The 72,089-nt window shown below is 47.9% G+C and overlaps 1 long non-coding RNA gene across 1 annotated transcript; it reads left to right on the forward strand.

Moving 5' to 3' along the window:
• The first annotated feature begins 1,330 nt into the window (after positions 1-1,330).
• On the forward strand, positions 1,331-37,978 carry LOC144824707 (uncharacterized). The gene is made up of 3 exons (XR_013609070.1): positions 1,331-1,371; positions 36,631-36,786; positions 37,553-37,978. It is a non-coding gene; the product is annotated as an uncharacterized LOC144824707 (long non-coding RNA).
• Positions 37,979-72,089: the final 34,111 nt, after the last annotated feature.

Genomic DNA, 72,089 nt, shown 5'->3' on the forward strand with positions numbered 1-72,089 from the left:
TAGGCTGGCTGGTGAAGTGCACTTCCCATAGTGTGCAGTCACTTCAATTTGCCTTTTGGTGACTACCTGGCTTGATGGTGGTTTTCTATTTGATTTCATGTAACTCCTTGTCTTGATGAGTGCATTGGTTTTAGTTTGAGGTAAGTACTTCACATGCTGGTTTCATCACACAGCTGACACCCACCTCTGAGAAAGCCAGAGCTGCCCTGTTATTGGTATCAACACCAGTGCGCTTAGGTTCCTTACAGCTCCTTCACTTGAAGTGGGTTACCACCTACTCGTTTACTTTTTGTATCCTGCTCGTACCAAGTCAGATCCAGACCCAGACCAGTCATTTTTCTTTCATTAAACTGTTTGATTTGCTTGGTGCTTTTATGTTGGTGCCTGCATGCTGAGGTGTACTCTTCTTCAGTTTAAATGTATGTGACTGGCCTGTTGACTAGCACCCTGCTTTCAAAGAGAAGGTTCACAGGTTCACACTTGCTTTAGTTTACTTTTGTATGGTTGACTGCATGCACTGTTTTGCTGGATGCATTGCTTTAAGTTACTACTTGATGCATTGCTTTCAGTTTGCTTTCAAGTAATTGCCTCTCATTTTCCTAATGCTTTGTGAAGGCTGTTTCCCAACTGCTGTGCAACTTCTTCTACTCTTAGAGCTGAGATTTTCATGAAAGTCTTATAGTCTGAATTCAGCACCTGAGCGTAAGAGCGTAATAGGACGGAATGAATGAAGCTCTGTGGTTATACTGAATAAGCAGCTACCTATGTTATGCCATCTATTAATGTAATAACTGCACTTTCACAATTGCTTTATTGACCTTCCTGCTTTCTCAAATTTGCTTGAAAATGCACGATTTTTCTTCTTTTTTTTCAAAATTTTCTTGGGGGGGGGGTAATCCCCCCCCAAACCCCCCTTTTGGGGTTCAGGCTCGCTCGCTCGCTACGGTGCTGGAGGCAAATCACTGAACGCCCCACCACTTTGAAATGTCACCCACCGCCCCTGGTGAAATCCTTTATCGACAAATAAAGGTGCGCACCTTTTAGTCAGCCTGAGCTGGAGCGAGGGGTCTGCGGGTGCCATGTTTGTGTCGATGCAGGGGGGGTACAGGCAGGTGAATCTTTGGGGTGCCTGGTTGGCGCGGCGGCAGGAGAGCCAGGCAAGCGAGGGTGCACGTCAGGGTGGGCTCTGCCGCTGTCCTGCGCCGGAGCTCCCGGGCCCGCAGACAGTCAGCCTTTGTTCGCTGTCTCCGCCTCCCTCCCTCTTTCTCTCTCTCTCTCCGCCTCCCTCCCTCTTTCTCTCTCTCCGCCTCCCTCCCTCTCTCCTCAGACACCAGCACCTGTGAGGGGCCGAGGCTGGAGGGGGCCAAACCGGTATGGTGGGATTCTGCACGGAGCTCGGCGGCGCCGTGCATGGCGGGAGGGAGGAGGGGTGTGGGTGGAGAAACCAGGTCGGGGCTGCATTCACTGCAGACGGGAAAGAGAAACCAAAACTTCCCAAAGGACACTTCTGAAGCTCGCACTTTTTGAGAGCAGCTTGGTCTTTTCACAGCGCTTGGGAGGTTTCAAGGCATTTTTCTGTTTACCGGAGGTACCTTTTGATGATTGGTGGGTGGAAGAGACATCCCCCCCCCCCACCTCTCCCTACCACAGGGGTGTATTTAGCTTAGATTAGAAAGGTGATTTCCGTCTCATCTTTAAAATAAAGGGTCTCTGCTGACGACGGTGAGGCGACTTGTCAGTGTGGGCAAGTTTATTTCACCCCGTTATGAGGACAGGTGACGGTGTCATCTTCTCTTCTAAAGGGCAGGTGAAGGTGTTCAAAGCCACTCATTCTGCTGTGCTGATTGACGGGTGAAGGCCACATAAAGCCACGTCTCCTGCTGCTCTGGTGGGCAGGTGAAGGTACTATAAAGTATATGTTGGTTTGACAGAAGTTGTTTTAAGGTCGCAGGATGTTCTAATCTACTGAGGGAGGTGCTATGAAGACTATGTTGGACAGGAGGTGTTTTAAGTTTGTAGACTCTTCTAATGTACAGATGGAGGTTTTATAAAAGTATACACAGGACCACTAAAGGACTTCAGGACAGAGACAGCAAGTAAACCAGACACACATTGTTCAGATGAACAAACATGCTCGCGCAGACACACACTTCACCCCACAGCCACGCACTGTGCAGCGCCCCATCACGCCCACATCCGCACCGGCTCGCAGCGTAGGTACGGCTCTGTGGGGGTGGGTCCCGCGCACAGAGACCGCGAAGCCCATCTCCAAAGGCTCTCCAAATTACATCAGACCGAAAAGGGGCCGGGCCAGGCAATGCGGCTTAGCAGCGGTTCCATCGGAGAGCAGCCAATCTGCGGGAGGCTGGCTTCAGAGGAGCAGGGCCCGGCACAGCAGCCTCTAGGTGTGCCAGCCTCCTCTTAGAACCTCTTAAGGAGCGCCCCAGAGAGTGCAGGCAACGTGGCAGGAAGGGCTTCAGCATGCTGTAGGCCAGGGAAGGGCTACCCTGAGCTGCCAGGCAATGGAGGTGCAGCCCTGCTTTACAGGCCCGGGAGGTGCATCCCTGTGCTGCCAAGTCAGATGGGTGCATCCCTGCGCTGTGAGGCCATGGGGGTGCAGCCCTGCGCTATCGGGCCAGGGAGGTGCAGCCCCGCGCTGTCATTCCGGGGCCAGGGGGGGGGGGTGCGCAGCCCACCATGCTCTCATGCCAAGGGGCGTGCAGCCCTGCGCTGTCAGGTCAGGGAGATGCAGCCCCGTGCTATCAGGTAGGGAGGTACAGCCCTTCATTGTCAGGCCAAGGGCAACCCTACAATCAGGGCACGAGTCGGGGTACCACGCGGGTGGACGGCATCCCCCCACTTATTTCCGAGGGTTTTTCAGGGTGGACGCCGTCCACCCTGCTAAATCAAAACCGCGTCCACCATTAAAAAAACGGGAGCGCGGCGCGCACAAAGTAAATAAAGCATTTCCGTAATTTGAACCGGGCACAGCTTGCCCCCACCTCCCTTCTTGACTCCGAGGCTGTATGAAAGCTCCGACCCCCAGCAGCAGCAGCACTGTAGAGGCACAGCGGGATGGCAGCCCTCACACCTCCAGCCCTTGATGAGCTGTTAAGAGGTGCGTGAAGGTGACAGAGGGAGGTGCTGCAGGTTCAGGAGCAGGGCATCCATTCGCATGCAAACAGCCCTGAATGCGTCTTGTATCTGCTATTTAGAGGGGGGCTCACACATCCATTTCTACCCAGGGCCCCAAACATCCTAGACTCGGCCAGATTACACCCCTGATTACACCGAGGCAGCACCTGCTTCTCTTCACCGAGCTTAATTACTGTCCCTAATTTGTAAGCAAACCTCGGTTCTTCAAACATGCATAATGTAATACAATAAAGAAATGGCACAATCGCACCCACACTGATGAACAAAGTATGGAGGACAATCAGTTCAATCAGTTCTCTTAGAGTATCTTCTGTAAGTACTGTATATCACAGTGGGGAGTGGCATTTTGGACATAGAGCCTGTCTTCTCGTTGTCTTGTGCAGGAGGGAGCGAGAAGCCCAAGATGATACTAGAATACTGCATGCCCACCCTGGTGGATCACCTTCCCTCTCCTGTGATGACTCCTGCTCCTGTCCCCCCATGTTGTGGCTCCAGTCCACCCCCGCCTGTGATGGCTCCTGTCCCCCATGTGGTGGCTCCAGTCCACCCCCGCCTGTGATGGCTCCTGTCCCGCATGTTGTGGCTCCAGTCCACCCCCGCCTGTGATGGCTCTTGTCCCCCCCTGTGGTGGATCCTGTCTCCGCCCTGGGTGGCTTCTGTCCCAGTCCTGGAACGGCCCCTGCAGCGAGGGTGAAGTTCTTGATGGGCCTCTTCTCAAAAGGGCTCAGCTCAAAATTAATATGGAAAGGTGGGCGAGTGAGTAAGTGAAGGGATGTGTGAATGGCTGGATGAATTAGTGAAAGGGTGAATGGATGAATGAAAGATTGAATAAATGGATAATGAGAGAGGATAGATGGATTGATGAGTGAGGGGAAGGATGGAGAGAAAATGTAAATAGCTGGATGTATGGGTGGAAGGGTAGCTGGATGATTGATGAGGGGAAGATGGATGAGGGGAAGGATGAGGGATGGAGGGGAAGGATGGATGAGAGGAAGGATAAATGGATGAGGGGAAGGATAAATGGATGAGGGGAAGGATGGATGGATGGAGGGGAAGGATGGATGGATGAAGGGCAGGATAGATGGATGGGATGGGTGGATGGGTGAGGGGAAGGATGGATGAAAGGAAGGATGGATGAAGGGAAGGATGAAGGATGGATGGATGAGGGGCAGGATAAATGGATGGGATGGATGGATGGGTGAGGGGAAGGATGATGGATGAGGAGATGGATGGATGGATGGAGGGGAAGGATGGATGGATGAGGGGCAGGATAAATGGATGGGATGGATGGATGGGTAAGGGGAAGGATGGATGGATGAAGGGCAGGATAAATGGATGGGATGGAAGGATGGGTGAGGGGAAAGGATGGATGGATGACAGGAAGGATGGATGAGGGGATGGATGGATGGATGACGGGAAAGGATGGATGATGAGGGGAAGGATGGATGGATGGGTGAGGGGAAGGATGGATGAAAGGAAGGATGGATGAGGGGAAGGATGGATGGATGACGGGAAAGGATGGATGATGAGGGGAAGGGTGGATGGATGGATGGATGGATGATGAGGGGAAGGATGGATATATGGATGGATGATGAGGGGAAGGATGGATGGATGGATGATGGGGTGGGTGAAAGGATGGATGATGAGGGGAAGGGTGGATGGATGGATGATGAGGGGATGGATGGATTGATGATGAGGGAATGGATGGATGATGAGGGGGTGGGTGAAAGGATGGATGATGAGGGGAAGGATGGATGGATGATGAGGGGAAGGATGGATGGATGATGAGGGGAAGGATGGATGGATGGATGGATGATGAGGGGAAAGGATGGATGGATGGATGATGAGGGGGAAGGACGGATGGATGGATAGATGATGAGGGAAAAGGATGGATGGATGATGAGGGGAAGGATGGATGATGAGGGAAAAGGATGGATGGATGATGAGGGAAAAGGATGGACGGATGATGAGGGGAAGGATGATGAGGGGATGGATGGATGGATGATGAGGGGAAGGACGGATGGATGGATGGATGGATGATGGGTGTGTGAAAGGATGGATGGATGGAGAGTGGGTGAAGGGATGGATGGATGGGTGGGTGAAAGGATGGATGGATGGAGAGTGGGTGAAGGGATGGATGGATGGATATGTGGGTGGGTGAAAGGATGGATGGATGGATGATGAGTGGGTGGGTGAAAGGATGGATGGATGGATGATGAGTGGGTGGGTGAAAGGATGGATGGATGAGTGGGTGGGTGGATGGTGGATGGGTGAAAGGATGGATCAGTGGATTGGATGGTGGGTGGGTGAAAGGATGGATGAGTGGGTGTGTGGATGGTGGGTGGATGATGGGGGGTAGGTGGATGTGTGAAATGATGGATGGATGGATTGATAAGTGCAAGGGTGAATGAATGGACATATGAGTGAAAGGGTGGGTGTAAGTATGGATGAGTGAGTGAAAGGGAGAGTAGATGGACAAAAGGATGAATAGATGTGTGAAGGAGTGAAATGATAGATGGATGAGTGATAGGGGCAATGGATGGATTCATGAGTGGATGAGTAGATGGATGGATGGGTGGGTGGATGGATGGATGGAAGGAAGGAAGGCTAAGTGAAAGGGTCGATGGAGAGAGAAAGGGAGGATGGATGGATGACTAAAAGAGTGGATGGGTGGAAGGATTAGTAAGTGAAAGGATGGCTGGATTGGTGAAAGGGTAAATGGCTGAATGGATGAGTGAATGGATGGATGGGATGAAGAGTGGATGGATAAGTGTACAGATGGATAGGGTGAAAGGGTGGATGGATAATGGAGGATGAGTGAAAGGATGGATGAGGGGATGGATGAAGGGAGGGATGAGTGAAATGATAGATGGAAGGATACATGATGGATAGGTTTGCAAATGGTTGAATACTTTTGGAAATGGCTGGGCTTACTTATATACTATTGCACAACCTCTGATGTGTCTGTAAAACGTACCTATTGTCCTAAAGTTTTGTCCTGAATTTTGACCTCCTGTCCTGAATTTGTGTCCTGAATTTTGACCCTTTGTCCTGAATTTTTACACTCACCGTCCTGAATTTGCACCAATGCCAGTTGGTCACCCTAATTCTTTGTGCGGTAGAACCAAGGCTCTTTAACACAGCAGCATGAGAGTGACGAGAGAGAAACCTGGCAGAGTGCTGCCAAAGAGCTCTCCCACTCAGAATATTTCATTATTCAAGTGATCGTGAACAATTAAGGGTAAACTGAGATGTGAAAAACTAAACACAATGCGATGCGGCTGCACGAGACTTGAGGAGTTAATTAAGTATTAGTACTAGCAAGTGTGCTGTAAGTTAAATGAAAACATTTTACATGCACTGTGCGCCTCGTGCGTGTAGAATCAGAGTCCCACTAGACCCGGCCCTGCCAATTAAGTGCCGGCGCTAAGCACTGGCACAAATTACGCCCTGCATTGAACAATTGACACCAGGCTACAAAATGTAAGTAGTATGATGGTGTACCCTTGTGTGTTCTTCCGTGTGTCGCTGTTTCCACATGGAATGTTTAATGATGACAGCAACGCCCCCTTCTAGTTTGTGTTGTTGGTCTGAATTGTATAATTTTGTGGAATGGGGAGGTGTAGGATGGTGCTGGATTGTTCATTTAAACATGACTCCATGATGACGTCTGACTTGGCATTACGTATGTCAGTATATTTTTAATTTAGGCTCAATCCTGTCAGTGTTTGGATAATTGCACTACTGGATAGGGGGGCACAAAGTTTTGCAAAGGTTCTGCCCGCTTTCTTCAAGGGGTCCCCACAAAATGACATCATGAGCTAGGCCCACCCCGATTTTATAGTAAGTAGTCTCTGTAAAGGGGGAAACAACCATTACAATGCATGAGTCATAATCGGCCCTTTTTTTAGGAACTATCACAAAAATAAACAGTATTAATACAAAGTAAAGCAATGTTTATATTTTGTTGCACTGAAGTAAATTAAGGCAAATAAGTCAAACTAAAATATACCAAAACTAAATACATTTCCTAAAATAAATAGAAATAAATAAATCTGCTAAAATAAATACAATGGCCAGTTAATATATCTAAAATTTAGGCATTGACCCAAGCTAATGCCCCGGCAGCTCCATTGTCTTCAGCCAAGATTCCCAATGTTAGACTAATGTTCTGATTTGTTACCTTTGCTGCAAATTGTAAAGCGTTCTGATATCCTTCGGGATCAAGTTCGCGCTATATAAAACTTTATAAATAAAATAAATAAATCTAGCCACAGCTAGAGAGAGGCAGCTGGGACAAAACTATTTAATACAGAGTCGCTAGTTTACAATAGGTGGGGAGATAACATATAACACTCATCAATAGAATAACGTGAATATGGAGCCCTACTGTGTGTAATAGTCATTATCGAGTGTGGGAAGCAGCCTCTCTGGGAACCTGTAATGTATACTAAATCTTGCAGTCAAACTTTCCTGTAGCGTTTTGAAAATGTGTTCATGTCACCTTCGCCAAACTTCATCCACATTTGGGCTGCTAATTCCTCCATGCAGGGACCTTAAGTCACAGGCTTAAGTACCAAGCAGCTTCAATTGTTAAATCTTGCATTATATGCAAATGATAGATCTGCCTTACATGTGATGTCACTTCCTGCTGTGATGCCACTTCCTGTTGTGATGTCACTTCCTGTCGTGATGTCACTTCCTGTGACCACGCCTACCTTGGAGAGTCCCCCCACTTCTTTTTTTAGGACTTGTGCCCTGCCTACAATATCAGGCCAGGAGGGTGCAGCCCTGCGCTGTCAGGCTCGGGAGGGTGAAGCCCTGTGCTGTCGGGCTAGTGAGATGCAGCCCCGTGACCAGAGCACATGGTAAGCCCTGCTTTTGAGTTACTTGTACAGAGCGAAGTCTGGGGCTCTTCGCAGGCAGCGGGGTGTGTTTGTATGTGTAGAACCCTTCGCCTGACTGTGCTGGGGCAGCCTTCTATCCCGAGGTCAGACAACCGCGGGTCCGGAGACATCTGTCACCTCCTCCCACTGACCCCGGACTCTGCTCCGAGGGCCTAGAGACCTCAGGATATTTATTTATTAATATTATTGAAGACTCCAACAGTTTTAGAGAACCTCCCACTCTTTTTTGTGCCCAGATGCACCCACAGTGACCCAGTTTATTGCTCCGCTACTCATTTACAATAAAACTCTACAGTGTAAATATCAGCATTTTAGTGCCCCCTGGCTGTGCTTGGTCCCCTGCCCCCTGGCTGTGCTTGGTCCCCTGCCCCCTGGCTGTGCTTGGTCCCCTGCCCCCGCTTGGTCCCCTGCCCCCGCTTGGTCCCCTGCCCCCTGGCTGTGCTTGGTCCCCTGCCCCCTGGCTGTGCTTGGTCCCCTGCCCCCTGCCTGTGCTTGGTCCCCTGCCTGTGCTTGGTCCCCTGGCTGTGCTTGGTCCCCTGCCCCCTGGCTGTGCTTGGTCCCCTGCCCCCTGGCTGTGCTTGGTCCCCTGGCTGTGCTTGGTCCCCTGGCTGTGCTTGGTCCCCTGGCTGTGCTTGGTCCCCTGGCTGTGCTTGGTCCCCTGCCCCCTGGCTGTGCTTGGTCCCCTGCCCCCTGGCTGTGCTTGGTCCCCTGCCCCCGCTTGGTCCCCTGCCCCCTGCCCGTGCTTGGTCCCCTGCCCCCTGGCTGTGCTTGGTCCCCTGCCCCCTGCCTGTGCTTGGTCCCCTGCCCCCTGGCTGTGCTTGGTCCCCTGCCCCCGCTTGGTCCCCTGCCCCCGCTTGGTCCCCTGCCCCCGCTTGGTCCCCTGCCCCCTGGCTGTGCTTGGTCCCCTGCCCCCTGGCTGTGCTTGGTCCCCTGCCCCCTGGCTGTGCTTGGTCCCCTGCCCCCTGGCTGTGCTTGGTCCCCTGCCCCCTGCCCCCGCTTGGTCCCCTGCCCCCGCTTGGTCCCCTGCCCCCGCTTGGTCCCCTGGCTGTGCTTGGTCCCCTGGCTGTGCTTGGTCCCCTGCCCCCTGGCTGTGCTTGGTCCCCTGGCTGTGCTTGGTCCCCTGGCTGTGCTTGGTCCCCTGCCCCCTGGCTGTGCTTGGTCCCCTGCCCCCTGGCTGTGCTGGGTCCCCTGGCTGTGCTGGGTCCCCTGCCCCCTGGCTGTGCTGGGTCCCCTGCCCCCTGGCTGTGCTGGGTCCCCTGCCCCCTGGCTGTGCTGGGTCCCCTGGCTGTGCTGGGTCCCCTGCCCCCTGGCTGTGCTGGGTCCCCTGCCCCCTGGCTGTGCTGGGTCCCCTGCCCCCTGGCTGTGCGTGTGTGTGTGTGGCGGCTCTGTGTGTGTGTGTGTGGGGGGGGGGCTCTGTGTGTGTGTGTGGGGGGGGGCTCTGTGTGTGTGTGTGGGGGGGGGGCTCTGTGTATGGGGCTGTGTGGCTCTGTGTGTGTGTGGGGGGGGGCTCTGTGTGTGTGTGGGGGGGGGGGCTCTGTGTGTGGGGCTCTGTTACGCCCAGTTTTATACTGGAGGCGGATCTGGACCACGCCAGAACTGGCCACCTATACTCTGGGATTGCTGGATATAATTACCAGTGGCAATTCCCATAAATTCAAGTGGCTGGTGCATATTTGGGGTGTTCTGTGTGAACTTGGCCTCAGAGAACTGTGGGAGGATCCACCGAACGCAAGGTTTCCCTCCAAGAAGGTACTCAAGGACCTTTATTGGAAGTCTGTGGCCCACAAACTCTTTAGGAAAACGGATCCCTGTTCCTTGACCGGTATGTTTTTGGACATTAAAGAGGGCCCAAATTTAGAAGCTTTCTGGGACACTATTCTGAAACCCTTGGACCGTAAACTTTACTTCCAATTGAGAGTTGGGAGTTTGCCTGTAAGGGCTCTTACCAGCAGATGGTCTTCAGGGGGTAAGCCTTCTTGTCCAGGATGCCCGGCGTTCTCTGAATCTATTGGACATTTATTGTTTGAATGTCCAGCATACGTGGCCTCCCGCCGGTTTTGGCTGCGCCCAATGTGCAGGTTGTTGGGCACCAACAGTGGACTGGCTGCACTTAAAATAATTCGTACCTGCACTAATATGACTGTATGTAGCCACGGCAAAATTTCTGGGGTGGGCATGGTCCATTAGATTTAAACTGTTAACAAATTAATTTTATATTATGGATGCAAACATTTTCTTACTCATCTTTTGTGCAATATGTACCTTTTTAAGAGTATTTATGTTTTTACTAGTTCTATTTTACCTAAATTCTAAGTATTTATTATTTTAAACACACCTATATGTACTGTATGCTTTTATGACAATCGTCGAATAAAGCTTGCTTGACTGCCATTTATTTATGATTTTTAAAAAAAGTCATGAGCAATGCCAATAGCTCTACCTTTAATAATGCCTAGACCATTGCATTGTAAATGCTTGTTGGCTTTAGGGACTGGGATTGGTTCTGTTCCCAGGTCATCTGGCCACCAAATCTGAGACCAGGTGGGGGAATAGTTACTGAACAGTATCACCTCTGTTTTCTCAGAATTTAGCTTAAGGTAGTGCAAACTCATCCATGAGCTGACTACTGTCATGCAGTCCCTAAATCTTTTTACTGGTGGTTGAGTATTTATACTGATGGATACCACAATCTGGGTGTCATCCAAGTAGGATGTTAGTGCTATCCCAAAAGATCTTATTAATGCCAGTTCGGAAACCTGTATATTAAAGAGCATAGAGCTTAAAGAGCAACCCTGTGGAACTCCACATGGGCGTGTGAAGGACTAGGAAGTGAAATTACCCAGGGCAACTGATTGTATCCTATCGGCTAGAAAGGAGGAGACCAATGCAATGCCTTTCCAGAAATGCCAAGAGAATTCAAATGTTTAAGTAGCGTCTTATGGTCTACCATGTCGAAGGCCGCCGACCGGTCTAGCAGGACAAGAGCCGCAGCGCCCCCCGGGTCCATTACTGCTCTTATATCCTCGGTGGCCTTTATTAGGGCTGGTTCAGTGCTATGTTCTGACCTAAAACCAAATCTAGACTCATCCAGCAAGTTATGATCATATAGATATGATGTAAGCTTGTTCATAACTTTTTCCTCCCAATTTAGCTGGAACTGGAAGACTCAAGATAGGACAATAGTTGCCTGGGTCAAGTGCATCCAGGTTGTTTTTTTTTTTTTTCAGAAGGGGTAGAATCGAGGTCGTCTTCCAAATAGAGGAAAAGACACCTGTGAACATTGAGTTAAAAATGGAGGTTGGACTTAGTTCAAGGATCTCAGGGGCTTGTTTAAATATAGGAGGAAGAGGATAATGGGGACAGCCCGATTTTTATTTCAAAATGAGTAATTAGATTATTGGTTAGTGCTCTGAATTCTGCGAAGATTTATTTATTAAGTTTTATATAGTGCTAGCTTGACCTGTGGGTAAGAAAGAAATTGCATAGCAGGACATAGGATGCAATTTTTTTTTTAAAAAGTCATTAGGCATACATTGCAGGGGAGGGAGAAGGATGCAGGTGGTTTAAACCGTTGGATAAACGTTGGATAACCAGCCTATCCTTGATGGGCATGTGAGGAGTTGTTGGACTTGGCCCTTCCTGCAGGGTCATACTGGAACTTTTTGCCTTCCTCCTGTATTGTTTCTGACCTGTTTTTGTTGGTTTTAGGACTATGGGCACTTTATTAATGCTGATCAGTGCTAAAGTGCATAAGCTCTGTGTAAAGTCTAATGGTAATTGGTCGTCCATGATAGGTATGTTTGCCTTACTAGTAAAGCGCACTGTGTGTGCCAGGGCTGGTAATGCAAAAGCTACTAGTGGGCCTGCAGCACTAGTTGTGCCACCCACACAAGTAGCCTTAAAGAGAACTCCAGGCCTGCCACTGCAGTGCCTGCCCGCAGTTTGTTAAACTGCCATGTTCTGACAAGTGCACCCACTTGCCAGGCCTTACCCTTGCCTTTTTATGCACATTAGACACCCCTATGGCAGGGACCGGGGACCTCCCTGGGCAGGGTGCAGTTTATGTGAAAAGTAGGACATGTACTGAGGTGTGTACCATGTCCTGACAGTTAAATACACTCCATTTTGCTTTTCACTTTTGAAAGGCCATCTTGCCCATAGGACAGAATGGGGAGACTTTGTAATGTTTCCAGCCTTTCTTCCCATAGGCTTAAGATGGAGAGGTGAAGTTTAGTGTGCCTGAACCCACAATTCAATAACACATTTTTTTGTGAAAGTGACTTTTACATTGTTTAGAAACCACTCTTTTAGAAGTGGCTGGGTTTTTGTGTTTGACATTTTTAAAGTCTCTGCCTAGTTGTGGATTGACTGTCTGAATTTGAAAGTGATATGATCTGGGGAATGTCTTGACCCAGGGGAGGAGGTGAGACCGCAACAGGCTGATCTGCATCTGGAGTGCAGGGGGAAGGAGTAGCCCCTAGCGGTGAAGAGGCCTGGGTTGCTGCCATAAAACAAGGGTCCCATCTCCTGCTGAGTGATTTAGAATCCAGACCCCCACTAATCAAAGGAAGGTGTCACTGGCAGGGAGGCACCCAGAACTGGTTTGAATAGGGGTCAGTGCCCCCGAACACAAAGACTTCAGACATTTAGGGGTATAACTGAGAGCTGAAGCCCCTGAACTTTGGAGAAATGGATTGATCAAGACTGAAAAGGATTGAACCTATTTCGTGGTCAAGAGGAACCTATGCCCAGGAAGAAACTGCTGAAGAGACTGAAGGAAAGTACTGACCCTTGCTGTGTGTTTTGGGGCTAGCCTGCAGTTTGCTGCTTTAACCAAGGAGAGGCTAAAGTAACTTTGCTGTGTGTAGTTTCCCCTGCTTGAAAGGACTTTGCAGTGTCTGAAAGTAACTTATCTCCAAGGGTCCGAGATGAGCTGGCTCCCTGTTGCGGAAACTCAGGAACACAAGTTTCCAGGAGAGTCTCAGCGACGCTGTGCGCGTGTGCCTTTGCAGCATGAGCTTTTCGTGAGGATTATCCTTTGATCGTGTGCACCGGCGTCCAAGTGAGTCTCAGCGACGCTGTGTGTGTGTGCTTTTTGCAGCCTGAGCCCTTTGTGATGATTTTCCTATGATCGTGTGCTCCGGAGTTCAAGTAAGTCTCTGCGATGCTGTGTGCTTTGTGCAGCCTGAGACCTTCTTGAGGGTTGCCCTGTTATCTTGCACCCGGAGTTCAAGTGAGTCTCAGCGACACTGGGTGCTTCGTGCAGCCCGAGACCTTGCTGAGGTGTGTCCTGTGATTGTGCACAACCGAAGCTCGTGTGAGTCTCAGCGACGCTGTGTGCCTGTGCCCTGTAGCAGCCTGAGATCTTCATAGCACCAGCGGACCTGCAGCCCCAGAGGAGCTGAGCCCCTGGCCCCAGCCTGCTGTTGCCAGAGCGGGACCTCGAACCAACCCCGTTGAGGGAGGGCCTGAGTTCCATTGCCCGGAATCCACAAAGTTGCATCGGAGGCCCAAGTCGCAGGAAGAGGATAGCGCGGATTCCCCACTGTCTTGCCAATCCCAGGAGAGTGGTGTGGGGTACGTGTGTGAGGCACTTTAGGATGAGGCACAGGATCGCTTGGTTAACTGTGGGGGTGGAGGGTGTGAGTTCATTTGTTGGAGAGCATGTTTTAAGTCACTGTTTTCCAGAGCTATGCCTACACCTGGTAGGGCGCAAGTTCTTTGATTCCAGGGAGGTTGTGCAGGAGGCAAACCTTTGGGTGGATTCCCGAGAGTCTGAGGAAGCTTTTGGGAGTGACCCAGAAGGTAGTGGTTTAGGTTTTCCCCAACCAAGTGAGGATGGGGAGGTTGTTGGTAGCCCAGATAGGTCCCAATGTAGTGGGAGGGGTATAGGGTCCCACGTCCTGTCCTGAAGGAGTGGGAGGGGGCTGTGTCCCAAGTTACCTGATACCGAGACCCAGGACCTGGTTGGGGGGGGGAGGGGGAATCCCAAAGTGTCAGGTGAACTGAGGGTGACTGCTGTAAGCAGCATCCCACCAGTTGACGCACCCCAGTCTCTTGTCCAGCTGGAGGGTACAGACCCTGGCCTGGCGGACCAGTGTCAGAATGCCATACCTGACTTGGCAGAAGGGAGAGTGAAGGAAAGGTGCCAGGCACCTGGAGCTACTGACCCCGCTTTGACACCACAGAGGTTAGAGAGGCCTGAAAGGCATGGGGCCTGGCTCTGATCACTGACCGCTGTCAGTGGCCACTGTGGCTGGTTGTCCTGGTGGACAGAGTTGCCCCTGGGAAGGGTGCTGGAGCCACACCTCGAGGGTGGACTGGGCCACACCACTGTTGGCCATGTGGGTACGGTCTACCAGTGTGGATACATCTGTGAGCAAAGTAAGTTTAGGCACTGCACAGATGGGGTCCCCAGCTGAGGAGATGGGTCCCCCTGGGTTAGCTTGGGGGGCCCTGAGAGTATGGACAGAGGGATCCAAATGGGTTCAGATTGCCGTAGAACTGGAATATGCCCCTGCTGTTGGGAGCCATGGTCCATGTTCTGTCGCCCAAAGCAGGGAAGCTCATCAAGGTAGTGATTGGTCTACCCGGTGTTTTGGATGGAAGGGGGTTGTGTTGGACTTGGCCCTTTCTGCAGGGTCATTCTGGAACTTTTTGCCTTCCTCCTGTATTGTTTCTGACCTGGTTATTTGGGGGTTTTAAGACTCTGCACTTTAGCACTGATCAGCAATATTAAAGTGCCCAAAGTGTAATGGTAATTGGTTGTCCATGATTGGTATGTTTTTCTTCCTAGTAAAGTCTCTAGTAAAGTGCACTGTGTGCGCCATGGCTGGTAACGCAAAAGCTACTAGTGGGCCTGCAGCACTAGTTGTGCCACCCACACAAGTAGCCTTAAAGGGAGAACTCGGGCCTGCCACTGCAGTGCCTGCGCGCAGTTTGTTAAACTGCCATGTTGTCCTGACAAGTGCACCTTCTTGCCAGGCCTTACCCTTCCCTTTTTATGCACATCAGACACCCCTATGGTAGTTCCAGGGTACCCCACTGGGTAGGGTGCAGTGTATGTGAAAGGCAGGACATGTACTGAGGTTTGTACCATGTCCTGACCGTGAAATACTCTACATTTTGTTTTTCACTGTTGACAGGCCATCTTGCCCATAGGACAGAATGGGGAGGCTGTGTAATATGTTTCCAGCCTATATTCCCATAGGCTTAAGATAGAGAGGTGAGGTTTAGTGTGCCTTAACTCACAAGTCAATAACACATCTTTTTGTGAAGGTGGTTTTTGCATTGTGTTTAGAAACCACTCTTTTAGAAGTGGCTGGGTTTTTGTGCTCTAACATTTGCGTGTCTCTGCCCGGTTGAGGATTGACTGTCTGGATTTGGCAGTGATAGGATCTGGGGAATGTCTTGACCCAGGGTAGGAGGTGAGACAGCAACAGGCTGACCTGCATCTGGAGTGTGGGGGGTCCAAGCGAGCCTCAGCAACGCTGAGTGTGTGTGCTTTTTGCAGCCTGAGCCCTTCGTGATGATTTTCCTATGATTGTATGCTCCGGAGTTCAAGTGAGTCTCTGCGACGCTGTGTGCTTTGTGCAGCCTGAGACCTTCTTGAGGGTTGCCCTGTTATCTTGCACCCGGAGTTCAAGTGAGTGTCAGTGACGCTGGGTGCTTTGTGCAGCCTGAGACCTTGCTTAGGAGTGTCCTGTGATTGTGCACAACCGAAGCTTGTGTGAGTCTCGGCAACGCTGCATGCGTGTACCCTGTAGCAGCCTGAGATCTTCTTAGCACCAGCGGACCGGCAGCCCCAGAGGAGCTGAGCCCCTGGCCCGAGCCTGCTGTTGCCAGAGCGGGACCTCGAACCAACCCCGTTGAGGGAGGGCCTGAGTTCCATTGCCCAGAATCCACAAAGTTGCATCGGAGGCCCAAGTCGCAGGAAGAGGATAGCGCGGATTCCCCACTGTCTTGCCAATCCCAGGAGAGTGGTGTGGGGTACGTGTGTGAGGCACTTTAGGATGAGGCACAGGATCGCTTGGTTAACTGTGGGGGTGTGGGAGGGTGTGATTCATTTGTTGGAGAGCATATTTTAAGTCACTGTTTTCCAGAGCTATTCCTAAACCTGGTAGGGTGCAAGTTCTTTGATTCCAGGGAGGTTGTGCAGGAGGCGAACCTTTGGGTGGATTCCCGGGAGTCTGAGGAAGCTTTTGGGAGTGACCCAGAAGGGAGTGGTTCAGGTTTTCCCCAACCAAGTGAGGTAGGGGAGGTTTGTGGTAGCCCAGATAGGTCCCAATGTAGTGGGAGGGGTATAGGGTCCCACGTCCTGTCCTGAAGGAGTGGGAGGGGGCTGTGTCCCAAGTTACCTGATACCTTGACCCAGGACCTGGTTGGGGGGGAGGGGGGAATCCCAAAGTGTCAGGTGAACTGAGGGTGACTGCTGTAACCAGCATCCCACCAGTTTACGCACCCCAGTCTCTTTTCCAGCCGGAGGGTACAGACCCTGGGCTGGCGGGCCAGTGTCAGAATGCCATACCTGACTTGGCAGAAGGGAGAGTGAAGGAAAGGTGCCAGGCACCTGGGGCTACTGACCCCGCTTTGACACTACAGAGGTTAGAGAGGCCTGAAAGGCATGGGGCCTGGCTCTGATCACTGACAGCTGTCAGTGGCCACTGTGGCTGGTTGTCCTGGTGGACAGAGTTGCCCCTGGGAAGGGTGCTGGAGCCACACCTCGAGGGTGGACTGGGCCACACCACTGTTGGCCATGTGTGTACGGTCTACCAGTGTGGACACATCTGTGAGCAAAGTAAGTTTAGGCACTGCACAGATGGGGTCCCCAGCTGAGGAGATGGGTCCCCCTGGGTTAGCTTGGGGGGCCCTGAGAGTATGGACAGAGGGATCCAAATGGGTTCAGATTGCCGTAGAACTGGAATATGCCCCTGCTGTTGCGAGCCATGGTCCATGTTCTGTCGCCCAAAGCAGGGAAGCCCATCAAGGTAGTGATTGGTCTACCCGGTGTTTTGGCTGGATGGGGGTTGCGTTGGACTTGGCCCTTTCTGCAGAGTCATTCCGGAACTTTTTGCCTTCCTCCTGTATTGTTTCTGACCTAGTTATTTGGGGGTTTTAAGACTCTGCACTTTAGCACTGATCAGCAATATTAAAGTGCCCAAAGTGTAATGGTAATTGGTTGTCCATGATTGGTATGTTTTTCTTACTAGTAGTCTCTAGTCAAGTGTTTAGTCGTCAATGGAGCGCACACCGCTAGCCCCTCCTCCGGATCGCCCCTCGGGACTCTGGTACTTGTAGTTTTTTAGTGGATCACCCAGGTGGGTGCAAGTCGGTACTTGTTGGACTGATGAATCTCTAGACCCGATACATGTCCCGGGTTTTAGGATATCGCCCGAGACATGTCTCTGGTTTCGGGATAACTTCACTCATCAGTAGAGAAAGATCGTTAGGGGTGGAAGAGAAGGCCGCCACACAACAGTCAAAGGCCTCGATGCCAGAACCGGCACGCAGGTGCGTCGTCCAAGAGCCCGTCGGCCCAAAGCTCAAGGGAGCCATATTGTGTTTAGTCGTCAATGGAGCGCACACCGCTAGCCCCTCCTCCGGATCGCCCCTTGGGACTCTGGTACTTGTAGTTTTTTAGTGGATCACCCAGGTGGGTGCAAGTCGGTACTTGTTGGACTGATGAATCTCTAGACCCGATACATGTCCCGGGTTTTAGGATATCGCCCGAGACATGTCTCGGGTTTCGGGATAACTTCCCTCATCAGTAGAGAAAGATCGTTAGGGGTGGAAGAGAAGGCCGCCACACAACAGTCAAAGGCCTCGATGCCAGAACCGGCACGCAGGTGCGTCGTCCAAGAGCCCGTCGGCCCAAAGCTCAAGGGAGCCATATTGTGTTTAGTCGTCAATGGAGCGCACACCGCTAGCCCCTCCTCCGGATCGCCCCTCGGGACTCTGGTACTTGTAGTTTTTTGTCTCTAGTAAAGTGCACTGTGTGCGCCATGGCTGGTAATGTAAAAGCTACTAGTGGGCCTGCAGCACTAGTTGTGCCACCCACACAAGTAGCCTTAAAGAGAGAATTCGGGCCTGCCACTGCAGTGCCTGCGCGCAGTTTGTTAAACTGCCATGTTGTCCTGACACGTGCACCTTCTTGCCAGGCCTTACCCATCCCTTTTTATGCACATCAGACACCCCTATGGTAGTTCCAGGGTACCCCACTGGGCAGGGTGCAGTGTATGTGAAAGGCAGGACATGTACTGAGGTTTGTACCATGTCCTGACCGTGAAATACTCTCCATTTCGTTTTTCACTGTTGACAGGCCATCTTGCCCATAGGACAGAATGGGGAGGCTGTGTAATATGTTTCCAGCCTATATTCCCATAGGCTTAAGATAGAGAGGTGAGGTTTAGTGTGCCTTAACTCACAATTCCAGAACACATCTTTTTGTGAAGGTGGTTTTTGCATTGTGTTTAGAAACCACTCTTTTAGGAGTGGCTGGGTTTTTGTGCTCTAACAGTTGCGTGTCTCTGCCGGTTTGTGGATTGACTGTCTAGATTTGACAGTGATAGGATCTGGGGAATGTATTGACCAAGGGGAGGAGGTGAGACCGCAACAGGCTGACCTGCATCTGGAGTGTGGGGGTGGGGTGGGGGGGGGGGGTAGCTCCTAGAGGTGAAGAGGCCTGGGTTGCTGCCATAAAACAATGGGCCTATCTCCTGCTGAGCGATTGAGAATCCAGACCCCCATTTATCAAAGGAAGGTGTAGTCACTGGCAGGGAGGCACCCAGAACTGGTTTGAACAGGGGTCAGTGTCCCTGAACACGAAGACATGTAGGGGTATGAGAGCTGAAGCCCCTAAACATTGGAGAAATGGATTGATTAAGACTGAAAAAGATTGAACCTACTTCGTGGTCAAGAGAAACCTCTGCCAAGGAAGAAACAGTTGAAGAGACTGAAGGAAAGGACTGACCCTTGCTGTGTGTTTTGGGGCTTGCCTGCAGTTTGAGGCTTTAACCAAGGAGAGGCTAAAGGGACTTTGCTGTGCCCCCCTGCTTGAAAGGACTTTGCTGTGTCAGGAGGTAACTTATCCCCAAGGGCCCGAGGTGAGCTGGCTCCCTGTTGCGGAAACTCAGGAACACAAGTTTCCAGGAGAGTCTCAGCCATGCTGTGTGCGTGTGCTTTTTGCAGACTGAGACCCTCGTAAGAATTGCCCTGTGATCGTGGGCACCTGGAGTCCAAGCGAGTCTCAGCGATGCTGTGTGCGTGTGCTTTTTGCAGCCTAAGCCCTTTGTGAGGATTGTCCTGTGATCATGTGCACCGGAGTCCAAGTGAGTCTCAGCGACGCTGTGTGCATGTTCTTTGTGCAGCCTGAGACCTTAGTGAGGATTATTTTTTTGGTTGTCATTTATAGAGCGCATGAATCACCCCAACCGGGGTATCTCCGTGCTATGATGGCCCTAGACAACAATACCGGGTAATCAGACGTTTTTTACTGCTTTCTGAAGGATGTATAGTTGGTGGAGAGACGGAGGTGGATGGGCAACTGGTTCCAAAGAAATGAGGCTACATAAGAGAAGGATGTTCCCCACCAACCAAGTTTGTTTTATGCGAGGCATAAGAAGGAGCTCTTTGGACACAGAGCGGAGGGTCCTGAAAGGTTTCTATCAGATCAGTTTATCTGTAATGTACCTAGGTCCCAAGTTGTTAAGGGCTTTATAGACCATACAGGAGATCTTGAATTTAAACTTTTTTTGAATGGGGAGCCAGTGCAATTTACAGAGTTGAGGAAGTGAAGCTGTTCTAGGAGGGGCATTGGTCACCAATTGAGCTGCTGTGTTCTGGACTACTTGCAGTGTGTTTAGGGAAGATTCCTTGGCGGAAATCGACAGTGCATTGCAGTAGTTCAGACGACTTGTGACCAATGCTTGTATCAAAGCTTTCCGTGTGGAGTGGATTTCAGAAGTAAGGGGAAGACTCTGCGAAGTAGACTTGGTATATGGAAACAGGCCATAGCGGTTGAGGTGGCATGCTCCTCCAAGTTTAGCTTCTGATCAATTTGGACCCCTAGGTTCTTTACCACTAGTTTGGGGGACGAAGCTGGACCAATTTCTCTTGGCCACCAATTGGGAGACCACCTTGTTACTGCTTTTCTGAATAACATTTCTGTTCTCAGCATTCAACTGAAGGAAGTTGTTGCTCATCCAGTCAGTGATGGTTTTCATGCCCTCCGAAAAGGTGGCCTTAATGCTGGTGTTATTCTTGTCAAAAGAGAGAAGCAGTTGTGTCGTCGGCACAGGAGATTGTATGAACCCTGAGTTTATTAGGTTCGCAAGTGGTGTAACATAAATGTTGAATAGGGTAGGGCTCAAACATGAGCCCTGGGGTACCCCCTTAGTAACCTTGGTGGTCTGTGATCTAAAAGGGCTATGGTTGATGGTTTGCGTTCTCTCTGCTAGAAAGTTCGTCATCCATTTTAGTGCAATCCCCTCGATACCTATATCTCTGAGCCTTCCCAGCAAGATCTGGTGGAAGATGGTATCTAATGCTGCAGACAGCTCAAGCAGTATGAGAAGTACAGCCTGACCCCTGTCTGCTTGCATTCAGATGTTATCTGTAACTGTCACTAGTGCCGTTTCCGTGCTGGGGCTAGGTCGGAATCCTGATTGTGAGGGATCAAGGCTATCGGGGGATTCTATGAAGCTGCTCAGATGTTCATTTATATGTTTCTCTAGTAGTTTACTTTGTAACAGGAGTAATGAAATGGGACGGTAGTTATAGTTAGTGACATCATCTGGGGGGAGTTTGACATTTTTCCTGATGTGCAAGATCTGAGCTGCTTTCCATTCCCCAGGGAGCCTGTCTTCCTTTAAGGAACTATTTAAGATGGATCAAATAGGGGCAGCGAGCTGATTGGCATGCAAGACGGAGATCTTGGCTGAGATCGGGTCTAAAGGAGAGCCAGATTTAGTCGTTTTTAATAGGGCTTCGCATTCCTCAAGGGAGAGCGAAGGAAATTCGTCTAATTTGTGCATGTTAGGCATGGTAGAGGGGAATTGGCGCTTAATCGGACGCTGTTAGCTGCCTCGATCTTATTATGGATATTGTCTGTTTTAGAGGTGAGGTATCCTGCATATTATCACATAGTGTCTGAGATGGCTCCTCGTCCGTATTACATGCTTTAGGGTTGATGAATGTGTTGAGGACCTGGAATCGTGCTTTGGAGGAATTATCTGCCTGATCAAGTAGGTTTGCAATATGAATTTTTCTAGCTGATTTTAGGTTGCTATGGTATTTGGTTAGGGCAGATTTAAACCTTTCTATATTGTGATGATCATGTGTGCGTCACCAGTGTCGTTCTAGTTTCTTTCACTGGCTTTTTTTCTGTCCGGAGATTAGTGGTGTACCAAGGTGTCTGTGGGCGTTTAGAGACAGCACAGTGTGTTTTCAAGTGTTTCAACGTGCCTATTGTGGACTCCATGTTTGCCTGAAAGGCTGTCAGACGTTTCTACATTGTCCGAGTCTGTATTCTGTGGTGGAACAAAAGTGTCTTGAAAGAGAGTGGGGGTCAGTTTATGCCACTGTCTGTTCCTCCTGAAGGTGTATCTTTTAGGGACGTTATGCTCTTTAGGTCCCTAAATGCAGAATTCTATTTTAGAGTGGTCTGACCATATGAGAGGGTAGGTTGTTCCGCAAAGGAGATTGGGCGAGTTTGGATTAAATATAGCGTGTGCCCTGCTACAAGAGTAGGTTCTTTATTGATTTTGGTCATCTCAGGTGTGGTTAGCTCAGTCAGGAAGGAGGAAGCGTCAAGATCGCTAGGGTTTTTGCTGTGTATATTCAGATCACTGAGAAGCAAACATTTTTTTTTAGATGAGATGACATAAGGGGAGATCAGGTCCATGAGCTGAGTGATGGAATAGAGGAGTGTTCCCGGATGGCGATATACTAGGGCACCTTTCAAGCTAAGTTGCACATGTAGATCAATTCTGAACACAAGATTGCCCTGTTATCGTGCACACTCGGAGTCCAAGTGAGTCTCAACGACGTTGAGTGCATGTGCTTTTTGCAGCCTGAGACCCTCGTAAGAATTGCCCTGTGATCTTGGGGACCTGAAGTCCAAGTGAGTCTCAGCGACGCTGTGTGCGTGTGCTTTGTGCAGCCTGAGACCTTCGTGAGGATTGCCTGTTAACTTGCACCTAGAGTCCAAGTGAGTCTCTGCGACGCTGTGTGCTTTGGCAGCCTGAGACCTTCATGAGGATTGCCCTGTTATCTTGCACCCGAAGTCCAAATGAGTCTCAGCGACGCTGTGTGCTTCGTGCAGCCTGAGACCTTCGTGAGGAGTGCCCAGTGATCGTGCACAACCGAAGCTCAAGTGAGTGTCAGCGATGCTGTGTGCGTGTGCCCTGTTGCAGTCTGAGATCTTCGTAGCACAAGCCGCCTGGACCGGCAGTCCCAGAGGAGCTGAGCCGCCGGCCCGAGCCTGCCGTTGCCAGAGCGGGCCCTCAAACCAACCCCGTCGAGGGAGGGCCTGAGTTACCTTGCCCGGAATCCACAAAGTTGCACCGGAGGCCCAACTCGCGGGGAGAGCAGAGCAACGTTGCACCCCCCCAGGTAACGTGTGCCTGGTGGGGAGGGGAGTGGGAGGGGGGTGGTGCGGGCTCGGAGAGAGACGCTCTGGGCCTCTCCCATTCCTGCAGCGCAAGCCTCTACTTGGGCTCGTATCGCGGCCCGTACTTGCCAAGGAGTGGCAGTTCCGGGGCCGGAGTGCGGAGCTGAACTTTTGGTTTACATCATATCCATGTGGGGGCATCTGTTAACGGTAGCTGACCGGCAGTCAGTATGAGTGGCAGAGACCGCCTAAGACACCCTGACCGGTGCTGGAGTGTATTACGTTCTGCATTATTTTTGCATTACGAACTACCTGAAGTGTATTATGCAGTGCATTATTTCTGCATTACGAACTACCTGGTTAGTGTATTACACATTGCATTATTTCTGCGTTACGAACTACCTGATTGTTGCATTACGCATTGCATTATTTCTGCATTATGAACTGCCTGATTGTTGCATTACGCATTGCACTATTTTTGCATAACGAACTACCTGATTGTTGCATTACACATTGCATTAGTTGGCATTATGAACTAACTCATTGTTGCGTTACGGATTGCATTATTTGGGCATTACGAACTGCTTGGTTGTTGCATAACGAACGGCATTATTTTTACATTGCAAAGTGCCTGATTCTTGCATTACGAACTGTGTAGCATTGTATTAGGACTGCAGTGGATCATTTAGAATTGCTCATTAATATCGCCAGAACTTATAATGGCTGGCTGGCCTAACAACCGGCTAGGAGTAAAATTACAAATACGCATATGTTGGATATGTATCGTGTGGTCTCATCCTATATCTTTTTATATAAATGTATACTTGTTTTTATGAAACTCGAGTGGAGTCCATTTGTGGTGTCCTCACTGGATTCCTGAGAGCGTGGTTGCAAATAATTTACACACTTGCCTTGAAGATTAGCCTGGCTGGTCGTGCCAAGCTACTGAAGGGGTGAGCGGGGGCTATCTGAGTAGGTGTCCTTCTTTCCCTGACGTGGAAGCAAGGGTCCCCATTGGGCCTAAGGTACCTACCTCAGCCAACTAGCAACCCCCAGGTCTAACAGGAGTCATCTAGGTTATTGAAGTCTATGGTAGTTGACTTGGTCGGTAAAGTATTTGTTGATTAGAAGGAGCTTCAGGTCCCTTTTGAAGCCGGAGAAGGAAGGGTTGCAACTGAGGTCTCTAGGGAGTGTGTTCCACATCCTGGGTCCATTACCAGAAAAGGATCGGCACTGGGTTGTCTTCTTTTTCAATTTAGGAGGGATGAGGAGAAGTGAGTTGGAGCTTCTCAGAGTTCTGGATGTTCCTACTTGGGGCACTCTGGTGTTGTGACCTTATGGTATTATGAGATTTATGCCAATCCAGACAAAGAGGAACTTTGGCCTATTCCAGATTCTCTGCTACCTCATAAAATAAAAACGGACAAACAGGGTCTTCTCTTGCTTGATAGTATCAGAAGCATGGACGTGGTCATTTTAAATGGTAGGGTTCCGCTTGATAAAATAGCAGATTTTACTTGCAACTCCCATCATACACAAAGCCTATTAGACTACGTGGTTGTCTCCTACCAAATTTTTGGGGCCTGTGAAAATTTAGTGGTATGTCCGTCTATATGAAGTGAGCACAGTGTATTGGGTTTGACAGTAGCCCTCAATTTACCCGCATTGAACCAAGGGAACCTGGACCAGGGCTCGGTGGTTTTTAATAAAGCTAATGGTCGCTCCTTTTGGACCCCAAAAGATACCACTGAGGTAGGTGTGATGGTAAAGAAAGGTTACGTAGAATGGCAGGGTTCTGATTCCTTAAACATTTTACAGTTTTTCGAGGCACAAATGGAGATAAAAAATTTACCTAGTCACTCAACTGACCCCGTGCGGCAAACCAGGGTTTACCACTGCTGAAAGTATTAAATCAAGAAATTAACAGTCTTCCATTGGTAAACAACAAGAAATCAACCGCCTCAAACTATAATCTGCAAGGGACGATTGCCTACTCTACGCCTGACTGACTTCCTGATAATTTTTACACAGGTATGTGTAGTTGGGCTGTCCCAAGGGATCTGGCACATGGTACTCCCATTATGCTTTCGGAAGTAATAGGTAGGAGTATAAGTATGATATATCTTCATATAATCACTGTAATGTCCTCATGGTTGAACGGTTTGTCTTTATCTGATAGAGACATCTAGCTGCAGATTCCTTACTTTAGATCAGGGTACTCTAAAGTCTGTCCTGGTGGGCTGGATCCATGCCAGATTCTTAAGAAAACGACATATATCTAAATGGAGATTGCAAAAAATCTGGCATGGATCCAGCCCTCCAGGGCCGACTTTGGAGAACCCTGCTTTAGAGTCCCCCCCAGGCCCCCCCCTCCGTACCCCAGACACGAGACTGGATCTAGAAATGTTTCCACAGCACAACTGCATGGCTGAAGAGGAAGCCAAGTGACTCTATTGACGGAATCATGTGATGCGACGTAGACTGGGTCCATATAGCCCCTTTGTCAATGCACTGACGGTTCCTTTTCTGTGGTTGCAATGCGGATCCTGAGCTGTTAGGGGCTGTTTTTTGGCCCAGCTTGACAGTTTGTCAAGGAAACAGTGTTTTTTTCTTGCAATGTGTTCAGGGTCTTAGCCCTGTAGATTTTGTGGCAGAGAAATGTTGGTCACAGATCCTCACACCATCTGTATGTGATGCCTTGGAGAACATCACGACTCAGAAGTGTGGTTACTGTCGTCTTCGGCCAAAGGCGTTGAGGGAGTGTCGTCTGAAAATCTTGGCAGCCGGGCTAGCGGAGGGCCAACATCATCGGTCCCCCTTGAAGTTCAGAGATTGCTCGAGGAGTCGTTCGTGTGAGTGTGAAGGGGAAAGTCTTGACCCCTTCGGTCAGTGGTCACCACTTTTGGGTGTGACTAAAATTCGCACATCACCACCACAGCACTTCACTGAGTAAGAGAAGGAATACACATGTAAGCTACCAAACGTTCAAGATGGAGTTGCACTTTATTTTTCAATTAACACGCAGAGAGCTAAATGCATATCAATTCAAGCGACAATGTACTTTTCTAAATATGATCCAGACTTCACTCTGTCTGGTAACAATGCAGGATGACTAATGCTCAAAATATCTCAGAGTAATACTGGAATGGAATACATTACTAGGAACACTAACACAGATGATCAACGATTCTACCCTAATGAGTACACGAGTATGGAACCCAACTGTCTATTGGCCAACCATGTAGAACAGGTCCACTGCTATAGATTGCACATTTCTATCAGAGCCCTGGATTATGAGGACAGGGCCAAGAAGGCGTAAGTAGAATTAACTAAAATAGAACATTCTGCTAGTAATTCAGTGCCTGGTAATAGCTGAGAGTGAGACCAGTCACCTATTTTAAAGGAGCCTACCATACAGGAATACATTCATGAAGAGAGATAGGTTGAAGGGTTAGAGATCTAAAGAGTGAGAGATGGGCTATCTGCCCTGGGAGATCCACAACCTGAGTGAGGCGCCGACGTCCCAAGTCAGATAGTCTTCGGCTAGCCGAGAGAACCTTCCACGCTCATGCAGCTGGGCATCCGCAGGAAAGCTCTGATCTCAGATTTGACAGTTGGGCTTGATATACCCAAAATTGAGGAACTAGGGTTCTATGATGACGCTGGCCCCTGGCCTTTCGGTGCAGGTGGCTTAACCACAAGTGTTTTGGACACCGGAAGGAAATGCTTTCAGTACATTATGTTCTGTACATTTTTAGGACAGAACGTCTTGTACCTTTGAGAAGAGAACACTTCCGGAACATCTTGTACTTTTGAGAAGAGAACACTTCCGGAACATCTTGTACTTTTGAGAAGAGAACACGTCCGGAACATCTTGTACTTTTCTAAGCTCAATGGTTACATGTTGTACATTACTAAAAAAGGACATTTTTCTGTCACGCACATTTCTACATATCTGAAGGTGTGAATCCTCATGATAGATGCTGTTTATTGCTAGAAATTGCTGCTTATACTTGTGCAAGCTATGTTTCAAAATATAACGTTAGCAGGGGTTTCAGGAAGCTGTACCACGTGTACCAGGGCAAGTGTGTGTGTGTGTGTGTGTGTTGGTCTGGGAGCTGACAGTGAAGCTAAACACTCTTTTGAAGGCCTATTTTCACCTTGTTTACTTTGGTGCTCAGAAACATGTATTTGTAAGCCTGCATGCATAGTGGGCCCTGGGGCCTCTGTTTACTACTGGAGACGGCTGGTTATTTTAGCATGTTTTCAGACTTTTTATCACGCAGGGCCTACATCAGACCTTCATGTTACCAAGGATGTCAGAACTCTCCTTTCTGGTGATGTTAGATGGTAGAACGGGACCCTCCATCATCTGCCCCCTCTTGTTCATTTATGAACACACTCTTAAGTGAGTATTTTGTTAAATTTTCTGCCAGGGGTGGAATCCATGGCATGTCATTGACATAGCACTGAAAACTGGTTGGTCGTGCAACGTCTTCGTCTGACCTTAGTAGCTGGTTATATTGCTGACCTGATTTGTTGAGCAGGCATTCATACCGGGCAGCTGCAGTGTTGTTACTTACTGTATATCTACCTGGAGGGAGAAGTGGGGCTGGTAGTACTCCAAAGTGTGTGGCAGGTGGTGCTGGATGTGTGCTATTTTGTACTAGCTTGATCATTTGTACCTGTTCTCCATTCCCATCCCCAGGAGCCCGATCCATGTCCTCATATCTTGGTATCTCGTAAATCCCTGTCCTAGCGTAATTCATCCCTACAGCTTTTGCACTTAATTTCTTGACACAGTGACTTCCTAACTGAAAGGCGCAACACAGAAAGACCATAATTCCGACTATCGGTATCATTAGTTTTAGAATAGCAGTTAGCCAGGAGGGCATCCAGTCAAAGTCGAACCAGTTCGTTGGAATAATGTCTGCAGGGGCACCTCCTTCCTCAATCATGTCTTTTCCCAAGTTAGTCAATTCCTCAATGGCCCTTGATATTGATCCGTTGTCCTCGTCGTTCCCAGGTATGAAAGTGCAGCAGGATTTCCCAATTTGATGACACAGACCACCATCTTTGGCCGTTAGCATGTCGAGGAAGTAGCGATGTTCCAGAACCATAAGTCGTAGTGGGCGCAGTTCTTCCCTAATTGCATTTAGGCCATCCCTGGTGCTGTTGATTGCTTTCATGACTTCATAGCGAGTTACTTCCAGCCAGCGGGCATTAGCCTGAGTTTGAAAAATGGGGAATGCCCCTCCGAAGAACAGCTGGGCCTCATTGAAGAGCCGGAATTCTTCTGGGACCTTGCCACGGGCTTCAGTTGCGAAATACTCTGCTGCTCGCCGGTGTCGATGGAGGAATGTCAGGTCACCTGTCATTGGATGTGACAGGATGTGGGAAGCATTTGATGCTGGTACGACCAGGTGAATTTCATGCAAAGTCACCAAAGTGCACAGTCCGAGCCATTGAGGAGGTAGTTGGATATAGAGGTGCTCTCCGCACGCCCAGTAATAATCCATTAAAGTAGTGGTGCCGAACTGCATGTCGAAGCTGAAAATCGTGGAATTACAGTCTGTGTTGCGCCCAACAGCCACCGAGCCGTTTCCTATGAAACAAAGAGAAGGGTTTTTTAGTTTGAATCCTTTTTTATGTTCTGGCATTCCTTCCCCACTCCATGTGTACCTCCCGCTCTCCTCAGCCCATATTTGATCACACTTATCCCCTTCATTCCAGTCCGCCCACGGGGGTCCCAAGGCTGCCGCCTTACAAAAAAAATCCTCCGGGGCTTTGCCATTTGTAGTTAAGGTAGACCTGTGCTAGGAGGCGTAGCATTGTTCTATTATTACATGGGCAGTTGTGTGGGCCTGGGGGGGTGTTTGAATGCTACCTCACACCCTGCCCGGGGTTTGAGGTTCGTTATGTACCCTCGTGACTTAATACGACTTTCATGCCACTCTATGTCCTGTACCCCTAACCTTCGCATTTCCTTGAACTCCTCCCTAAGTTCCGCTGCGTCGGTGACAACCTGGTGTACCGTATAGACGTAGTCCCATTTGGTGACGTTTACCATCAGCACTACCTTTTGGGCTGAAAGGACCCTAATCTGTCCTAGTATTCGGCAGAGGTACAAGTGCAGAAGGCACATGGCTATGTGCGGTGGAACTTCCTTGGGAAAAATCAGTCTGTCAGCACCTACTGCATGGGGAATGTAGGAGCATACGTAGCAAGACTCATTTGTTACTCTTTTCCCTACTGCTGTCATGTCCCTGTACCAGGAGTTGTCCACTAGAGAGGAGTGGACTGAATGGTCCCTTACTATTTGGGGCAGGCTGAGCATGGGCCTTAGACCTTCCTGTATTTGCACAAGATGTTGGAATGTTTTATGCCCTACCTTCTGGTTATTAGCATTCTTGCGGGGGACAAGAGGTTTTGTTCTGTATGGGGCGATAGCAAATCGGCGTGTTCTATGGTGACGGGGAAGGCGTTGGCGGGGCGCTAGTTCTGTGGCGATGGTAGCTATCTTCCAGGGGCTAGTCCTTTCCTCTGGGGTACTGGGTGAGAGTTCAAAGTGTACACTAACGGACATATTGTTAGTAGTGCTATTTTCTGGGAGTTCAGGACCTAGTGTGTGTTGTGTTGTTGTCTGCTGTTTGAGTGTGACCGCTGGTACTGTTGCTGAAACAGTGGATGGTAAGGTATTTCTATTGCCTATCTCATTAAAGCTCTTTACAGCAAAAAAATAGACGCACCAATTAAAAGTTATTAGTGCCACTCCAACAATGATACAAAGCATAAATGTGACAAGAGTACATAACTTCGCATTGTAGCTGCTGTATTCCTGGGTCAGCACGGGCGTGTCTTCTTCTTCTTCCTCTTCTTCTTCTTCTTCGGCAGTGGACGGGAAACCGCTGTCCTCATTCAGGGGGACCATGGGCATGTCTCTTTCCTCTCTTAGTTCATTGTTTATTGTTGCGGAGGCACAGGAGCGAGCCGAACGTCTCGCCGATGTATCCATGCTCTTCGTTCAGCTATCCGGACAGCAGTTGGAGATGAATCAGTCACTGAAAAGGGGCCGTCAAATTTGGGGTCTTTTCACTTCCGGACGTGTCTCCGGATAAAGATCAGACTTCCAGGACGGATAGGTGGGAGCTCAGGATCGATGGGGCCCTTCTCCTTCCTTCTGGATACCTGGACAGAGAGGAACTGCGCAGCGCGTGTTAGTGTGCACAAGAAGTCGTAAAGCTCAGCTTTAACAATCTCAGAGGATGACTCGCTATCAGTTTTGGGCCTGCTGGGAGGGACTGCTACATTTATGGATCGTCCGGTGACAAGTTGGTGGGGTGTGAGGTGGTGATCCGAGCTTGGGGAATTTCTTAATGAGAAGAGGGCCAGTGGGAGACAGTAGAGCCATTTTTTGCCGATGGTGGCGCTAATTTTGCTTATTTTGTTTTTGAGCAGGCCATTGAGGCGCTCACAGATGCCATTACTTTGGGGATGGTAAGCGGATGTCAGCTTGTGTCTTATGCCTAGCATTGTGGTGAGAGAGGAGAAGATGGCGTTTGAAAAATGGCTCCCGTTGTCAGTCCTGATGGCGGAAGGAATTCCAAAGCGGGAAATGACGTCACGGAGCAGGAATGTGGCTGCTGCTTTGGCATCGCAGTGGACGCATGGTCCAGCTTCGATCCACCGTGAGAAGGGGCATACTACCACAATGAGATATCGGTAATTTTGGCACCGATCAATCATGTCGACATAGTCAAGGTGGAGTTCTTTGAATGGGCCAGAAGGTTTAGGAATAGTGGAGGCAACAGTTTTGAGAGTTGGGTTTGGGGAATACTGTTGGCAAATGATGCATTTATTAACAAAGAGCTGTATCAGTTCATGAGCATTGGGAATGAACCAATCTGCTTGTAATGTGGTGGACATGTTATCTCGGGAGACATGTGCGGGAAGGTGAAGTTGATCTAATGCTATCTGCAGTAAGGCTTGTGGCATGACAGGTTTTCCGGACATGGTCTGCCTGTAAATAAAATCAGCAGGGTCCTGCTGTACTCCCCTCTTTTTCCATAACTCTTTCTCTTGTGGTGGTGCACTTTCTTGTATCTCTCTGAGATGTAGTTGGGCAATGAAATCGTATTGTTGTGTGTCATCGAGTGGGCAGGAATCATTTGGATCAATAGGGGTGGTGTTTGTGTCTTTGTTGTTCTCTGTGTGTGGTGTTAAGGGTACACTGTCTTCATTTGTCTTTGTCAGTTCTGTTGGTGTTGTAGCTTGGGCAAGTAAAATTGGGGTGTTGTGCGGGTCATGCTCAGTGAAAGGTAGGGGGGGTCTGGCTGCAGCTTTGGCTGCCCAGTCTGCCAGAGCGTTGCCTCTGGACACAAAGTCTTGTCCATTCGTGTGGGCAGCACATTTGACAACGGCTACCTCTGTTGGACGTGTCAGGGCTTCTATTAGTTCTTCCAACAATAGTTTGTGACATACCGGTGTTCCATCTGATTTGAGGAATCCGCGCCTTTTCCAGCGCAAGATGCTCGAGTGTGTTGTTGTTGTGACATATGCAGAGTCTGAGTATACAGTGATGCGGTCACCAGCCCCGTTGTTTAAAGCGGCAATTAGTGCCACTAGTTCAGCGGCTTGGGCGGAGTAGTGCGATGGTAATGTAATTTGTTGTACAATGTCTAGGGAGTCAGAGGACTCATGCTGCTGAGCCCTAACCACTGCGGCTCCTGTGTATCTGATCCCTGTTTCTTGGTCTATTGTGGAGGACCCATCTACAAAATATACAGTGCTGTCAGGCAGGGGGTCCTCTTTTGCTGCTCCTGATTCATCGGGACAATATGTGGCACAGTCATGGGTGTCATCATCGGATGCAGTAATGGGATGGGCAAAGAATGTGGCAGGGTTGACTGTGTGACATTTGACAACCTTCAGGGTGGGCAATGACAGTATGACTTCATAACCTGACACTCTTTGTGTTGTCAATGTTGTTTTAGCTTTCTGAATTATGGCAAAGACAGCGTGCTCAGTATACAGTGTCAAAGGGGACCCCATGACAATGGGTGTGCTTTTATCCACTGCAAAGGCTGCCGCAGCAAGAGCTTGCTCGCAGGGGTAATGACCTTTCATGACTGAGTCTAGCATTCCGCTGAAGTAAGCAAGGGGCTTGTGGCCCATTGGGTATTTCTGAGTGAGGACGGCAGTCATGACCTGGCCATTGCAGTGGGTGAATAGGTAGAATTCTTTTGTGTAGTCAGGTGTGCCTAACACTGGTGCGTTTGTTATTTCATCTTTGAGTTGTTTAAAGGAAGCTGCCATGTCAAGTGTCCAGTCTATTTTGTTGCGTGTGTCTTTGGCTGCTTTAACTGCTTTCAACAGAGGGGCAGTTATTGTGGAAAAATCAAAGACCCACTGGCGGACATAGTTCACTAATCCTAGGAACTTTTGCATGTCCTTGACAGTTTGGGGCTCTGATGTCCCTTTGATGGCTTCAACTCTGTCAGGCGTGACCCGTCTCCCTGATGCTGATATTAACTGACCGAGGTATTGTACTTCTGTTTGGCAGTACTGAAGTTTGTTTTTGTCCACCTTGTAGCCTCTGTGAGCTAGTGTGGTGAGCAGAGAGACTGTATCAGTTCTGCACTGGGATTCTGTAGTGCTGCAGAGCAAAATATCATCGACATACTGCAGTAAGGTACTGTGACATTGGAAGTTCGATAAGTCCTCTTTGACCACGCGGTTGAACACGCTCGGGGACTCACAGTATCCCTGAGGCAAACGCCGGTACGTCATTTGCACCCCGCCGAAGACGAAGGCCAATAGGTACTGACTGTCTGGGTGGAGGGGGACGCTGAAAAATGCGTTTTTCAGGTCGATCACCGAAAAGTATTGTGCATTCGGGGGAACATTGGTGAGGATGACGGAAGGGTCTGGGACAATGGGAAACTCTGGTACCACTATGTTGTTAATTGGGCGTAAATCATGAATTAAACGCCACTGATTAGTTTTGCCTTTGCGCACAGGAAACAGGCAGGTGTTAACTGGAGATACGCATGGGTATATGACTCCTTGATCTAGCAGGGCTTGTATTGTTGGGGCAATGCCTTCCTCTGCTTCCTTGGAAAGTGGGTACTGTTTTATTCTGGGTAGGATCGCGCCTTGTTTCAGAGTTATCTTAAATGGAGTGGCAGAACGGATGAGGCCCACGTCATTAGGACCGGTGGTCCACAGGTGTGGCGGGACTTGGGCTAAGTCAGCTTCACGCACTGAGTCATATTTCTGCGGGGCAGTGGGTGTTCTTTTTTCCACTGTCGCTGACAGGGGTACCTCATATTTGTAGACAATCTCTGTTATTGGATAGTTATCAGGATCACCAAAGAGCTGTTCATCTGAAATGTCCCTCACTTGGTGTCCGGGCTCAATGAAAATCACACAGGCCCATGAGCGCATATTATCGTCTCTTGCTATGAATGCCCCATATGTAGGTGTAATGTGAAGAGCACGTATGCCTAGGATCATGCTGTTGTCACATATCTGAAAGTGCTGGGACTCCGGACGAAAGAGAAATTCCTTGGGGAGCTGGACAGTGCGCTGGTGTAGTTCGGGTGTGTTGGCTACAATGATGTGTACCGCAGTGGAGAATGCTTGTTCATCCACAGGGCGAGCCCTCATTTGATCTGTCAGGGAAGATTGAGCAGTGAGTGCCATCATTCTTGCTAAGGGTGTGCCAGGTATAGAGCAAACCATTGTTCCGTTCTCATGGAAGTGAATAGTCATGTTCAGTTTAGCGATTCTTAACGGAAGAACCAAAGGTGACAATCCACCACAGTACACCCATCTAGGAACCTTGTTGGCATCAAGGCTCGATTACACAGCAGTCTCTCTTCCACTATTGCCATTCGTCCAGCAATTTTCAATAGAACACACCTCAAAAAGTGATCATTCATATCAACATATTTATTTCAACTTAAAACTGACCCAATATCACAGTTGTAACACAGTGGGAGATAACCTCACGACCACTAACTTAAAACGACTTAACTGGACAACGGCCAACATCGATGAGCTGCAGGCAAATGTGCAGAGACTAAAAATTGAGGGTGAGGGAACAACAGGTACCCAAATACAAAAATGGGAGAGTTTTATAGAAAATTTACCATCAAGTACGTCCGCTCCAAATAAAGCACAACCTCGGAATAAGAAAATTCCTTTGCCAAAGAACCTGGCAAAACTCAAAATAGAGATAAAGAGAAATGCCAGAGCTTTAAAAAAGACAACTACGTCATCCAAAGACAAAACCTCAAGAAAGAATATAAAAAGAAAATGTGGGAACACAAAAGATCTCTGAAAGATGACTTCTGGGCAAAACTACTCTGCACCACCAAGAACACCAACTCAAACGCATTTTGGAGGATTATCAACAGCTTAAATCACCCTTCAAATCCAACATCATCCAATGTCCAAGAAGCAGACTGGGCCGCGTTTTTAACAGAGAGGTTCGCAGAGATAACACCAGATCAGTCTAACTCGGGGGCAATCCAACAAACTACCAACAAAGAGGCCCAAAAAAGAAAAGGGAGTATCACTCCCAGAGGTGGAATTAGAACCGCTTGTATGCAAACATCAAACAATAAGGATGAACGCAGAGAAAATCCATCACCAGACGGGGATCTCTTGGCAACCAGGCTTTACTGTGACGTGGCTAGCCCACAGGAGAAGAAGGATGCATCAAACAAGGTCAAACAAGCAAGGTACAGCGAAGAGGACATAAGTAGAATCATAAGGAAGTCACGTGGCAACGGTGCTCCAGGGCCGAATGGGATCCCTCCAATAGTCTACAAAACTGATCAGGACTTTTGGAGTAGGAAATTAAAAAAATTATTTGAAGAGATAGCAACTTGTAAATGAAATACCGTCAAGCTGGCAGGGCTCCATAATATCACCAATTTTTAAAGGAGGAGACAGAACATCCCCAGCTAACTATAGACTGATCGCACTCCTAGACGTGGAGGCGAAGTACTTTGCATCCCTTATCTTGGAAGATCTAATAAATTGGTCCGACGACACAAAGAGAATTCCGTTGAACCAAACAGGCTTCAGGAAAGGAACCGGGACACTGACAAATATTATGTCTCTCTCAGTGCTAGCCGATAAATATCTTCGAAGAAAACAGCCCCTTCACCTGTGTTTTATTGACCTAAAGGCAGCATTCGACAGTGTAGATCGGAATATCTTATGGAGGAAATTGCGCAGTTGGAACATCCCGGATAAAATCCTGAGAGGGATCCTACTCCTTTATTCCAACACTTGGATGGTAGTTAAATTGGGGAACGGAACACGGCTCTCAAGGAAAATTAACACCAGTAAAGGTCTAAAGCAGGGCTGTGTCCTAGCCCCCCACCTCTTTAATCTTTTTATGGGAGACCTAACATCAAGTCTGAATAAGATCCCATCCCATCCACCTAAACTTGGCTCCTTTCCGCTAACTCATCTATCTTATGCGGACGATGTGGTACTGTTGAACCTAACGAAGATTGGCATCCAAAGGTTATTAGCAGGGCAGGCAGAATTCATAAAAAACAACAACCTGGAGATAAACACAACAAAAACAATGCTGATCACCAGGCGGCGGACAGCCAGCGCACACATCTACCTGGATGGGACAAAGCTAGAGGCCGTGTCCAACTTCAAGTACTTGGGCTTCCACTTTGATAACCGACAAAGCCACCAGCAGCAAATGTCGTACATCTCCCAGAGATCAAACTCACTCTCATTTGCTTTTAGATCTTTGGCTAAAAAGCTCTCGGGGCCATCATATAAACCTTTACTGGCAACAATAAAAGCAAAAGTCCTTCCAACCCTGTCATATGGCAGTGTAGGATTGCATGGGAAAGACGCAGATCTGCTCAACAAAATGCAGACAGCCATCTTCAAATCCATCTTCCACATACATCAGGGAGCCTCACCAGCTCAGATGAGGTTAGAATTCGGAATAATAAACGAGACACTGGGAAGAAAGTACGCAAGCATTAAGTACTGGTATACATTGATACACAATACGTCAGCCTCGGAATTGCACCAAGCATTATGGGAAGAAATAAGATCTGATGTTAACTCCCCATACAATCAGTATCTCGAAAAGGCTATAACTGAGACCGGAACAAGAAAACTTTGGGAACTCAACCTGCCCTACCCGGCGTTCAAACAAGCTATAAACAAGTCGACAAAACTTCACTCCCTCTTACTCGATAAAGCCACGTTTAGCACCAGAAAACACGCATGGATGGTTATATCAAACTACAAAACACTCGTGGCAGCCCCATATCTAACAATCACATTCCCAGCTCACAGAAAACAGAAATTGATGGGACTCCGCTTGGGGAAATTTCCATCGACTATGGACCAACCAATCTGGGTGCACGACGGACCCAAAATCTGTAGATTATGTGGGAGGAGAAATGAGGACTTCATCCATCTTGTCTGTATCTGCCCGAATCTTGCTCAAGCTCGAATATCTCTTTTAAAAAAGTCTATGAACGAGCGGGGCATAAGAACGTGCAGATCTGCAATTATGGCAACTTTGAACCCAGTAGACACGCGATTGAACTGCCTACTACTAAAGTTCCTTGCAGCCCACACCCAGCGCTAAAGCACTCCCTGGCACCCAGTCAATAAAAGGATAACATAACTGTGGTAGCTCGGGGAGAGAGCTCTCTGGAACATTAAAAGTGATAAAAAACCAAGACCTTCTGCACTAAATTAGACAGACTGTATTTTAATTAAGTTTTATTCTATTTAAATAACAAATTTGGTATTAGACTGAGAATGCTCTAGAACATACCAACAGAGATCGCACTTATATATCAAGAAATGTTAAACACATTAGTCGACTCTTTTTAAATGTATTGTTGTGGTTTTAATTAACTGAAACAATAAAAGTTTTTCTTTCTTTCTTCATTTCAGAGGACTGCTCGAGCAGACACGGTATATGAAAAAGAAGACATGGCAATAAAGGTCCAATTTAGCCTCAATATTTTCCGTCACACACCTACAGAGATGTGTTTTAAGAATGTTGAATTTGAAAACAGTGTTCTTATGTCCATTACCCCAGCCAGACGGGTGAGTTGCAGGCTCCGAGTTCCTGTACACGTCTTCCCTGACAAGTTGGGTTTTGCTAATCAGTGCTACTTTCTTAAAGTGGCGACGCTTTCCACCTGAGCACCTCTGTCAAGAAGTCACAGAAATACAGAAAATTGATGATGCCAATAAGACCTTTGACAGTGAAATTCTTTTGGGCTTGCAGAGCATTTGGCCCATCCTTAGAACACATTTGTGCTCTCATGGATTGCTTACCACAAAAGAATCCAGCATTTGCAATGCAATAGGTCTTGCATTTGTTTGATTTAGAGTTTTTGACATTGTAAATGGCAATGCTTTTATTTATATGTTATGGAGTGTATGTATGAGGTGTAGTGGAATTATGTGGGTTGGATTAGTTATTTGTGTGCCGTAGGATTGAGTGTTGTGGATTTGTGAAGAATTACGTGGCATGCTGTTATGTGGCATGATCTTTTCCACACGTGGACTGTGGGAAGAGCATTTTGTCTGCAGCAAGATGAAAAACCAAAGTACGTAAATGTAATCCAGACTGGGCTGAATTCATGAGTACATCTATATCCTGAAAATATTTTGTTTCATTGATCACACAAAATGATGCTTATGCTACATACACTGTTCTAAACACGTAAGGCTTATTTTAGAACTTAACTGGAATGCGTTGAGTGATACAGCCACAACTTTAATAGACGTGTCTGCCCTCGAAATATGTTTGTTTACAGCAGATTATGGCACTGCATAGGTTTTATACGATCTTTTTTTCTTCTAGGGTAAAAGGACAAGATCGAAAGGCGTTTCTCTGGTTCTGCACAAAAGAAAGACAATAATTGGGGAAGACTAGTCTATCCAGTAGGACAACGCTGAATATGGTAGTTTTGTTTATTAGGAAATCAATATATGAAGTGTGGGGGCACTTTTTTTTAATGTCCTTAACGGTATCAAAGTAGCGATAAAAGGACGCCACGGGAAGTGTTGCATAATGAACTATTAACAGCACTTCCTGGTTGCTAGAACCGCAGTGGCGAAGTCTTGTCTCAAAGACCTGCAATATCATGAGTTACAGTAACCCTTCTCAGTGACACCGACTGTATGGACGAATGAAAGACTGAGTCTACTTCTCAACAATGCCGAGATTTTCTTTAGGACTCAGCCTAGTGAATGCTGCGCTTGCGCAGTCTCGCTGGCGAGACTTCATATTTTCTAGAGCGGGGGCTTGAACCTGCCCCTATTCTCTATTGGCTGGCTTCTTAAACTGAGGCCAGCCATTGGAGGAGAGGGGCATCACTCCGTTTAAGCCCCGTCTTTTTGGGATTCGGGGGTGCGTTTTTTCGTTTCTTTCTCTTTCCCTCCTCTTCCCATTGGCTGGAATTTTACATTTCAGCCAATGGGAAGAGGAGAGAAAGAAAAACATGCCCCCGAATCCCAAAATGACTGTGCCTTTCTCTGAGGCATTTCCGCATGACCGTGGAGAAAGATGGTGGTCCTTTCCCCCGTGCGCTGTTTTTGTTAATTTATTTTACTGTGATTGGCTGCTGAAAATTTGTAGTAAAGAAACGAGAATCATAACCCTCGCTACCATTTCCTTAATTGAACTGAAAATTATTAACGCATAAGCTAGAACATTTTTCATTCTATTCTCGCCAGTTGAGCTTGACTGGCGCGAGGAAGATCGCAGTTTATTATGGCTTCTCAAATAAATTATTGAACCCGTTCAAAAGACTCCGCGTCTTCCTCACTACAATGTCATGTCTTTTCGTTTTGTAAAAAAACAAAACTGAGAATAGGACTAACCACCGGCTTCAGGAAGTGGCCTTCAGAGAAGACGCTAATGTGCGCGTTCAAACAGTGTTTACATCATCTGTTCCTGCGCCGGAAGTGGTCCGTCAAAAAGGTCCTCCAAGATGGAAGTAGACACGCATGCCATGCTCTTTGGGCCGGAAACGGTAGTAGATGCTTTCCGCTCTGAGCCGGAAGTGCACAGGCGTGCGCGATGTGGGCATGCGCTGTGCTCCCGTCTCAAGATGGAGGGTAGCCGTTGGTATTACAGCCGGGAGCAGCTACAACAGAGCCCGTCCCGCCGAGCAGGGCTCGACGCTGATAAAGAGCTGGGTTACCGGCAGCAGGCTGCCAATTTACTGCAGGACATGGGCCAGCGGCTCAACGTGTATCCTTCTGGGGACCTACTGGGCCCGCACCAGGGCCATATTCACCCACGAGTCTTCTCACTACATGGATGACCCTGTTACGACTTGTTCGTACCTGCTATCACATACCCCGCGTTTACGCCACTGTTCTTAGTACTATTCCCCCAGCCTAACCTTGTTTCTTGTCATCTCGCACACCCGCCAGCAGGTGGGCCCTTTCCTCAGCTGCTGCCACCAACAGCCCCATCCAATAGTACTTTGTTAAAAATTGAGGGTGAGGGAACAACAGGTACCCAAATACAAAAATGGGAGAGTTTTATAGAAAATTTACCATCAAGTACGTCCGCTGTGTGTGTGTGTGGGTCTGTGTGTGTGTGTGGGGGGGGGCTCTGTGTGGCATTTGCGAGAGATTAAGCTATTGGCATTGTAAATGACAATGCCATTTATTTATCTGTTTTCAAAACCAACACATAAATAAAAATGTTGTCATTTACAATGCCAATAGCCCTCACTTTTGCAAAGGCGAGACAGTTGCATTGTAAATGCTTGTTAACAAAGCAGCCCTCTTTTGCTTCATAAACCTTGTAATGATGTCATAATGCTTCAGATGTTTGATGAGGCCATATCGATGTTTGTGTGTTTTACATTAATTTATTAGAGCAGGCTGTACTTCTTGTATCTGACATGATACAGGTTAAAAGCATTGAGAGAACCTAGGATGACAGGGATGCCCTAGAGCTCAGAAGTACATGCAGTGTCTAGGACAACAGTCCTAGGTTCTTTGACATTTATTTAGCATCGGGCTCGGGCGGAGCCCTTTCCATGGCGTGCACACAAAGTTTGTGTAAAAGAAATTGTGACAGTCTCTTGCGATAGTGTTAAGTATTATTGTTTCGAACTTAGACATAGAGTGCATTATAATCATATCCTAAGCATAGGTTAAAACCTGACCACGTGCAATAAAATATTCAAGTCCACCTTACAATGTGTTCTACAATGTTTTATTGCACGTGACTGGGCTCACACTAGAGTGTTTAAATCTACTTTCACCACAAATAGGCATTATGTACAAACATAACACACAATGTACATGTGTAGTTGAGGTGGGGAAATTCTTATTCAACGTGAGATGCCTAAGATGTAATTAGCCCTACTGGCCACTATGTTGGAGTGATTATTCACTAAGTGCTGCTGGAATCCGTACAGTACTAGTGAATGAGAGAAAAAGAAAGTGCAGTGCTTACATCCATTCTTCCGTCCAGCTTTCTCATTAAAAAAACAACCAGTGTTTGTGCTCAATGGAGTCATGAAAGGCACGTGTGCTGGGAAATGGATCGGGAGGTGAAGGATATGGCATACTGGCCAGATATGCCTACTATAAACTCTGGAACTAGCCTAGAGTCTCGGCTTCAGTCATTCTACGCTAATCGCGTAATCTCCCTTTGCCTACAAAAATGAATGTGTCCTTGTGTAACGTAACTGGTGCAAATGTGCTGCAGTACCTTCGGGTCAAGTTTGCGCTATATAAAAACTGCAACAAAAAGAAGGCAGTAAAATGCAACAAAAAGAAAGCAGTATTTGATTAAAGAAAATTCCAGCTTAGTCACGTCGTAAGGGGGGGCGTGGGGAGGAAGAGGAGGAGGAGGAGGAGGAGGAGGAGGAGGAGGAGGAGGAGGAGGAGGAGGTGGAGGAGGTGGCGGCGGCAGCTGCAGCTGCAGCCCTTGAGAGGGAGCGAAGAGCAGCTGTTCAGAATACAAACAAGCTGCAAGGGGGGAGTAGTTTTTCTGGGAACAGCAGGGAGATTAAGTGAACTGGGAGCAGAAGCGAGGACTGGGCGAAAGACAAAGTAGAGCACTGATGGAAAACATGGCCCATAGTGAAAGGATTCATGTCGCAAGGGCAGTCTTCAGGGTGGAACAAAAGGAGGGACTAGTAGGTTTATTCACCAATGATAAGCCAGCATTTCTAAAGGACAGTAAGAAGAAACAATGAAAAAGATAGGCCTTTTTTTAAAGCACATATCCTACATACCACGTCTCTTCGAGACAACAGCGCATGCGCTGCCTAGGCGAGACCTAAAAAGAAGTGGTTGAAAAGCAAGCAGTGGAAGCAGAGATGCCAGCCAATTAAAAAGAATGGTAAACCCGAAATGTTCCATGGGAGGGACAAACATAAGACAGACAAGCTGGTACACTAGCAAGAAGCAGACAATTGAGTGCCATGAAAAATAGAAAGTGCATTTGTGGTCTATTATGCTCAACTTAAAAGAAACAAATGCATGATAGCTTTTAATTCATTTTTTTAAATTTTATTTAATGAAGTGAGTGGGGGAAAGCAATACGGGGAGTGTGGGTTAAAGGCAGAAGCAAAAAGGGATACTGGTGGGGGAAGGGCCATGGGAGGTGGAGGTGGGGAGTGCAAACATGCGAAAGAGCAGCATGGAGCTTGCAGGGAAAAGCACACAGGCGAGAAAGTGATGCAGGGGAGTGGGGAGAAGCACAAGTTGAAAGGTACATAGATTGTGGTGAAAGGGAAAAGTACACCGGGAGACAACTGAAAAACATGGAATCTTATGGAGTGCTGAAACAAAAAAAAGTTGTGCTTGAAAAGCAAGCAGTCAAAGGATACTTTGACTAATATGTCCAGTAATGTGGCCATGCTCCAGGGCTCCACAAAACCTATGAAGAGGAAGGAAAGTACACATACTCTAATGAATACGAAGCAAGCAAATTAGTGCTAATAAAGCCAACCAATGGTAAGAAATGGGCACAATAAGCCCAATTTAAGCTAACAATATGTCTCAACAGTGCATGAGAGACATGAAAATGGACACAGTAGCTGCAGACCACTAATAAATGATTCAAGAATACATTGTAATTCTTACATTGTTGGTCATAAAACTTGACATTGCAGACTACAGAATACTCTTGCTCACCTCAACTCTTGAAACTAGCTGCACATGATAGGTGAGGCAGATAGCCATAACAGATCCTTTGTGCAGCCCAGGTTTCGCTTGCTACACTGAAACCCACCCGTACCACATATCCTGTGTTGTGGTACTCAACCAAGAAACCAAGAGCCTTCTAGAATGCAAAATCGCCCCCCACCTGAGCCAGTCTAAACTGTTATAAGTGTGGCCCACGGGTCCTTTGAACAACAGCAGGAAGATGCTGCCCCAGGATTTGAGGAACATTTTAACTTTAAAATGCATACTTTTTTGATCGCTGGAGACCTTCTGCTTTAGCCACCAAGGGAGTGAGTATCAGGCCTGGCTCCTAAGCCAGTATTTAATTCAGCATTTCAACTTGCACTAGCAATGGGAGAGTAGACCAGCATTGGCAAAGCAGTAGGCCTCGCCTATGCAAGAGCTATTGGCTTTGCCAATATGTTTTAGCCTTGTTGTACATCAGTGTGGCTTCTGTTCAGCATGGCTAAAAGTTAGTATCGTGGAGTGTCATAAAGTAGTGAGGTGACACAGGACAGAGTAGAGTGCAGTGCTATAGAGTAGCGTAGAGTTCAGTGGCGGAGAGTGCAGTCTTGCAGAATAGGGTGTCTTAGAGTACAGTGCTGGGGAGAGCATTGGTGTGCAGTTTAGTAGTGCAGAGTAGAATAGAGTGGAGTAGAATACGATGGTGTAGAGCACGATGGTGTAGAGCACGGGTACTTATAGTACGTCCGCGGGCCGCCAGTGGCCTGGCAAGCTTTCCTTGGCTGCCATCGGACCTTGCAGACATCGTACCTGTGTTGTTAAAAAACAAGAATGTCCGCAATTACCGCCGATTGCAGCAGCGCAGATTCCGAGAGACTCTGACTATCGCTGGAATCGCCCGGCCCCATAGAGCAGAGTAGAGTTGCAGGTGCGCTAAGAAGAGGTGAAATTCAACAAAGCCTCATTAACAAGTAAATGGTCTTTCAAAGACCTGTGAAGTACTATGGTGCGGCTGTGTGTGTACCTGGGAAGCTGTCTCAGCCGGGCTGACCCACACACGGGGTGAGGTGACAGAGGACAGCAGGGTGTGAGATAGATGAGGTGACGGAGAGCAGCAGGGAGTTAGAGCCGGGTGTGGTGACAGAGGACAGCAGGGAGTGAGAGCCGTGTGAGATGACGGAGGGCAGCAGGGAGTGAGAGCCGGGTGAGGTGATGGTGGGCAGCAGGGAGTGAGAGCCGGGTGAGGTGACGGAGGGCAGCAGGGAGTGAGAGCCGGGTGAGGTGTGCGTTAAGAGCCTGTGATGTTTCCCGCCAGCCTGAGTCAGGGTTGAGCCAAGGCCAGGGAGCTCAGGCCTGGTCTCCGCTCTTGCAACACAGCGCACAAATGCTCGCTGCCAGGTTGGCGCTATATATAATTGATTCATGCATACCTACATGGATGGATGACTGGCGCCAAGGTGGGGCTTTCATCTGACAGCTCGGGGTGAGAGTCAGAATTAAAGCCAGCGACAGATGTGACCCCAAGCTCAGTGGTGGGACACAAAACCCGCGAAGCAGCAAATTCAGAGAGAAAACGAGCTGGCTTTTACATTACACAGGGAGAGGGAGAGGAGGGTGTGAGGGGGGCTGTCTCTGGGCTGGTGACGGGGACTTGTAGACACAGTACGTGTGCACTGCCCGAGGCACACAGACAGATGGAAACATAAACAGACAGAGACAGAGACAGATAGAGATAGACAGAGACAGACAGAAACAGGGACAGACTGACAGGCAGAGACAGATAGAGGCAGAGACAGATAAAGGCAGGAGCAGACAGAGCTAGATAGAGGCAGAGACAGGGACAGACTGACAGAGGCAGCGACAGATAGAGGCAGAGACAGACAGAGGTCTGGTGGCTTAGTGGACGAAGGCGTCCGCTGCAGGGGCCTGTGTTCAACCTCATGGTCACCGTTTTTTTTTTTGCTCTAGCCCGACCCTTTCCCCCACTGACCCTGCCCCCACCGGTGCGGCCCTCTGCCAAAAACCACACTGTAAATTTGGCCCCAGTGAGAAAGTTTGTGAGTTGCCATGGCGTAGAGTGTTGTAGATTAGAGTACAGTTGCATAGAGTGCAATGATACAGAGTACATTTGGTTTTGAGTAAAGTGGTGTGGAGTGCATTTGCCTTAAGTGAAGTGGTTTAGAGTAGAGTGGTGTATAGCACAGTGGCGTAGAGTGCAGTGGCGTAAAACATTGTTTCAAAGTAGAGTGGAGTGACAGAGTAGTATCGCATAGTCAAACCCTCCAGGATTTCGCAGTTTGCTGCGAAATGGGCACTTTTGTAAAAATGCCGCGATTTTTACAAAAGTGCACACGAAATGGGCACTTTTGTAAAAATGCCATGATTTTTACAAAAGTGCCAGTGAAATAGAAGAAATGCAGGGAAATGGTAGTTACATTACTATGGTAATTCTTCACTTGTCAATATCCTGTCTTCTGTAGTGGGTGTTGAAGTTTGTTTTTGAGTGTTTCTACTACAAAAGCAGTCTTTGTGGTTTGTAGTGAGCTCCATATTAGAAAATGCACTGTCAGAAATAGATTGGTTGCCTGTGCCTGTGAGCTTCCTTCACCTTTAGTATGGCAAGCCACAGATCACAACTCGTTATTCTAGAGCCACATTCTAGAATGCCATTTCCTATGGGATGCTACCAGGCCATCTTTGATGGGCTTCTCAGAACCTATATTAAAGCAAATGGAGGATTGCATTTCCAAGGGATAACAGGCTTCACCTGTGGGCTGCTTCCTCTATTCCATAACCCAGGTTGCCTATGTCAAAGTGGAATACTCTGCTAAAACAGTTTCCATTGATTTAAGGCTGAAAATTAATGATGATGAGTAAAATAAAGTGCCGCAAAAATGCAGCTAAATTTCCGTATTGGAGCCGCTAAATTTGCTAATCCATGGCGCAATATCCTGGGGGTCTGTATAGTGGAGTGGCATAGACTGGAGTGGCATAGAGTGCGGTGGTGAAGAGTGCAGTGGTGCATAGTAAAGTAGAGTGCATTGGCATAAATTACAGTGTTGCAGAGTAGAGAGTTGTAGAGTGAAGTGGCATAGAGTGTAGTTGTACACAGTACATTAGAGTGGCCTAGAGTGCATTCCCATAGAGTGGTGTAGAATAGAGAAGTGCAAAGTAGAGCGCAGTGGTTCACTTTAGAGTAAAGTGGCGTAGAGTTCAGTTGTGGAAAGTCCAGTGTTTGCAGAGTAAAGTGTTGTTAAGTGAAGTGGCATAGAGTGGTACAGAGTAGAATAGAGTGGCTTAGAGTTCAGTGACGTAGAGTGCAGTGGCTTAAAGTGTTATAGAGTGCAGTGTTATAGAGTGCAGTGGCGTAGAGTGTAATGGTTTTGAGTAAAGTGGTATGGAGTGCATTGGCATAGAGTGGAGTGGTAAAGAGTGGAGTGGCGCAGGGTATATTGCAGTAGCATAGAGTGAAATGGCGTAGAGTGCGGTGGCATTGAGTAAATAGTTTTAGAGTAGAGTGCAGTGGCATAGAGTGGAGCGATGCAGAGTAGAGTACTGTAGAGTAGAGTACTGTAGAGTGTTGTGGCATTTAGTGCATTGGCGTAGAGCGGTGCACAGTAGAGGGTAGTGCATAGAGTGCAGTGGTGAAGAGTAGAGTGGCGTAAATTTAAATGACAGAGGGCATTGTTGCAGAGTGGAGTAGTGCAGGGTAGAGTGCAGTGGCATAGAGTGGAGTGATTCAGAGTGGCATAGAGATTACTGGTGTAGAGTGCATTGGTGTAGAGTAGTGAAGAGTAGGTGCAGTGACACAGAGTAGAGTGACAGAGTTCAGTGGCAGAGAGTGTAGTGTTGCAGAGTAGACTGGTAGTGTGCAGCGGTGTATAGTAGAGTGGTATTGAATGCAGTGGCATAGAGATCAGTGAAAGTACAGCAGTGCAGAGTAGAATAGTGTGGTGCAGTGACAGAGTACAATGGCATAGAGTGTTGCACAGTAAAGTAGATTGGCACAGAGTGCAGTGATGTAGAGTGCACTGGTTTTGAGTAACATGGTGTAGACTGCATTGTTGTAGAGTGCTTTGGTGTAGAGTGCTGTGGTACAGGGTAGAGGAGAGTGGTGCGTAGTGGTGCAGCTTAGAGTGCAGTGGCACAGAGTGCAGTTGCACAGAGCAGATTTTTTTAGATTAGAGAGAAGTAACGTAGAGTGGAGTGGAACATGGTAGAGCGGAGTGGTGCAGAGTAGAGGGAAGTGGCACACAGTAGAGAACATTGGTTTAGACTGGAGTGGTGTAGAGTGTTAGAGGCGAAAAGTGCAGTGATGCATAGTAGAATGGGATAGAGTATATTGACATAGAGTAGAGTGATGCAGACTAGAGAGGCATTAACTGAAGTGGTGTAGAGTGGAGTGGCGCAGAGTAGAGTACTATGCCGTGGTGTTGATTGGTGCAGAGTGGAATGGGATAAAGTGGAGTATGCATGTGGCGGTAGTGCACTGCCATTAAAGACAACACATCTTCAATTGAAATGACTATTACATTTGCACAGACATACAGTTTTACAAACGATGTGTGGAAATATCATCACCTAGTACATGGGTACTCAACAACATTTTACCGGGGCGTGGCTTCGCGGAAACCCAACATGGCTGCTTGCTAGGGCTTCTCCGTAGCCCTCCTTTCCTACCCCATCAATCCGCCACATAGATCCAACTCCCAGGTGCAAACTTGAAGACCGTAGGGTAAGCGGTGCCCGATGCTGCACCCCTGAACAAAAACAAACATTGTGGGCCGAAGATATCTTGATCGGCGCTGCGGCGAGGAAAAGCCGGGGCCTCGAGTGGTAGCGCCTGCCGTCGCAGACGCCGAGGGTGCCGGCGTGCCCCCATCCCCGGGGAACCGCAGACCGAAAACGCGAGGCTCCACAGCACCTCAAAATACCCCTAAAGCTACAGCGCTGCAGCCCTTCACCCTGACTCGTTACCTGAACCCTGCGCACTGGGCCTTGCGCGACGCAGCCGAGTCCCAGCCATTGAACGAGCGAGCTTCGGGCAGCCATCATCGGTGCGGTGCTAGAACCTGCAACCACGCAGTAGTGGAGACATTACTGCGAGCAGCCTGGGGCCCTTTCCCTGTGCGAGCTGACACCCAGCGCAGCCGTATCTGCTGCAGTGGAACTTCAAGGGTCCGGCGGGCCGCTCCTGTGTCATCCCGGGAGGGCTGCGGATTTCGAGTGAAGGGCCTTGACTGAGCAACTCACGGCCCCTGATCCCTGACTTCACAGACCTGCACTCCTTTCAAAGAAGCGGACTGCACCCTGTACAGGCCACTGGGAATCCTAGTGGGGCCTGGACATATCGGGCGCCCCTCATTCTTCGTGCCCTGCTGGTGCCGGCCGCTGAGGACCCCTTGCACCTCCCACCTCCCATCCTTGCCTTCTTCCAGCTCCTCCAGCTGAGTTACGGCAACTGGCCTATACCGAAGGGAGCGGCAAGGGCTCTTGTGCTCTTCGCGTCCCGAGACACAACTTTCAGCAGCCAGCCGCGCCGAATCTGCTGCCCGTAGGTGAGGAGGCCTTCACGACGAGCAGGGAGTAAGTGCATCGCTGTGAGAGTCTATCTTATGTGCACGACTTGCAAGCTGCGTACTGGGCATCCATCCTCAAGTGACTCTTTGCTCTTTGTCCTGTGCCAGTTTTTTGGGATGGCGACTCTGACCCGGGGTACTCACCAACCAGTACATCACTGGCCTAACACGCGAATAATGCCCTCATCATGTACAACGCTAAAGGCACAAAGATGTCCCAACAGAGCAGGGTTGATCGTTACACTTGTCCGAAGGCGGACCTACCCGAACGGAAGTGAACAGGCGACAAGCAGCATAGCGGTGCAGAGCAGGATCCCCCGAACCCACAATGAAAGACTTAATGACGGCAATAACCGGGGTTCGCACATCCATTGACACCCTGTCATCTGAAGTGACAATGATCAGGGATGACCTCACCAAAATCAGGGAAAAGGTCAAGCAGTTGGAGCTCATCACTGCCAGCCTTGTGGAAGACACTTCGCAATTGCAGACCGACGTCAAAGAGCTCCAAGCGTTCCGTAGATCCACAGAAGATAAGCTGGACGACTATGAGGGGCGCTTAAGACGCAATAACATCTGTGTCCTTGGCGTGCCGGAGAAATTGGAGGGTCCCGCCGTAGACCTGTTCATTCAGAATCTGATTACGACGAAATTGCAACCTAAGGGACTGTCCAACCTGTTTGTGATAGAAAGAGCACACAGAGTACCCGGAGGCCGTCCGAGGCCGGGAGCCACACCCCGTCCGTTACTGGCCCGGTTGCTGAACTATAGAGACAGGGACACTATTCTCCAAACTGCCAGGGTCGCTCCTCCAGTCCAGCTGGACCACTCAGAAATCACCTTCTTTCCTGACTTCACTCGAGCAGTGCAGAAGCGTTGACGCTCATTCCTGGATGTTAAACGAACGTTGCGGGAAAAAGGTCTTAAATACGCCATGCTTTTCCCCTCGCGTCTGTGTGTCAAGGTTGATGGGAAAACCCAATTCTTTGACTTGCCAGAGGTTGCATCTGACTGGCTGGACAGGTGGAGAACATCACCGGAGAGAAGCCTCAGCGACCATTGAAACGGAAAGTGTACTCTAATCGAATGGCCTTTGCTAGTTCCGGACTTCCTTTTCTCTTCGTGGGCTGGGCTCTGCTCGCAGTCTCTTGACACTCGATGACGCCAAACTGTGCACCAGAGTACTGCAGTATCTAATATTCTGTATTTTGGCTTTATACTTTAAAATGCACCTATAATCTACAATGGTAGGAAGGGGGGTTGATGGGGCACTAAGGCCTCCCCCACGTTCTTCTTTTAGTCATATTGTTGGGCGACAGGCACTCTGCATTTTTCGAATCATGGGCAGTTCTGAGCCCAGAGTGCAGGGAAGCAGGGTGGGGGGTTGTTGGGAGGGGTTGTTTTTTCTTGTTTACTGTTTTTTGCGTTACCTCAATGGTATAGTCCCTGTTTGCAAAGCAAACTGTCACGCTCCACATACATGTCAATGGGTATACAGCGGAACAAAGAAGTCAAAATCTTAAGTTGGACCGTTAATGGGTTGGGGTACAAAATTAAGAGAAGTGTGATGTTACACTATATCAAGAGACTATCACCGGACATTGAATTGCTTCAAGAAACTCACCTTATAGGCAACGTATGCAAGGCAATGCACAGATGGGAATACTCAATGATGGCACACGCGGGCTTTGCGTCCAACTCAAGAGGGGCGTGTATAATGCAAAAGAAATCATTTCCCTTATCTATTACGTCCACCTATGTATGTGACCGAGGGAGATATGCTGGGATCACGGGCGCCTGGGAGGGCCGAACCATTACTTTCATGTCGATATATGCACTCCCAGGGCTACAATCCATAACATTCACTGACCTCAGTGCTATGCTGCTAACACTGCCTGATGGGCACTTGGTGCTCTGCGGCAACTTCAACTCAGTTTTGTCGGGCTCGCTGGACAGACACCCCCCTCGCACAATTACCCAGGCCGCTCACTCTTTGTCCAGTTTTTTTAGAGGCAATGGGTTTAATGGACGGATGGAGGACTACAATCCAGATAAGATTCACTTACAATCCAGATAAGATTCAGCACACTTTCCACTCCAGGGCACACAACAGTCTTTCCCGTCTCGACTACATAATTGTCCCGGCTCCACAAGTCACGGACATTCACGAGATCTGACATCTGGCTAGAGGCATCTCCGACCATTCACCTCTATGGGTTCACATGGTCCTTGATCATACACAAGTAGGGCACATCCCCCCTATAAACCCCTGGTACTTCAAAAATCCGTAAAGACCTGAACAAATCTATTGACAACGATTTCTTGAACACACCGTTGAGTCCCCTCAGGTGTTATGGGAAGCTTTTAAAACTGAAAACTGTGGTCCGGGGTCAAGCCCTCTCTCTAATAGCTGGCTCAAAAAAGGACAGGATTAAAGACATCTCTGATGCTGAACAAGAGACGTGAACTCTGACGCCACTCCTGAAGCCCTTCACTCACTTCATTTGAGCCAGGACGAATACCGGGCTCTGGTCACCGACCATGCCAAGATATTGGGGCAGGACAGACTGGGCCGGATCTATGACTGGGGAGACAAAGCTGGAAAATTAATTGCCTGGCTTGATAAAAAAAGAACGTGCTAGTAGGCTCGTTCCAGAACTTAGAGACGCCAACAGGTCCCCCATAACGGACCCCCTTGACATAGTCAATCACTTTGCAACCCACTTTCACACAGTCTATAGCTCGGTGGCACCTTACACAGAACCAGACTCCTCAGACCTTATCAGAGATATCTCCCTTCCTACACTCTCAGATGCTGACCGAACATTTATGGATAGTGCCCTCACCACTGACGAAATAGCAATCGCGATACGAGCGCTCCACCCGGGTGAGGCCCTTGGCCCAAACGGAATCCCAATTGAATTGCTCCGTCCTGATAAATTAGCCCCGTATTTGAAATCTATGTATGAAGACAGCCTTGGACAGGGATCATTGCCCCTGGACCAGAGAATCGCCACCATTGTTACAATTCATAAAGACGGGAAACCCAAAACAGACGGCGCCTCCTACCGCCCCATTTCATTGCTGAATGCAGAACCCAAAATCCTAGCTAAAGTGCTTAAGGTAATAGGGGATTTAGTGCATCCTGATCAATCAGGGTTTATGCCGAAGAGGAACACTGCTCTGAATCTGCGCAGAGTGCAGGGGGTGCTGGGAAGGGCATCGACTATACGTGAAGATGCAGTCATAGTCTCCTTAGATGCCACTATGGCATTTGATACACTTGAATGGTCCTATCTTTTTGCTGTGCTTGCAAAACTGGGATTTGGACCAGTTTTTAGCCGGTGGGTGCGCTTACTATATAGCGCACATATGGCCCAAGTAGTCGTAAACAATAAAAAATCTGAGACGTTCACGCTTGCCGAGGGACCCGCCCGGGATGTCCTCTCTCCCCTTTACTATTCGCTTTGGCCCTCGAACCCCTTGCAGCATGGATCCGATGGTCGGCAGACTGGGAAGATCGCATCTCTTTATATGCGGATGATATCCTTTTGTATCTCACTTCCCCCAAGAGATCCCTGATTGACATATTTGGCAGTTATTCTGGATTCCGTGTCAACTGGCAAAAATCTCTCCGATATGTCCTCTGTGGGGGTCCTCCTCCGCTACCCAGGGGCTGCCCCATCCCAATAGTCTCAGAGGCCTTCAAATACCTAGGCATCTTCATCTCTCTCGAACCTTTGGTCAAATACGCCATAAACTTGTTCCCCCCCCTGCAGAGACTCAAAAGTGACATCATGAATTGGAAGGCACTCCCACTTTTTTTTACCCTTTCTATCTTTCTCCTTTCTGCTCTTTTCTGCATCTCTGCTCTTTTGTGCCTTATTTCTGCTTATTCTCCCTTTTTCTTTATCCCTTCTTTCCTCCCTTTACCTTTCCCCGCCGCTGCTGCCCCCGCGGCCCCTCCCCCCCCCAGCACGACCGGCCCAATCCAGCTCCCCTCCCCGCTCCCGCCTCCCAGCTGTCCAGCCCTCCCCGACCCCTACTTAATGGCGGCCACTGCGGGGACAGGCGAGCAAGACCACTGACTCATTGTCAGTGAAATTGCTCTCCCACCCTCGCAGCTCCACCATTAAGTGAGGTGCCCCTGCCCCTGCACTCTTGAGTGTTGGTGATCGAGGCCCTCCTCCACCCGCAGGTTTCCCTGCGCCTCATCCCTGGTGGTCCAGTGGACCTCTGTCTCCTTTCTTTCTTTCTGCTCCTTCACTCCTTTTTCTCCCCTTTCTATCATTCACCTTTCTGCACCTCTGCTCTTTTGCGCCTTATTTCTGCCCATTTCCCTTTCTCTCCCTCTGCTCCTTCACTCGTTTTTTTTCCCTTTCTATCTTTCACCTTTCTGCACCTCTGCTCTTTTGTGCCTTATTTTTGCCCATTTTCCCTTTCTCTCCCTCTGCTCCTTCACCCGTTTTCACTCGTTTTTTTACCCTTTCTATCTTTCTCCTTTCTGCTCTTTTCTGCATCTCTGCTCTTTTGTGCCTTATTTCTGCTTATTCTCCCTTTTTTCTTTATCCCTTCTTTCCTCCCTTTACCTCTCCCCGCCGCTGCTGCCCCCGTGGCCCCTCCCCCCCAGCACGACCGGCCCAATCCAGCTCCCCTCCCCGCTCCCGCCTCCCAGCTGCCCAGCCCTCCCCGACCCCTACTTAATGGCGGCCACTGCGCGGCCGCGCAGCGGCCGCAGGCTGCGGGCGCGCCGCTGGTGCACCGAAGGTGCGTCAAAGGCAAGCACGTCTGCGCTCGTCTGCGACCCGTCCGCGGCCAGCACCAGGAACCCTGGACCTCCGCCCCGCCAACGCTACGACCCAGCAGCACTCCACGCACTCAACCCAGGCTGCAACAACAACTGCAAGCTAGCATCACCAGCCGACACCCATGGACCCTTCAGCTGTCACCGCTGCCGGCACACCTGCAGCACCGCCAAGAACACGGATCCAGCACAACCCGCCCACAAGAACACAACCGAACCGAAGACCCTGCAATGCATCCTCCTCAACGTCCGATCCCTCCACAAACACGCCACAGAAATCTGGGACCTCCTCGACAGCACAACCCCAGACGTAGCATTCTTCACCGAAACCTGGACCAACACCACCTCGGGACCGGACATCGCCATCGCCATCCCCCAAGGATACAAGATCTCCAGGAAGGACCGCCCCATCCACCCAGGAGGAGGAATCGCCATCATCCACAAATCCAGCCTCCGCCTGAGCACACTCTCTGACGAGTCCACAGAACTGATGGAACACCTTCACTTCAAGATACTGGCCAGCCCCACCGCCGCCCTCCGAGGAACCCTCATCTACCGACCTCCTGGACCCCGCGGACCCTTCGCCAACTCCATTACGGACATTATCTCCCTTCAGGCCATCGCATCCACCAACTACACCCTGCTGGGAGACCTCAACTTCCACCTCGACAATCAACTGGACCCCAACACCACATCCCTCCTGGACAACCTCCACAACATTGGACTCCGCCAGATCGTGACCGAGCCCACGCACTCAGCAGGACACACCCTCGACCCCCTCTTCACTACAGGAAACTCCATCACCTTCAGCCACACCACCGAACTCCCATGGACCGACCATCGTTGCGTCCACTTCACCTTCAGAACACCCACCATCCACAGACACCAGCACCTGCTTCCACAAAGAAACTGGACCAAAATCACCGATGACCAGCTCACCTCCTCACTCAACAACTCCACCCCAACCATCGCGGAAAACGACGACCCCAACACCGCAGCCCGAACCCTGCATAGATGGATCTCGGACAGCACCAACACCATAGCCCCCCTCAAGAAAAACAACAATACCCGTGCCAAGAAAGCCAGATGGTTTACCACCGAACTTAGAGAGTCCAGGCGCACATGCCGCCGCCTCGAAAAGGCCTGGAGAAACACCAAATCCACAGAAGCCCACAACAACTTCAGAGCCGCCACCAACGCCCACCATCAACTCATCAGAGAAACAAGGAAAAAAGCGATTGAAGACAGAATCTCCACCCACGCACACAACAGCAAAGAACTCTTCAGCATCATCAAGGAGTTCGCCCAACCCACCAGCGAGTCTACCGACATCCCTACCTCACAAGACCTCTGCGACAAACTCAGCATCTTTTTCCACCACAAAATCAAGAGCATCTACGACAACTTCGACGAAGACAACCAACACACTGAACCCTCACCAACCACCCCCGACACCCGGAAACCAGCGATTGATGACTGGACAGCACTCACCACCGAAGACACACTGAAGACAATGAAGTCAATCCACTCAGGGGCCCCCACGGACCCCTGCCCCCACCACATCTTCAACAGAGCCGCCAACACCATCGCACCCATGCTCCGCCAAACCATCAACCGCTCCCTGGCGACCGCCTCATTCCCCGACGACTGGAAACACGCCGAGGTCAACCCCCTCCTAAAGAAACCCTCAGCGGACCCCACCGACCTAAAAAACTACAGACCCATCTCCCTGCTCCCGTTCCCAGCGAAAGTCATCGAGAAAGCCATCAACAGCCAACTCGCCACATTCATTGAAGAACACAACATCCTCGACTCCTCCCAATCCGGCTTCAGAAAAAACCACAGTACGGAAACCGCCCTCCTCGCCGCAACAGACGACATCCGCACCTTACTGGACAAAGGAGAAACAGTAGCCCTCATCCTCCTCGACCTATCAGCGGCGTTCGACACAGTCTCCCACCGCACCCTAATACGCAGACTCTACGATGCAGGAATCCAGGACAAGGCCCTCGACTGGATCTGCTCCTTCCTCTCCAGCAGGACGCAGCGGGTCAGACTCCCCCCTTTCCTCTCGGACCCCACACCTATCACCTGCGGAGTCCCCCAGGGCTCCTCCCTCAGCCCGACGCTCTTCAACGTCTACATGGCTCCACTTGCCCCCATCGTCAGAACCTACGGACTCAACATCGTGTCATATGCAGACGACACCCAGCTCATCCTCTCCCTATCCAACGAGCCCAACACCGCCAGACGCAACTTTCGAGAAGGCATGGAAGCCGTCGCCAAATGGATGGAAAACAGCTGCCTACAACTAAACACCAACAAAACAGAAGTACTCATCATGGGCCCAAACCCCGACGCCTGGAGTGACACCTGGTGGCCCACCGCCCTCGGAAACCCGCCAACCCCCACAGACCACGCACGCAACCTGGGAATCATCCTGGACTCCGAGCTCAAAATGGACCGCCAGATCAACTCTGTCTCATCTTCCTGCTTCCACACCCTCCGCCTCCTTCGTAAGACCTTCAAATGGATCCCCCTCGAACACCGAAAGACAGTCACTCACGCCCTGGTCACCAGCAGACTCGACTACGGCAACGCACTCTACGCCGGAATAAACAAAAACCTCATCCGCAAGCTACAGAACATCCAGAACGCCGCCGCAAGACTGGTCCTCAACCTGCCAAAACACTGCCACATCTCCCAGCACCTGCGCACACTCCACTGGCTCCCCGTCGAGGCGAGAATCACCTTTAAGATGCTCACCCACGCACACAAGGCCCTCCACGGCACCGGACCAGCATACCTGAACAGCCGACTCAAATTCCACGCACTCCAAAGGACCCTACGATCAGCCCAGCTTTCCTACGCTGTGGTCCCCCGCACCAGAAAGACCAGATCGGGAGGCCGCTCCTTCTCCTTCCTCGCGGCCAAAGCATGGAACGCCCTTCCGCTCCACCTCAGACAGACAACATCGCTCCCCATCTTCGCAAGAAACCTCAAAACCTGGCTCTTCGACAGACCCCCTCCTTGATGGAATGGAACCTGCACCCCCCCAACCCCCCCCCACCCCTAGCGCCTTGAGACCCTTACGGATGAGTAGTCGCGCTTTAACAAACTCCTGATTGATTGATTGACTCTCCCTATTGGGCAAGGCGGCCCTTTTTAAAATGATGTCCCTACCCCGATTTCCTATATGCCCTACAAAATTCGGCCGATCCTGTCCCAAACTTGTACTTCAAAGAGATTGAAGGGCTCCAGCGGGACCTTCTATGGGGTGGGAGACTGCGCATTGCCTTACAAAAACTTACGCTCAGCTGGTATGACACTGGTATCGGGCTACCTGACATTAAAAAATATTACTGGGCAGTGCACCTTACAGCAATAAACCACGGCACTTACGGCTGCCCTGACGGCCCGGGATTCAATATGGACTGTTGGCTCCTTCTGAACAGGACCTACACCCGTGCACTATACTCCAAACCAGACAGATACCCATTTACTTTTCCTACCAACCACACAGTTCAAATTTGGCACGCTGCAATCAAATCATTTGGTTGGAACAATAGGTTGACTCTCGCCACTTCCCTATGGGACTCGCAAAAGTTAGGAGACTTGGGAAACTCCAAGGGTTTCGACGAGTGGGACCCCATTGGCATCTCCCACATTAGGGACCTGTGGAGCGCAGAGGGCGTGAAGCCTTTTGACACTCTGCAAAGTCAATATTCCCTTACGAATGCAGAGCGTTTTTGATAACTCCAAGTCCGGCACGCCCTAGAGGACAGACTATTAGATGGTCACCTACCCGAAAAGGCTATTTCCCTTACCTACCGAAAACTTATCAACATGGATGACCCCTTACTGTCACTACGTGAGAAATGGACTTGAGATGGCATCGAATTAGACAATGAAGACTGGCAAACGGCGATCTCCTCCCCCAAAACTGTTGCGATCCCGGCGCGGCTTCGCCTAGTGCAACTAAAGATCCTGCACAGACTTTATATAACAGGTCCCCAACTGGTACACATGGGTGGGCTGACAGACGAATCTTGTAGACGAGGGTGCACCCAGATGGGCACGTTATTTGGCATTGTGAACCAATCCAGGAATACTGGCGTAAAATTCATGCAGTCATGAGTGAAACATTGGAGGTCGAAGTTAAGCCAGAAGCGCCTAGGTGCCTCCTCAACATCTGGGAACCTACCGACCTTAACACACACCACACAGTGGGTCACGCTCAGCTGTATGATCGACAAGTGGAACATAGCGCAGCTTTGGGGGGCCTCACATGCACCCACGATTACTGATTGGGAAAAAGACCTTAATTGGTGTATGCTAAGAGAAAAGACTGCATACATGGCCCGGGGTTGCCCCCGGAAATGGTCCAAGATATGGGCCCCCTGGAATGCATACCGTGGCAACATTTGTACTCCTCCCCGTGACCCGGACAGTGATGACCCCACCCCCCTTCCCCGTGATTTCCAATGTACTATCCTATTGTATTCACATGCATATTTGATTTCACTGTACCCTTTTTATTGACCTTTGTGGCACTGTACCTGATGTCGAGGCTGTTTAATAAAAAGATTTATAAAAAAAACATTTTACCAGGGGCCACAAATGAAGGTCTGTGGTGTGCTCGAGGGCCGCATTGATGCCAGCACGTGGCAGTGGGGTTTTTTGCTATGCTGTATCTGAGTCGCAAACCCTCTACTGCACCTTGGGGTAACCTTCTCTGCTTACTATCACTATCTTGGAAGAGTCAAGTGTAAAAAGGAAGTAACTTAATTATTAAATTGGAACGAAATAGAATTTCAAAATGTGAAACCATAACACCTGGGATTAATCATGGCTTCGCCACCTGCCAAATTGTGTGATCTTAGGCAATTGTCTAGTCTCACTGTGCCTCCTTTTTCTTCATTTTGACATATAAGAGCACCTTGAAATACAATGGCAAGATATATGTTAAACTATAATGTTGTCCATCTATAGTAACAAACCAGACCATTCTGATGGTTCCTCATGATAACTGACTTGCCTCTTAGTTCAGTATTAGTATTGTTGCCTGGTTTGGAGGAGTTATGACTGTTTCTGTATTCATTTTTGAAAACTGTTACTTTTAGAAAATAAACTCAAAGCACTGATGTAATCTGATGCACTAAGGTGAAATGCATTTTAATTAAATCATTTTATTTTTATTTTAAAAAGACACATTTGTTGAAAGATGTCCTAAAAAAGAAGGTGTTCCTAAAGTTAAATGATGCAGGACACCTTATTTGACTCTTTTCTTTTATTCCAATTAGTGCAAATAAACACTTTAATTAACATCTTTATGAAGATTAGTGCTCTCTGCAGCCGAGTGCAGTCTTTCAGCTAGGGGCCGCATGTGAAGGTCTGGAGGGACGCATTGGGCCCCCGGGCCATACTTTGAGTATCACTCACCTAGTATATTGATTTGTTTTGATTGCATTAAAATATGTGTTTTTATACACTTCAGAATTACCCAAAATTTGCTTCATTTCTAGCAGACCCCCAGTAGTCAAAATGATTGTCACATAAATCCTCTCACTTTGAAGTCAGTGAAAGGAAAGTAAACACTAAGCTCCCTGGAAGACAGAGCTGATATTTGACCTCTGTCTTTTTGCAAATCAAATCTGACAAGATAAAGACAAGATTTGAAGTCCTATTTAAAGAAAGGGAACAATTGGAAGGATACAATAAATAAAATATGGGCCATGGAAGGGGCAAACTCAAGCTGGGCAGCCTGAAACAAATAAAGTTGACATATAGAGAGCAAGCAAATGTGAGTTACAAATCACAAAGCCAATGGTAAGCAACGGGCAGAATGCATTGCCAGGGAGGCTTTCCGAATGTCCCCAAGATGTTGTAGCAAGCCAGACAGCTTTGCTGTCTGGTAGGCTTCGACCTAAAAAAACAGTTAGTTTAAGTGTGGGGCTGCTGTGTGGTTGCCATCTTCCTGCCTGGCTGGTCTTAATTTTGGGAATGCTTGTGAAGTTGCCTCACTCGATCGGAGGACAGAAGTCCTACCTCAGTGCACCAGGAGCTAAACTGTGCCCATCAAAGGAGTGAAATGATCCAAAGAAAGAAAGCCTTCGTGGGGTCATCTCTTTGGACCTAAACTCCTTCAGAGCCATGCCCGCCCACCCACCAGAAGAAGCAAAATCTATGACTAGGTCGAACAGAGGCTCCATTACCTTCAGACATGGAGAAGGGTTTCTACCTCTTCTGCGCTCAAGGTGTATCTACACCCTTCCTGTAAGAGAAAGCTGGCCTCGGCTCAGACACATGGTCTGCCTCCCCCTGTGATGGCTGGAAGAAAACTGCTTGATTTACCCTTGCACCTGTTACAGTTCCAGAGCTATTGCCAGTCAATGGCACAGTCACATCTAAAACTGAATACTTACTGGTAGGACCCGTGCCTGCTCTGGATGCCCCTATTAGCCTAAAATGTCATTGCATCAGGTTGGTGCTGAGCTATAATCCCCCTCCCTCCCCCTGTAATCCTTTAGGCGCCAAGGGTGACCTGGTTTCAGGCAGGGACGGCTTTGGGGCTGGTGGCACCCGGTGCAACAGTCATTTTTTTGCGCCCACCAATGACCTCCTTCTCCACTGATTCCCGTTACTATCACACTACAACAGTGCCCCTCATCTCTCCATAGCCTCCTTTCTGAAATGCATTTGAATTTTTTTATAGTGCTAAATAGTTCACTCATTCTCAGCGTTGAGCTGTGCATTGTACACTTTCTTTGCAGTAGGCACATTAACCCTTTGAGCTATAATAGGAGAGTCAGCACTGCCACTAGACAGCACTCCGATCTCTTTCCAGTTGGAACATTAATCACCAGAGTTGTCTCAACATTTCTATTGTTGCCTGAAAATTGTTGGACACAAGGATTTCTGCAGGATCGACTTTTAAGCCATTAGTTGTTTTTAAGTTTAAAATAAATGTATTGAGCTTGAAATGACATACAATAGAATAATACAAAGCAATAAAACAAGAAAAGTAAAGAAAAAGACAAAGTAAGAGGCATACAATGCATACAAAATTACAGTCTGATTACTTATCAACTATACATATTAGAAGAAATATGAGGGAATACTTGATAGAAATGTGTCATATAATCAGGAAAGGGAAGTCACGGAAGATGTAGAACTTCTTGTTTATGAGGTGGGGGAGCAAAGGTTGTGATGGTAGAATAATCAAGGAACTGAGTAACAGATGTCGTCCAAAGGGCCTTTTATTTTAAAACAAGAGATAAGGGCTGCATATATGTACCCAATAGGTAATTGTGACAAACTGCATACCACCACGATTTAGAAGATAATTGTGTACAGTCTTTCCAATTGCAAGTCAATTTTTGATAAGCCAGTGCTAATAACAGGTCTAGTACCTGCATGTTAAAGGAAGCATTGGCCCAAACTTTGGATAAGCTTCCTAAAAATACATTGGAGATAGAGGAAGGAATAGTACTCTGGAAAATAAAATTATTTTGACGCCAAACTTGTAACCAGAATGACGAGACAAGGGGATAAATAAAAAGTAAGTGTTTCACATCAGCTTGTGATGCAGAACAAGTCCAAAAAGTGCCCGGAATATTCTGATTAATCCTATGAAGGGTGTCTGGTGTCATAAAAAGTCTGTTGTAAATGAAAAAAAGTGTTTGTGTAGTTTTGTCTGCATGGGAGGACTTTCTAATTTTAAACCAGATTTTTTCCAGGTGGGTATGGGTAAAGTTATGAGAGATCTTCCTACCATGCAGGTTCAGTCTTCGACTTGGATCTAAAAGTGGGATCATCAACTAAATGGGAATAAATAAGGGAAGTCTTAGGACATGTATGTAAAATAGCAGCCAATTGTGCTGGTGATGAAGTGCCCGAGGAAAGAATAGATTTGAATTAATTATATACTTGGTTTATAGCCTCCTGTAGAAGAAGAAATTTGGCATGGAAGCTAGATGGAAGGCTAAAGAGATCCTAAACTTGAGGAAAAGGAATCCCAATCAAATAATTGGTGAGCCCAAACCAGCCCTTCAGTTCTCCAGTGATGCCAATAAATAGGATATTTCTTCACCTTAATAAATTGGTTATTCCAAATAATAGAATTAAGAAACAAGTGCAGATCTGTGGGAGAATAGAAAATTACAGAAGTTAATAATTTGCAGGTATTATTGATAATGAGTGTAGAATTTTTTCGTGGTTTTCGCATGACAGTCAGGAATTCTGAAAAAGAGTAAGGAAATAAAAAAGTTTATTCCAAATCAACCCATTACGGAATGAATAACGAGGAGGGTGCAATCCAATGAGAAGACTTTTGTAATAGGAAAGACTTATGATAGTTGGGGAAATTAGGAAAGTGTACTCCACCTTCGACTTTACCCCGTTTTAGCTTAACTAAAGACAAACAAGGCTTTTTATTATTCCAAAGGAATGTAGATAGTATGAATTTAGTATCTTGTAATGCTTAACAGGGGCATGTAAGGGAATATTAGGAAGAGTAAAAAGAATAATAGGAACCAGCATCATCTTAATGATGCCAAGATGACCCCACCAAGACAGGTAAAGAGGGTGCCATTTACTAGTTAGAGAAGAGAGTGTCTGAATACAATCGCCCATATTAGTAGGAATAGAAGAAGTGAGGAAGGAGGAGAATTGGAGACCAAGATATTTAAGTTGTTTAAAATGCCATGTAAAATGGGAAGAAGAAAAATCATGACTAAAAGCGAATTTATTCAGGGTCAAAATTTCACATTTGCCGGTATTCAACTTATAACCCAAGACAGGTTTTTACATAAATAGCAAAATGTTATCAGCATAAGCAGGGAAAACGAACAGGAAACCACTGCAGTGTGTATTTCCAGCTCGCCAATGGAGACTTTAAACACCCGATGTCCATTAAGGGGTATGAAAACACCCCAGGTCATTGGCACCACCCTCAGCAAGTTTTTTTTTCAGGGAGTGGGGTTTGGTGGGGGCAAACATGCCTCATATAATTCTCAGCATGAGGCCCTGTCCCTTTCGAGGTCCCGTTCCCTCCTTACACTGTGAAATAGTTAAGTTGGAGGTTGTGCATTACCAGATTTCTTTGCATTTTCTAGCTAAGAAAAGTAGTACTGAGATGGACCAGAGAGCAACTTAGAGAGAAAAACATCCTCACATAAGCTTGCCAGATGAAATGTACCTCTGTGCTTGCTGTTCTTCTACTGGTAGAAGGTGTGGGACTAGTCTGTGGATGCTCATCATCATTCAGGGTGGGTTGAGGTTCTTCAAACTGGGACAGAATACACAGGTAGAGGTTAACTCAAGTGCGCATGAGCCGCTAGGACAATGGCAGTATTGGACAGACTGGGTTTGTAAGCCCTAAATTGCTGTTAGTTTCTGGATTTCAATAAAGCTTTGTTGTCTCTGCTCTTTATTCTTGTGCTTGTCGACCATGAACAAACTTTTCCGAGTTTGGCACTCAACCAGCTTTTGATAGGTTTCATTGGGAGGTAACAACTGGAGACTAATCCCCATAGCATACTCAGAGCAGGGGTCTTAAAACGGGGGTGGGGGGGACTAGGCCCCCATAGGGGGGCTCCAGTGATCCCAGGGTGGGTGCCACACTCTTGCCAATAGGAGCATTGTACTGATAACAGTGCTTTGTTTTAAGATGAAAAAAATGAGGGTCACCAAGCGGCTCTGTAATGAGCCATCACTAACATCTTTTGCTATTTATATCCTAGCTGGGAGAAGGTGCCAAAAGGGAAGGGCCTCCAAATATTCTTCAAACCCCCCACTCCCACTTCTAATAGCCGCACTGTGGATAATTGCACGTGTTAGTAAGGCTTGCCTGACCAAAACAGTGCATTTGGCAATCACATATTTGATTTCCTTTTTTAAACAGTAACATAATGTAACTGCATTGCCAATTTGAACAATTCTGAGCTGAGGGGGGACAATTATTTTTTTTCCCACTGGGAGAGTGTGGGGCGTCATTTAAAAGAAGTTTGAAGACCACTGCTCGAGAGGAAAGCTGTTAGAATTCAATTGTGAATCTGCCTAGGTATAATTCAGTGACAGAGAAACAACAAGAAGTATGGTGTACAACATAAATCCGAATGACTCGCCTTTTCAGAAGTAGTTTTCAGTATGATGCTGCCTTGCGTTTACAGTTATTTTCCATGATTTCTGCTTCACCGCTTCCAATGTAAATAATATGATCTGCTGTGACTCCTAATACTGTACATCCACTAGAACCTGTATTATAGTGCCCCAGAGGTACAATAGGAATATGCACCTACTTTTTGCAACCTCTGGGCACTCTGGTATCACATATGGGGCTGTAAATGCTTGCACAAACTCGCCTATAATACGGATGGCATTGGTCCTAAATATTGGCAGGAATAATCTCAAGGGAGAGTAGCCTCATTTGGATGGGAGTATTGTCCCATGCAAATGATGGAATCTGTTGCCTTTTCACCTGTGCCATATTCCATATGCAGAGGCAAAGAGATCATCAGGAGGTACACTGACTGTGCACCACTTAGAGGTGGTGCACAATCAGTGCAATTCCCGCTGGTACCCCTTGAAAGGTGGTTAAGAGTCCCACTGACTACCCCCAGGAATTCCCCTGCAGGCAGGTGCAGTCTCTCATTGCACTTGGATCCAGGGTGTCTCTCCCTGTGTCTGAAATGCATGCCAGATTGCTTCTTGCCCAGTGAATGGCGGAAAATTGGCTTCATACAACTAGTCTACCTTTCCCTAATGTGCCATTTCCATGGCAGGCATGAGTTTGCGTATGCATTGTTAACAGCATATTTACTGTAATATGACACACTGACCCAGTCTGCACTTGGCGCACCCATTTAAAGATGCACTGTACTGCAGACTGAATTAGTGTACCCTACATGTCATCCAGATTATGTCAGATTCGCTCATATGGTTTTTTCTGGTGAGGAGAAAGAATGCCTATCTCTGTGAAATATAGCTAGGCTTTCCTGTTTTCAGTTTCAATTTTTGGTCAGTTCTGGTGGGGTTTTATCAGTGTTTTCAATACCTTAAAAAACAGTGTTTATCAGTGGTTAAAAAATTTCGCGCAATTAAGAACGACAGAAACAGTGTTTTTCCAGTGTTTATGGAACGTTTTGCTTTTATTGTTGCTTGCTTTCTACACTGATAGTGCATGCGTATAGACAGTGTGTGTACAGGGTGTATGAGGTTCAAATACATTTTTAAAAATCAAACTTATTGTAGTGCACCATATACTCCTTCTTTGTTGAGTCTGTGGTCATGCACACTTGCTCTTTCCTCCCCATGTAAACATTTATCTGTGAAAAGGCCCTCTCAACATTGGCACTTGAGACAGGCAACACCAAAACAGCCAGTACACAATTTGCTAACTCTGGCCACTGATATAGCTTTCCATGCCAATACTGGTGCACCTGAAGATTGCGATTCTCTGGGACAGGTTCTGCAAAATATGCGCTGAACTGGGTGCATATGCCCTCGGTTATTGAAGCAGTCAAAAATTAAGAAGTTCTTTACAAAGTCTGGAGAAAATTCCCCTTTACGGAAAAGATCTAGAACTTGTACAGAGTACCTCTGTGAGCTTCATTGACATCAAATGCCATGGTTGGTGAAGGGACATGTCTATTCATCATTGCCAGCCATTTCTCATGCACTGTAAAAGGAAATTTCCTGAATTACTCCTCAACATGTCTTTGCTTACCAAGTGGCAAGAATTCTAACATGGAACATGTTGCAGGGCGAAAGTCACAAAGTGTCGCCAAGCCAACTCACATGGAGATGTTTCACATCTACACTAATTACGCTGAACACTTGGTAGACAAGGGTGTTTTCAGACTCTAGTATTTTTATTATGTTCACTATAGCAATCACATTTTCCTGTAAAAATATAAGAATGCAGTAGAATGTACTTCTTTTCACATCAGTATAAATATGCGACCGAAGATCCTCACATTTCTTGACTTTTGGCATCATCACCAAGCACAAATTCTGTAAAAGGTTGCCACATGGATAATCTAGGACTGAGAACCACTGGCTAAATGGCACAGTTGGGACGACTCTTTCATTGATGCCACACAAAGCACAAAATGAGAAATATTTGCGTTTTAGTTCCCACACCAGAATGGACTACAAAGTCAATAGCATTCTTCACTAACTCTGAAGATTGTAAAGATGCTTTCAGCATACCATCTAGCAAGTGGCAAGGGTCTCTTACAGGGAAGCACTTCAGCTCAGGTATTGATTTTGAGAGGTCACCACACAACTTTTTCACATAATTATTACTGCAAATACAAACAATATCCTCAAATTTTTGTTGAACTTGGTAAGAACTTTTAGCAGCAGCATTCCAAATGACACTGCGTTCCATGTTTTCCAAACATCTGGTTTCACGTTTTCCCAACTATCCCAGATGCTTGGTGACTGCATACCTGTCACTACACCTTGCATTATATGTTTAAAGCCAAAGGTGTTTGGCAAGTCACCTACTATCAATAATGACTCGCTAGAAAAGGGGCTGATGTATCAAAGGGTTTCACCCATTCTTTGTCTGTGGGTAAATGTGATGGTACATATTGGGAAAGATTTGTATGAAACCAGCCATTTTAGCTATCAGTGAAAGGATCAAATGTATTTCCTGATTCTCTACAGTTTATAAAGTAATTAAATAAGACCTAAAACATGATTCTAACCCCGGCATCATTAGACCAAACCAAACAGACAACAAAAGGAGGAAGAAACAAAATTTTAGTAACATCCCTAAACAACAAAACTCAAGCAGAATAATGTTAGCCCAGTTTTTCTTGCTGCTGTCTTAAATAACAAAGTTACATTGTATTGACCCTTTCAAAAAGAAATAGAAATGACTCTTTCACTCACCTTTTCCTTTCTTTGAATGGCATTTAGTTTGTGGTTGCAAAGGTGTTTTTTCAGTGTTTATATATTTACCCTGGAGAGGGCTATTTTCCTTTCGGTTTGGTTTTATCAGTTATTATAGGTTTAAATCTAAAACTAGATAGCCTAAATATAGCATTGCTGTCCATCAGGGATGACTGCAAATGCTTTTGGGTTCCTTAAGAGCTAGCAATTCCATTCTAAATCAGCTGCATGTTGTGCACTTTATAAATGGTTTTGAATTATATTGAGGGTTACGTTTTTGACATATTGTTAGAAAAAATCAGGAAATTAAAAAAAAGAAATTAAAACTCGTAACATGCTGTGTATACAGTGACACATGCCGTTATAGCCACATTTAAACTGGTTTTTTTTCAACAGTGAGGACTTTCGGTCATAACTATTTTAGTTCTAGCCTGAGACAGCGCATGTGCTGTCACCTGCGAGAATATTTGTTATTTTACAATGGGATTAGAGACTGCTGATTGCTTGCCATTGGTTGGCTTTATCGTCACTCTCCTTTCTGTACTTTTGTTTGGTTAGCGTGTGCTGCTTTTATTTCTTCTTTGCGTGTTGGTCCCTCCCGTGGTGCATAGCCAAAATACTGCTTTCGTTCTCACTGATTTCCTTCCACTGCTTGCGTTTGACAGCTGCCCTATTTTTTTGTTTGGACGAGGCACCTCATAATACTGCGTTTGTGAGGAAGCACTCCATAATACTGCATCTATGAGAAAGCACTCCATAATACTGCATCTGTTTGTAGGCTGCCTATTTCCATCCCACTCCCTCTCCTCCTCCAAACTCACTTCACTGTGGGAGAGAGTGTTTAGTTTCAGACTGTGCATGTTCATTATATTTTTCTACATTTTATTATTTTTGTTGTGTGACAAACATGTCCTTCTGTGTTGCTTTTGTACCCTTCCTCCTACCTTCTTTTCCTCTGTCCATGTTACCTTTGCCCTCCATCCTCTGTAGCTTTTGAGCCCTTTCTCTACATTTCCATCTTTGTTGCTGCTACAAACACACTACACCATAAATGAGAACGTTGCTTTTTGGCAGTGCATGTGACCTATTTTTCTGACTTCTGTTGTTTTAGTTGTATTTCATATATGATATTCCCGTCTCTCCTTCTGTCCGTTCATGTCACCTTTACCCACTCCTTCCCTCCCACCCTCCTTCCTTGTGCCTTTGACCACCTCCTTCAAACCATCCTTTCCTTTGTGTATGTTGCCTTTGCTCCATTCCCTCCCACGATCTGTCCCCGTGGCTTTTGACACCTTCCTCCATATCTATGACTTTATTACTGCTTTACGCATACTACACCATAGTTGAGAAATTGTATTTTCGAAGTGTGCGTCACTTATATTTTTCTGACTTTCATTCTTTTAGTTGAGCTGCAGACTTGATATTCCTTGGCTGCATCTCACGTCTGGATATAAGATTCAAAAGAACAAGAAATAAAGAAAATTACACATCTAAACATCGTGACCTGGTCATTTTGTCCTGTTGGAATTTTGGATCAGTTTATGTCATTAATAATATTGTGTACATATATGTGTAACATAGATCAATTTGATCTCACATTCTTGTGATTGTCAAGATCTTGTACAACTGAAATTAGGGTGTGCTTCACTAACCTTTTTTGGATATTTGATATTCCTTCTTGTTGCCCTCTTACTCTCCGTCCATCTGTGTTGCCTTTACCTGCTAGCTCCATCCCACCTTCTGTCTGTGTGCTTTTGCCCCTCTCTTCCACCCTGCTTCCCTACATCTGTGTTGCCTTTGACCCCTTCCTCCCAACCCCCATCCCTGTGACTTTTGACCCCTCCCTCTGTATCTCTGTTTTTATTACTGCTACAAATGTGCTACACAATCCTTAAGAATGTTTATTTTCGAAGTGTGTGTGTCACATCTTTCTGATTTTTGTTGTTTTAGTTGTATTGTAGGCATTGTATTCCTTCGTGTTAAACTCTATCTCTACGTCCATCTATGTTGCTTTTACTCGCTCCCTCCCTCCCACCTTCTGTCTGTGCCCCCTCCCCTCCATACTTTTCCCACCCTCTGACCCTGTAGCGTTTGAGGCCTCCCTCTATTACCATACCATACTATGACATACTATACAATGACAGGCCATACCATACCATACCCTACCCTACCATACAACAGGGACAGGCTATACCATACTGTACAATTATAGGTCATACCATACTATAGAATAATAGGTCATAATATACTATTACCATTCCATAAAATGACAGGCAATATCATACTATACTTTGACATGCCATACTATACCATATCCTACTATAAATGACAGACCATACCATACAATACCATATCATGACATGACATGTCATACCATTCTATACAATGACAGGTCAGACATGCAGTACCTTACTATACCATGACAGGCTATACCATACTATACAATGAAAGGCCATATCAGACCATACCATGTTATACAATATTATACAATGACAGGCTACATCCTACCATACTATATAAAGACAGGCCATATCATATCATACCATACCATACCATACCATACAATACTATACAATGACAGACCGTACCATACCATATCTTACTATACAATGGCATGACGTATCATACTGTAGCATGCTATACAGTTACAGGCTATACTATATCATACCATACAATGAAAGGCTTTACCATACCATACTGTACAATGACAGCCCATACAATGACAAGCCATGCCATACCATGCCATATCAAACCATATCATGCAATGCAATGACATACCATACAATGAAAGGCCATATCATACCATATTATACAATGACAGGCTACACCCCACCATATTTTACAAAGACAGGCCATACCATACTATACAATGGCAAACCATTCCAAACCATACCATACTATACAAGAGGTCATACCATACCTTATAATACAATGAAAGGCTGTATCATACAATAGCATACAATACAATGACAGGCCTTTCCATACAATGAACAACAGCCATGCTGTTGTACAACATGGTTACAAAAACATTGACAAAGCCAATAGGTCTCACCTATTCAAGACCTATTGGCTTGGCTAATTCTTGTTTACACTCTGACCTTGTGATAAACTGTCCCTGACAGCTACCTCATTATAGATGTCCCATTACAATGAGAGGCTGTTTATTATAAGGAAGTGGTAACTCCAGCAATTTTACAGTGTGAACACAGAATAAACACAAGAGCTTCCTCCGACTCACCACCTCCTTGACAAACGACCGCCAGTCCTCCACTGAGCACCTCCACTTCCAAATACAGACCAGCCCCAGAACCACAGTTCGCGGCCCGCTAACCGACAAGTCCCCTGGACCTTGAACCGCGTACACCACCACCATCACCGACCTCGTCGCACCCCACGCCATCGTCTCCACAGAATACATACCCATCAGAGACCTCAACTTCCACCTAGACAACCTCAGTGACCCCCAACTCCTCCACCCTCCTAGACAACCTCCCCAACCTCGAACTGAAGCAACTAGTCTCCCCCCCCCACCCACAAGGTAGGACACACCCTTGACCTCATCTTTGCAGGAGGCAACAACATCCACTTCAGCCATACCATGCAACCCCCATGGATGGACCACCACTGTGTACACTTCCACGTCAACAAACCCACAGCCCCTAAACCTGTACCCAGCCCACCACGAAGGAACTGGAGCAAAGTCATTGAGGAGCACCTCAACTCCACACTCAAGTGCGATGCCCCCCCCGACCAACGCCAACCTCATAGCCAAAGGACTACACAGATGCATCTTCAACTGCGTAGACGAACTCACACCCCTCTGCACCCCTGACATTCAACGCCCCAGGAAGGCCACCTGGTTCACCACCGATCTCCAAGAACTCAGACGCACTTGAAGACGTCTTGAGAAACACTGTCAAAACAGCAAAACTCTAGAGAACCGGACCTCCTACAAAAACGCCATGACGGAATACCACCACCTCATTAGGTCAACAAAACAAACCTTCATCCAGAAAAAGATCAAACGCTGGCAACTCGAAGGGGCTCTTTAGCATCATCCAAGCATTCACCAAACCCCCCAGCGAGGCCTCTGATATCACCCCTTCCCAGGACCTCTTCAACAAGCTCAGCCCGTACTTCCACCTGAAGATCATGGCCCTCTACGACAACTTCAACGAGCTGACTCCGGACACCAAAACCACTCCCCCCTCCAGTACTACCAACGACCTGCCATCTCAGCCTGGTCCCCAGCCACCACCGAAGCAACGATGAAGGGCATCCACTCAGGAGTACCCACAGACCCCTGCCCTCTGCACATCTTTCACAAAGCCGACACCATCATAGCACCAGAACTACGATGCACCATCAACACCACCTTCATAACCGGCACCTTCCTCGACGACTGGAAACGCGTGGAAGTCAAGCCCCTGCTTAAGAAACCCTCAGCAGACCCCTCGGACCCCAAGAACTACCGACCCATCTCCCTCCTGCCTTTCGTGACCAAAGTCACCAAGAAGACCAGCAAGGCCCAACTAACGAAATTCATCAAAGAGAAAGCCATTCTCAACCCCCTCCTAATCCGGATTCGTAAGCAACCACCCTCCTCGACCAAGGCCACAGCGCGACCTTGATCCTACTCGACCTCTCTGCTGCCTTCGACACCGTCTCCCACCACACAGTCACTATCAGACTCGTCAACGCCGGCATACGGGGAACCGCCCTCGAATGGCTCCGCTTCTTCCTCACCGGCAGGACCCAGAGAATCAGACTGCAACCCTTCCTCTCTGAACCCACAGAGATCAACTGCGGAGTGCCTCTGGGATCGTCACTCACCCCTACACTCTTCAACATCAACATGGCCCCCCTCTCCCCCATCGTCAGACAGCACTGATTCAACATTGTCTCCTACGCCGACGACACCCAACTCATCATCTCCCTCACCAAGGACCCAATCACCATCAGGCTCAGCTTTCAGGAAGGAATGAAGGACGTTGCAACCTGGATGAGCAATAGCTGCCTGAAGCTCAACTCGGAGACGACAGAGGACCTCGTCCTCGGACCCGCACCCTCCTCCCAAGACTCTACCTGGTGGCCACCCACCCTAGGCAGCCCACCCACCTCCACTGACCACGCCCGGAACCTCGGCATCGTACTCAACTCCTTCATCTCTATGACCCTGCAAGTCAACGCCGTCGCCTCGACCTGCTTCAACACCCTCTGCATCCTTCGCAATATCTTCAAATGCCCCCCCCCCCAAAAAAAAGACTACAGAAATGCCCTCTATGCCGGAATCAACAAGTACCTGCTCCGCAAACTCCAGACCATTCAGAACACCGCACCCAGACTCATCCTCGGCGTCCCCCAACAAGAACACATCACCCAACACCTGCGAGACCTCCACTGGCTCCCCGTCGAGAAGAGGGTAACCTTCAAACTACTCACCCACACCTACAAATTACTCCACAACACCGGTCCCCAATACCTCAACAAAAGAATCTCCTTCCATGAATCCAAGAGAAACCTCTGATCTTCCAAACTCGCCCTCGCTGAAACCCCGCGCATCTGCAGAGCCAGAACGGATGGAAGGGCATTCTCCTACAGCTCGGCCAAGACCTGGAACGAGCTCCCGATCAACATCAGACGCGCCCTCTGAACATCCTCAGGAAGACGCTCAAGACCAGGCTCTTCGACCGAACGGAGCTGCTCACACCCAGCGCCTTAAGACCGTGACGGCTGAGTAGCGCGCTTACAATTCCCTGATTGATTGATTTAATGAATAAACGCCATGCCTCCTACCAGTAAGAAAGGAGAGGGGTCACAGTGAGAATGATTACAACATAAAATTCAGCATCATCTTGGAGTGAATCATTACAACAGTAATTAATCTTTAATACAAAATAAGCATGTTAAATAACAGCACAATTGTCTGTAATAACATAAGAAGGTGCTCCAAGGGGGGAGGAGGGAATGTGCAGCTAAGTGCAAAAGTGAAGCTAGGTGAAAAAGAAAGGGCAATGTGCAATGCATACATCAAAGCAATATATGGCCTATTCAGCCACTTTCAAGGCAAAACATATTAACCCGTTGGCTGCCTCCGCTTTTTCGCGGCAGTGCGGCTGTTTTAAAAAACGGGCGCGGTCGCGTCGCCCATTGGCCGAAGGCAGCACCAGTGAGCTAGTGCTGCCGTTGGCCAATGGCCGACGGCAGCAGCCAACAGGTTAAAAACCATGATTTACAGGTGATAGAGTGAATCTATCACTGTTATCAATGCATGGCATAATAGTAATGCTGTCAACGTTTCGACCCCCAAGCTGCGTGTAGGGGATTCAGATACTTACAATGGGGTCTTCATCAGGACAATGGGAGACACCTGGGAGTAAATTGAAAGTGGCTTCGGTATTTAATTTAATATGGTGATGGGCAAAATAAATAATCTGAAAAAATGGGCATAAATGATTACCTTCATCCACCTGGAAGATTCCGATTGAATTATCTGAGTGGGCCCTCGGGCTCCAAAGTCAAGGAGAGGGATCAAATTCTTGTGTTATTCTGAAAGTAAACAATGTGAATATACATCAGCACACAATTTGTCTGGGGCGTCAAAGAGAAACCTTAATCTAGAGTAACATCCCCAGTGACAATGAATAAAACACACTTACTTGAAGATGTGTCAAATTTAAATAAGAAAAACCGTCGGGCTCAATTAATCAATATGCTCCGAAAAACGATCTAAATGGAGAAATCACATGAAGAATGGGAATTAGCCTCACCCCTAACCGCTAAAAAATCAGTGATTATAAAAACCGGGAAGGAAACATACCTCCGCACTCCAACAGCGTCGGGAAAACTCTGAACCGGAGCCCTTGATGCATCCTAGTTGAATAGGAACAGGTAACGTGCACGCGCTGCACGTATTGGGAACAGCCGCTAGATGCTGCCCTCGCATT

This window comes from Lissotriton helveticus, chromosome 3_1, assembly GCF_964261635.1.
Source record: "Lissotriton helveticus chromosome 3_1, aLisHel1.1, whole genome shotgun sequence".
NCBI classification, from domain to species: Eukaryota; Metazoa; Chordata; class Amphibia; order Caudata; family Salamandridae; genus Lissotriton; species Lissotriton helveticus.